The following is a 72,089-nucleotide window of genomic DNA, read 5'->3' on the forward strand; positions in this document are numbered from 1 at the left end:
ATTGACCCCGGCAGAGCCGCATGCAATGGAAGAAGCTCCAATCCCGCCGGTTCTCATGTCTGGGATTAAAATAGACTGGCCAAGACGAGGAGGAGTTTTCGCTGGCGCCAGTCAACCGGCATCACACTTTCGGATGGAACTTTGGGCGCTAAGGTCGTCCATTGGACGGTGATGTGATAGTTCGTGCATAACAGGTCTGAGGTAATAATTGAACGAGGGCAGCGAGAAGCGCCGAAGCTCTGCCCAGAATGTAGGCCCACGGGGACAGCACAAGGCAGCTTAGCGACTCGAATCTCCCATTTTTCAATGCAGACCAAGCCCCCTTGCATGGAGGGGTATCAGAGGTCCAAGCAGCTGTTGATAGATCAGCAATTCAGGGTGCTTAAGCTTTCAAAGAGAAGATAAATCAAAAAAAGCTGTTATGCGAGTTTTCCGAAAGAGCAGAGGCCAATGGTACATCTGCGTGTCCGTGCGGCTGCTGTACCCTGTGCAAGGGGGCAGGCTATGGCCAATATGATTGGTCCGGATATGAAAAGGCAAGGCTGGAAAACCTACAAGTTGATCATCGACATACCTCGCTGCTTTTGTCAAACCATACCGGAAAAATGAGCTTTTCGGGCAACCGTCGGAAACCGTTTATCCAACACAACCTGTTGAACCACAGGTCGCAAGCTTGAAACTGTAGATCAACCATATATTTACAATACACATACGGAGTATAAAGGGTCTGAAATGTATAGAATTTGGAATACTTATATGATGCACCAATTGAGGATTTTGAACCTGATTTGAAAGCTTTTCAATTACTAGGAAACTAACTAAGTATTACACAACCACCCACACAACCTGAATTGTAATGAATTTTTTTTTTTTTTTTAAATTTCAGAAGTCTTCTCACCAGTTGGAGTCTCTGGTTTGAGGACAGAGTATAAGACCAGTGCAGAAGAATCATCAGAGTGAGTTTATTTGAGCTGTCTGATTATACTTTTGAGCAAATTGACTTTACTGTCTTCAGTTGGAGACAGATCTGATACAGATATATTTGACTGCAACTGAATAAAGAGAGAAGACATAATTAGAATAGAGGAGGAGAAGAAAGAAGCAGATACAGCAGAGAGCAAAGCAGCAGTAAATCAGTTTATCTTAACTACTGATTTACAAATGATTTCTTCTATCTTTTGCTTTTTCTGTTATCAAATATTAAAGTCAGTTTAATTCATCTTAATATTATATCAAGTATACTGACTGCAGAAGATAAATAATTAAACTTTAAGTTCTGGTAAATATTGGCCAAAGTTCTTTCAATATTCTATATATATAACTATATTAGTATAAGTTAAATATATGATCTTCAATCAGTTCAATCTATCTTAATAGAGTGGAATGTATGCTTTGCAAGCTCTTTTTATTTGACTTGAATGAACACAAGCTTTTCTAATACTGTTAAAGTAACAGCATTAACTTCAGTATTGAAGAGAGAAGAAGAAGAAAATTTGTCAGTTTAAACTGATAAAGATATTATTTTAGCAAGTAATTTACTAAGACTAGTAGTCTGTTATTAGATGAACTGGTTGTAGGTTACATAAGTTTTCCCAGAATTTGAGGTATGAAAGAGCTAAGTAGATTCAATACCTACAACTGATAGAAGAGAGTCATGTGCAGAATATAGAGATTATCTAACTAGAAGACTAAACACTAAGGCTCTTACAATTTATACAAATTATGTAATTCTTATACATTTAGAGTTAGAGTTATATATGTGCCTCTGAACATTCAATATTATCTAATACTTTATTAGTCTAGATCTACATTTATAATACTATCTCTCTCTTCAGAGATCTCAGACTCTGAAGTATAGAGCTACTAAAGTAATTTTTTATACATCATTATTATAGCTTTTCTATTATTAGTAAAGCATTATAGATTATTGAATATACAAGCTTCTGCATTTCTACTACTTATCTATATAGATATTTCACATGCATATATCACTACTAGTTGCAGTAGATATTCTTTACTATAGAACAGTAGTTGTTTTATTACAAAAGTTCAGTATTTTGTTACATATTTCTTTATTTGTTTACTTGTCTAATTACTATATTATTTGGTGTCTGTTGTTAGATTATCTATTAACAAGTTGTGAAACTAGCAACTTTAGTGTATTGCAGTGTAAGTATAAATAAAAAGTTTCTTGCTTTTATTATTTTTTCTTTCTTTTTTTATATCTTGATGCAAACATTATTATTCTCTTTATCTTTATTATGAATGTAGATCTAGACTAACCAAGTATCAGATGATATCAGATGTTCAGAGATATTCATGTAACTTTAACTCTGAACATATAAGAATCACATGATTTGTATAAAGTATGGGAACTCCAGTGTTCAGTCTTCTAGTTAGAGAATCTCTACATGCTATATACAACTCTCTCTTATCAGTTACAGGTATTGTATCTACTTAGCTCTTTTATATCTCTAATTCTGAGAAAACCTATATAATCTACAACCAGTTCTTCTAACATTCTGAATACTCTGACATACAATTACCTAAGTCAGTATAATGCTACTAAGACTCACAAGACAAACCACAATAATATCTCATATTGCAGATCTGACAGAGATAGACACCAATATAAAGAAGATAAACATTGATAAAGATGCTGGTAGCAGTAGAGCCACTATTATCAAGACACCAGCAGATAATACAGACAACAGAGATACATCTTTTAATACATTAAATAAAAACTGAAGAGAGAAGATCTTTAAAGAAAAGAAGACACATCTGCAAAAGAATCTAGCAGATATATATGAATAAAATAAGATATACAGACTGCAGAAGCAGATAAAATATAAACAGAGAATAGCAAACAATAATTTTTCTTTAGAGTTTCTCTTACACACACAATTAATAGAGAAGTCAGATAATTTTAACAATGTGAAGTCTTCAAAAGCATCTTACTACTATAGCAAATCACTTGGCAAGTACAAATTGTGATTAGCTTTAATAAGACAGCAGTTTCACCTGAGAAAATCATTACAAAAGACACCAGATGCAGTTAGAATTAATTGAATATCCAGCTATTTTTATGATAAATCTCAGATGCATTAACAGATGTTGAGAATAGAGAGAGAACAACTACCTACATCATAAAATGAATTTGAGATATGGTGTAAGAATAATATTGAACTCAAGATAACTTATAGTTAAGATATAATATGACATTATTATGATATTGTTCAACAAGAGAATTAATCTATATTCTTGTTTTTTATATACATTGCCAAACTCAAACAGAATCTGAACAGTCTATCAGATGAATTCTTTTACATACTCTTTCTACAGACAAAGCTCAGACTAATTATCCAGACTGAACTGAATAAACTGCAACACTAATCAAAAATAGTTGCAGAATTACAAGAACAAGTGACACTTATTATTATTTATTATTATTATTATTATTCATTATAGTCTTATGCAGTCAGTGACTATGAAGACTACCTAACAGCTTCTCTGTTAAGATTTACTTAGTATACATTGTAGAAACTGAATAAAGGAAAAAAATTCAAAGTATTTCAAGGCAATATGAGATGTTCTTTCTCCACAAAAGTCAAATAGCAGATAGAGCATAATATTAATTTTAAAGGAAAATAATAATTCTTGTAGCAATGTGATACAAATCAAAAAGAAATAAAATTAGCATATTTGGGAAAGCCACTGTCTAGTAGCTATTTTAGTACATTTCAGAAATAAAACTAGCCATTTTAAGCCTAATTCAGTTTCAAAAATAAAATTTAAAAATAGTTGAGAAATATCAAGTTCTTGTTGAATTTTTCTTCTTTCAGTATGATAAGCTGAGCAGTCTAATAGTAGATGCTTTGGATTTTCAACACAATTACAGAAATAGCATAAATTGGAAGAGTAGTCAGATAATTTTATTAGATAAGATTTGAAATATCCATGACCAAGCTTTAATTGGCAAATAGTGGACCATATCTTCTTAGATATAGAAAAAGTAGATGCTTTCCATCTGGGTTTTATTTTGAATTGAAAGTAGTGATTTGTAGAACTTTCTCTATTAAAAAGATCTTCAAACTACTCTATCATGGCTTGTTCTTTTATTTGTCTTTTTATATAAGTAAGAGATATATATCTTTCAGAATAAACTTGATTCAATTCTGTAGCTTTCTTTGCTACTAGATCAGGTTCTGCATTTCCATGTATATTTACATGTGCAGGAACCCAATGAAGATGTAGATTAATTTGCTGATTTTTAATAGACTTAGTAGTTTTTCTTATAGATTAAAGATAATATAAGCCAGAAAACAAGTGACACTTATTGAGTCCATTCTAGAAAAGAAAAAGCAAAGTCAGTAAGATAAGAATCAAAATAAAAAGAAATAAAAAATCTTAATCTCTTAAGAGAAAGATGTATTCCAACAAGATAATAAAGAAGATTATCTACAAACAAAGAAGATATCAGTAAAATTACTTCTAAAAATATCAGAAGAGAAACACAAACAATAAATAAATAAAGAACTCTGTCTAAGATATAACTAATCAGACTATAGAACAAAGTTCTGTACAAACAGCTTCAATAAGTTTCAGCAGGCAGACAAAAAGAACAAGAATCAGGTAAAGGCTAGAGCTGTAAAGCTCATGCAAGACCCAGGTCAAAAATTAGAAGGACAGGATGTTAATCTAATAAAGAAGGCAAGCAGGTGTAGTATATGTCTGTTGACTATACTGACTATACTGCCAGATGGCCTTACAGAGCAAGCTGCACTGTTGAACTGTTACAAATGTAGATCTAGATCAACCAAGCATCAGACAACATCAGGTGTTCAGGGGTATTCACATGACCCTAACTCTGAACATATAAGAATCACACAATTCACATGGATTATGAGAACTCCAGCATTCAGTCTTCAAGTAAGAGAATCTCTATATTCTATACACAATTTTCTCTTATCAGTTGCAGGCATCATATCTACTTAGCTCTTTCATATCTCTAATGCTGGAAAAATCTATATAATCTACAATCAGTTCTTTTAACATTCTGAACACTCCAACATACAATTGTCTAAGTCAGTATAATCTCATCAAGATCCACAAGACAAACCATGATAACATTCCATGTTGCAGACCCAACAGAGATAGACACCAATATAAAGAAGATGAACATTAATAAAGATGCTGGTAGCAGTGAAGCTACTGCCAGCAAGACATCAGTAGATGATACAGGCAACAGAGATACATTTCTTAATATATTAGATAAAATCTGAAGAGAGAAGATTTTTGAAGAGAAGAAGACATATCTGTAAAAGAATCTAGCAGATATATATAAATAAAACAAGATATACAGACTGCAGAAGCAGATAAAATACAAGTAGAGAATAGTAAATAATAATTTCTCTTTAGAGTTTCTCTTACACACATGACTGATAGAGAAGTCAGATCATTTTAATGATGTGAAGCTCTTAAAAGTATTTTACTACCATGGTAAATCACTTGATAAGTGCAAATTGTGGTTAGCTTTAATAAGACAGCAGTTTTGCCTAAGAAAATCATTATAAAAAACACCAGATGCAGTCAGAATTAATTAGGCATTCAGTTATTTTTGTGATAAACTCCAGATGCATTAGCAGATATTGAAAATAGAAAGAGAATAACTACTCATGTCATGAAACAAATTCAAGATATGGTGTAAGAATAATATTGAATCTGAGATAACTTATAGTTGAGGCATAATACAGTATTATCATGATACTGTTTAATAAGAGAATTAATCCATACTCTTGTTTTTTATCTACATTACTGAACTCAAACAGAATCTGAACAGTTTATCAGATAAATTCTTTTATGTACTCTTTCTACAGACAAAGCTCAGATTAATTATCCAGACTGAACTGAAGAAACTGCAACATCAACTAAAAATAGTTGTAGAATTACAAGAACAAGCAATACTTATTGAGTTCATTTTAGAAAAGAAGAAGTAAAGTCAGTAGAACAAGAATCAAAATAAAAAGAAACAGAAAATCTCAATCTCTCAAGAGAAAGATGCATCTCAATAAGATAATAAAGAAGATTATTCACAAATAAAGAAGATGCTGGTGAAATCACTTTCAAAAATATCAGAAGAGAAACATAAATAATGAATGAATGAAGAGCTCTGTCTAAGATATAATTAATCAGACTATAGAGCAAAGTTCTGTACAAACAGCTTTAACAAGTTCCAGCAGACAGACAAAAAGAATAAGAATCAGGCAAAGACTAGAGCTGTAAAGCTCATGCAAGATCCAGGTCAAACATTAGAAAGATGGGGTATTAATCTAATAGAGAAGGCAAGCAGGTACAGTATGTGCCTGTCAGTCATACTGACTACATTATCAGATGATCTTATAAAGCAAGCTGCACTGTTGAACTCAGGTACCACAGTGCACAGTATCTTCTACAAACTGGCATCTCAATTAAACTGGAATCAACCAGAGACACTTATAGAAGTTATTGAGATATTGAACAGAGCTAAAGCTGATTAGTATAATATCTACAAGATCTAACTTACTATAATGAACTTCATAAAGACTACAAAGATAGTAAGATATACATTTACAGTGATTGATATAGTTGACATAAATATAGTTCTAGACATGCTGTGGTTAGAAGATTTCAACCCAGATATAGACTGAAAAAATAAGATGTGGTGTTACTGACTCTTAGAGAAAATAGTAGAACTTCTGAATGCAGGTAGATTTCTCTAAGTGATGTGTATCAAGAATGAACTCTCTTATGTCATTTTCATATCAGATAATAATCAAGTTCTGACAGAAGTACCTGAGTGATTAAGAGACTATAAAGATGTTTTCTTAGAAGAAAAAGTGACAGAGCTACTGGAATTAATAAAGATTAGTTACTCAATTATTCTTAAAGACAGCCACAAGTCTCTGTACATGCTAATCTATAAACTATCACCCAAGCAGACAGAGATTCTACAAGAGTACATCAAGAACAAGTTATGCAAGAGTTGGATATATCTGTTATAAAGTTCAGCAGGGGCTCCAGTATTGTTTGCACTTAAGACTGATGAAGAACTCAGACTTTGTATTGATTATTGTGATCTTAATGCAATTACAGTGAAGAATTGTTACTCTTTACTATTGATAGATGAAATGTTAAGCTAGTTGACAGAAGCACACTACTTTTTTAAGGTAGATTTATGTGATACCTATTACTGAATTAGAATCAAAGAAGAAGACAAATGAAAGACCATATTTTGTACAAAGTTTGAAAGTTTTGAGTATCTTGTTATATCTTTCAGATTATCAAACATACCAGCAATCTTCCAGTTCTATATCAATAGGGCACTGGCAGGCCTGGTTGACATATGCTGTGTAGTTTATCTAGATGCTATTCTTATCTTCTCAACCTTAGAGAAGAAGCATGAGAAGCATGTTAGATTAGTTATGGAGTGTCTAAGAGAATACCAGTTGTTTGCAAAGCTTGCTAAGTGCACTTTTAAAAGATAAATAATCCTGTATCTTGAATATATCATTAATACTGAGAGTATTAAGATGGATTCAAAGTGGGTACAGATGATTATAAAGTAGCTCTTGCCATGAAGTTTTCATGATATTCAGATATTTCTGAATTTTGTGAACTTCTATTAGAGGTTCATACAAAAGTACTCAGTTATTGTGGCATTATTGACAGATCTCTTGAAAGACAGTGAAAATAAATAAAAGAAGAAACTATTTCTTCTGACATCTGCTGCCAGAAAAGTGTTTTATATATTAAAAGCAGCCTTCTCTAGAGAATCTGTCATCTGTTACTATAATCCAGAATGTAGAATATGTCTGGAAACAGATGCTTTGAAACATACTGCAGGTATGATATTACTACAGCTGTTTAATGACAGATGATATCCAGTTGTCTACTGATTATTCAAGTTTGACCAGACTCAATAAGTCTATAGTACACCAGATAAGAAGATGTTGGCCATTGTCTGAGTATTTGTTTATTAACAGGAGTACTTAGAAGAAATGAAGTATTCTGTAGAGATTATTATGGATCATGCAAATCTTTATTCATTTATGAAGTCCACAAACAAGATAGCACAACAACAATATGTAAGATAGATAGAGGTTCTTGGGGTGTATGACTTTGAGATTCTCTACCACTCTGGGAAGCATAATCTAGCTGATGCATTATTATGAAGATCAGATTATATCAAACTAGAAGAAGACATTAGTCTGCTGATGTATACACTCAAATAATATTATATGGATGGTGTTCCAGAGTGGAACTTATTTGAAGAAACTTTCTTTAATGAAGAAGATATTCAAGTATATGCTACTTGTGCTGTCCAAAGCAGTGAGGTAGAGATAGTACAGGAGAGACCTGGTGACATCAAGATAATTGAGTCAGTTCAGAGAGCACCAGCCAGAGATGCTGGAGAGACTTAATAAAGAAATTGCAGAAGATTCTGGATTCCCTATATGCATGCAAACATAGTGATGAAAGATAAAAAGATCTATAATAAATCAACTGTAAATATATTAAATCTGCTGCTAGAAGTACAGGAAGATGATCCCTCTGTATAAGTGAGATTTGCTGAGACAGAATTTCAGCAGTCAAAGTGGAAAATAGATAAGTGAGATCTTTTGATAAAGAGTGGCAGGATCTACATCTCTAATAATTTGGCTCTAAGGCAGAAACTACTATAAGTTCACTATAATAACTTATTTGCAGGTTATTTTGATATAATAAAGATGTTTGTCTTGCTTCAGCAAAAATATAATTAATAATTAATAAGACAAGACATTCAGATGTATATATACAAATGCCAAGCCTGTCAATAAGAAAAGGCTTCAATGCACAAATGATATAGGTTGCTTGTATTATTGCTGACACCCAGTGATTTCTGGTGTTCAATATCTATAAACTTTATAATGAATCTCTCTCTAAGTGAAGAGAAGAGAAATCTATATAATGCAGTTCTGGTTATTGTAAATTAATTTATGAAGCTTGCATGTTTTCTTGTATGTAGAAAGAAGATTAACACACTAGAGATAGCAAATCTTCTGTTCAGAAGAGTATTTAAAGACTTTGAATTTCTAAATGATATTATTTTGAACTGAGAATCTGTTTTCACAAGTGAATACTGGTCAGAGCTATGTTTTGACATGAAAGTTAGATGAAAACTTAGCATGGCATTCCACCCACAAATGAATGGCCAAACAGAGACACTGAACAAGATTTTGAAGAGATATCTTTATCTTTATTATAGTTATAGACAAGATGATTGGAAGAAGTAGCTTGTGTATGCAGAATTTGTATACAACAGATCAGAACACTTCACAACACATATATTCTTGTTCAAAGCAATATACAGCTTCAAATCTAGAAAATCAGATGAGATTCAGAAGTCAGTTAATAATAATGATGATGCACAGATGATATCTGATGAAAGACTGAAAATGATCTTCATGTTAAAAGATAGTCTGGTAGAATATTTGATGAAAGCAAAAGAGAACCAAGCATGATTATATAACTGAAGATGTCAAGATAAAGTGTATGCATCTGATGATGAAGTAATATTGTTATCAAGAAATCTATAAACAATATATTCTTGTAAGAAGTTAGATAACAAGTACTACAGATCTTTCTTAGTGATAAAGGCTATAGAAAATAACACATATTAACTGAAGCTCTCTCTAAGCTATCAGATCTATAATATTTTCCATATCTCATTGCTGGAACCATACTGTATGAGAATGGGTGAGACACCAACACATTCTGTTACAGTACTAGTGGATGACCATTATGAGTGGGAAGTAGACAAAATCTTGGACAACAAAGTGCACTATCATAAGAAATATTATCTAGTGAAATGGAAGGGATTCTCTATTGAGGAATTAATATGGGAATCTGAGGAAAATCTTGAAAATGCACAAGATATTTTTAAGAATTATCTACAAAAGAAGCAAAGTTACTCTAAGACAAACAAATCTATGTACAAAAAGAAGACTAGACATGCTAAAGATCATCACACATAATAAAACCAAACAACTAGCAACAAGAAGAGATATCATGAGAGCACCCAAAACACAGCTATAATAGAGATAAACCAGTTAAAGACAGACATGATTCTGGAGTTGCTGGAACCAGTAGTACAACAACAGACAGTATTGCAATGGAAGTAGACTTAACAGACAAAGAATCACAAGAAGAACAAATTGCATCTACAATACTTCAGAAACCAGAGAAGATAATATCAGCCAGAAAGTTAATGAAAGATGTAAGATTGATCTAAACAGAGATTAGTCTGACAATAAAAGAAAATAGTGAAGAAAATCTACAAGACTACTTTCTGTAATACTCTGAAGAGCTTTGACTTCATCTGTTAAACAAGTGGTGAAATAATCAAGCAAAACTTGAATGTTTCTAATTTCATTTTCTATCTGAGACAGGACAGTACAAACTGGAATTATTAGATGAAGAAGCTCAGACAGACTGTCTTTAGTAGATTTTATTTCAGATATAAGATCTACAGTTTTGGTCTTATAATATGATGCAGGATAACAGTATTTTATAGAAGATTCTTCAAGACAAGAAGTAGTCTGACAGCAACAGTATTTGGTGGCTCCAGAGTCAAGTTCACAAAACTCTTGCATGAGTACACTCATGCACTTTATATTGTACAGGTGATGTGGATCAGCTATATCAAAACTATAGTATTCTTCTCAAAGTCACAAGAGCTGATGAACTAGTTTGACAGTAGATTCTGAAATCTACAACCATGTCAGAACAACAAGAAGAACAGACAAAGATGCACTTACATCACAACAGATACAGATTTGATGTTCTAAACAATAAGAACAAGATTTCTTCTCAGTATTCTATAGACAAGACTTGCTTTTATTCAGGTAGTTTGTGAATATTGAGTAAATACAGACAGAGCACAGAAGAGTATCTTCTTTATTATATATAATAGAGTCTTTTAATGATGATATTGTGATGAGTTATAAAATAAATAAGAAATAACATCTGAGCTCAAACAAAGCAGAAGAAAAAGAAGAAAGAAGAGAGTCAGAAACTCTTTATTTATATTTATATCATAACACACTAAAGTTGCTAGTTCTATAACTTGTTGATAGATAATGTGACAACAGACAACAGATAATATAGCAATCAGACAAGCAAACAAACAAAGAAACAAGTATGTGATGAAACACTGAATATTTATAATAAAATAATTACCATTCTACAACAAAAAATGTCTACTGCAACCAGCAGCAATACACATGCAGAATATCTATATAGATAAGCAGTAGTAATGCAGAAGCTTGCACATTCAAGAATCTATAATGCTCTACCAATAATAGGGGAGCTATAATAATATACAAAAAACCAATTCAGTAGCTCTATATCTTGGAGTCTGAGATCTGTGGAAGGGAAAATAGTGTTACAAATATAGATCTAGACCAACCAAGCATCAGACAACATCAGGTGTTCAGAAGTATTCACATGATCTCAACTCTGAACATATAAGAATCACACAATTTACATAGATTGTGGGAACTCCAGCATTCAGTCTCCAAGTGAGAGGACCTCTATATTCTACACACAACTCCCTTTCATCAGTTGCAGGCATTGTATCTACTTAGCTTTTTCATACCTCTAATTCTGGGAAAATTTACATGACCTACAACCAGTTCTCCTAACAAGAAGGAAATAATGTTACAAATGTAGATCTAGATTAATCAAGCATTGGATGACATCAGATATCCAGAGATACTTATATGATTCAACTTTGAACATATAAGAAACATATGATTTGCACAGATTGTGGGAACTTCAATATTCAGTCTCCTAGTTAGAGCATCTCTACATTCTATACATAACTCTCTCTTATCAGTTGCAGGTATCAGATCTACTTAGCTCTTTTATACCTCTTTCTGAAAAAACCCATGTAACCTACAACTAGTTCTCCTAACAAATAGATAATAATACTTACATCCAGATAAGATAGAAGAAAGAGAAGAAAAAAGAGAGCAAAGAACTCTGTATTTATACTTACATCACAATACATTAAAATTGCTAGTTTTACAATTTGTTGATAAATAACATAACAACAGATAATAGACAACAGGCAATATAGTAATCAGACAGACAAACAAATGAAGAAATAAGTACATGATAAAATACTAGACTTTCATAATAAAATAATTACTGTTCTACAACAAAAAGTATCTACTGTAACTAGCAGTGATACATGCAGAATATCTATATAAACAAGCAGTAGAAATACAAAAGCTTGCATATTCAAAAATTTATAATACTCTGCCAATGACAGAAAAGAGACAATAATAATATATAAAAAATCAGTTCAGTAGCTCTATGTCTCAGAGTCTGAGGCCTCTGTGGGAGGGGAATAGTGTTATGAATGTAGATATAGATCAACCAAGCATTAGATGATATTGAATGTTCAGAGATACTCACATGACTCCAACTCTAAATGTATAAGAAAAACACAATTTATACAGATTGGGGAAATGTCAGTATTCAGTTTTCAAGTTACAGAAGATTTATATTCTAAGCATAAGTTTCTTCAGTTGTGGGCATTAAATCTACTTAGCTCTTTCATACATCAAATCCTGAGAAAAGCTACATAATGTACAACTGGTTCTTCTAATGAAGCAGAGTACAATGGGATGGTTTGTCAAGATACACAAGTTGGTTGATATGGTGAGAGCGCAAGAAAGGTGAAAAATTACAATATAGTAAGGGTATGATCAAGTAGTAAGTGTAGAGATAGGTATGTTCTAATGAATATCTAAGCTTATAAGAAGTAATAGTACTAAAGAGCTCTGTACTAACACAGGCAGCTTTAATGAGAAACAGTAGCAAGTTTCATGAACAAAAAATGTTCATATTCTCTAAGTAATAACCAAACTGGTAATAAAGAACAAGTGTGTGGAAAGTGTAATGGTGTGTGAAGGTAATAAGCAAGATGCAGAGGCTATAGAGAGTTTATATAGCTCAGAGATAGTAGCTTTTGGGTGGTTTGTGTCTTGGACTGGAACAAGGTTTGTTCTAATAAGGTACCAGAATTTCTACTACACTAACAGGTAAGATTTGATGCAGATGTGTGTCTATGAAGCAAATAGTAAGTAAGTAAGAAGATGTAAAAGTTAACATATACGAATAATAAGTCACAAAAGATGTAAAAGTTAACATATACAAATAATAAGTCACAAAAGAGTAAAAGTTAAGCAGATGCAAAAGTTAATATATTGTAACAAAGATAGAGTTATTGTAAGTAGATAAGCAAGATGATTTAAACAGCAGTAGTGTCAAGTTTATAGAATTAAGAATTGTAGAGAGAGATGAACAAATATGTAATGTATAGAGCAAATAGCAAGTAAGATACAAGATTCAAAAGCTAAAATATTGTAACAAAAGTAAGATGATTATAAGCAGATCAGTAAAAGCATTTAATCAGTGATAGGGTCATGTTTACATGAGCAATGGTTGTGAAGGTATGGGTAAAGAAGTGTATGGGTAACAGAATCTATAGGCCAAGTACTGACTAAAACATAACATCCAAAAGCTGATATATTTTAACAAAAATAGGCTCATTCTAACTGGCTCAGCAAGACAATTCGAACAGTGGTACTTTGATATCCATACAATTGATAGTTGTTGAATTATTGGCAAATATGTGGATGTAACAGAAATTTAAATTAGGTTAGCATGAAAAATGATGCTAACCAAATTCATAATTTCTGTTACATGCATTTTTCTCCACAACCAATAGGCAGTTTCAATTAAGAGTACCACTAAAAGAATCCTTCCAGTGAGAACTTTCTGATATCCAAAAATTATGGATCAATTTCATCTATTGAGATTGCAGGAGGTGCATGATATTGTAGTGAATTTGGTGATATTTCTGTTGCAGAATTTTGTTAGGTTGGAAAAATAATTATCTGACACCAACCTCAGACCAACAGTTCAAGTGTGCTACTAGTGATTTACCAACAGGCAAAGCTGATGATGGTCAAAATTGATGATGGCCAAAATTGACAACCAAAATTTACAATGGTCAAAATTGATGGTCAAAATTAATGACAGCCAAAATTGATGACCAAAATTGACAACAGTAAAAATTGACAACCAAAATTTACAATGGTCAAAATTGACAACAGTAAAAATTGATGACCAAACTTTACAATGGTCAAAATTAACAGTCAAAATTGATGACCAAAATTTACAATGGTCAAAATTGATGATGGCCAAAATTGACAATCAAAATTGACAACAGTAAAAATTTACAGTCAAAATTTACAATGGCCAAAACTGATAATAATTAAAATCAATGGCAAACATTTGCAGTCAATTTCCCTGCTACATCAAGAAAATGAAGAAAGATAAACAAGCACAAAATCTTGAAATTAAAATCAATTTCTATCTCTGCATTAGCTATTAGTTTTTGAATTTCACTGTTGGTGCTGCACTATCAGAATCAATATGGCTGAAGTAGCTGCTCTTCATAATTTACTTGTGCCCATCTCTTCTGTTCCTGCTGTATATATTGACATATTCATTTAAATTCTCTATTAACAACTCATGTAAGTAACTCAGCTGTTGAGAGAGTCTGTCTTATAATCACCAGCTCTTGATCTTCTTCTTCAGTCATGGGCATTCCATTCTCTGAGTTCTTATCAGAGTTGATGTTATAGATATCTGGCATTGGCTGGATGAAGCTGGCCATCTCTGAAGACACTGCTAGTATCTTTTCTCTTCTTGTCTTCTGCTGTTAGTTCATTATTGCCTGCACAAAAGACCATTTGAAGTGGAAGAGAGCAGTTGAATCAGAAAGTTGGTGCTTGAAGTAGTATCTGTTTTTTTAAAAATAATAAAGATACTCTGTCTTATACTCATTTTCTCTTCATTTCCCAATACTGACTTCAAAAAACTGACATGATGTTTTCTTTTGATATCTCAGATACTGCTTGATTATGGCTAAGTACTTGTCTTTAGTAAGTGGCCACACTGAGGCCATCACAACAAAATAGATAGAAGAATAATACAGTGAGCAACATTCTCTATTTTTGAGTAGATTATTATCTGATATCCAGAACAATTCATTCTTGTTCTGTTCTTGAATAGTTATAATACACTCTATAAGTCTTCATCAGTATTAGTGTTGCAACAAGCACATTACTAAACAGAGACTCTCATCTGAACAAATATAATAAATGCAGTTTGATAGTACTGGAAAGATTGTGGGTATTATTGTCTTTCTACAGACAGAATACTTATACATGTGGTCTAACTCTGTACTTCAGTCAGCTCTGATTAAGAAAATTACTACAGAATAAAACTCTTAAGCTTATATCTTTATTATACTTATTCTGCAAGACATGTCTCTTTTCTGCTGAAACATGTCTGAATCAGTATTTTGTTTCTTGAATATAGTTCTCTCTCAGTCAGAACTTACAGTGAGCTATCTTCTTTTTTTTGATTTTACTTGAGATGTCATCTCCAGATGCTTGTATTGACAGGCTGTGCTGGAACTTGCAGTAGTCACTAAGCTGGCATTTTTTATGAATTCAGTATCTGCAGCTCATGCTGCTTGGCTGTAGTATCTGGATGGGCAGGCACTTAGTAAAGCAATGAAAATATGATAGAAGCTGAATCAGCAGTAGTTAGCAAGATATTGTACAGCAGGCCTTGAATAGCTTTTTGATGTATAGAATTGAGAAAAGACTAAGAAGCAAAAACAATAATAAGTTATTAATTACAGCAAATAGTATTTCCCATGAAAGTTCAATGTGATTATGAGATCAGAAAGATTTTGTAATATTTATATTTTCTTCATATTAACACTTTGCTTCAGGCTTTACTTCTCACTCACAACATTTCTGATTCTGATAATCTTCTCAACCACAATTGCATTAACTTTAAAATCTCTTGATTATCTCTTCCAGTATTTTATAGCTGTATTGTAAGTTTAGAACACCCATCACTTAAGTATTGTGAGGCACTGAAATTAGAGCTGACTGAACATCTGAAGATACTGAATCACTGTCAAGAACTATTATAAGAGATTGAGCAGCTGTCCAGTATTAAGAATTATATATTATAAAGTCAAGATTCTGCTTCATTTTACAAAGATAGTAAAATTCAAAAAAATTTACTCTGTCACTGTCTTATTTCTGTATGACATCAGATCAAGAAACACTAACATAATATTTCTTCCAGTACAACATAATAATAATGAATGAGACTCATGCTAAAGCTATGCTTGGCTTGACAGTGGAAAAGCTACTTGATCTGAAAAAAATCATGCAAGAGCTTTATAACAAGAAGATTCAGAGTCTTATTTATCAAGCAGTAACTAAGAGAGTGCTGAAGAAGAGCTGGATTACTGTAATAAAGTATACTATTTTTCAAGAAAGCTTTGCTAACAAGATTCTGCAGATCTGGAAGAGCAAGTCTAACTGTAAGAATATTTATGGGGTGCTTGTGTGACTTCTTGTGCAGATCCAGTATCAGAAAACAAGACAACAGTAGTATGATATTTAGCAAGATTTATTCTCTGAATCTATAAGTCTCTGAATTTTCTCACCAATATCTGTTTAGCAGTTATTGTTGGCTACAGCTGTCTCCAGACTAATGTTTTTTCTCTCTGCACTTGAGTCTCTTGAGATCTGTCTTACTATATTAAGCACTCTATAATATATGCTGGGTTTAATCAAGTCTCTGACATCTGCAGCTAAAGAACTCTACTGAGTTATTATCTTCATCAGAAATACAGTCTCTGGCTCTGTATTGATCTGTCAGATTAATAAATTACTATTATATTGTATGCTAGACAGACAGGAAATACTCTCTGAGAAGAATTAAATAGAGTGGCAGAGTATTCTAAATGCTGACTGTGAATTTTATTGTAACTCTCAGATTATCAAGAGCTCAGATAAGCAGATCACCATTATTAACAAGTAACTGTAGCAATCAGTATATATAATGCAGCTGAAGAAGATTCTGAGTAAAGAAACAGATGAATCTCTGACTCTTAAGTTTATAATCACTATCTGGAACATGGAGCCCATCTATATGTATAAAATTTAAAAAAGACAAATTAAGTCAGTCACTGACCCCAACAAAAATAGAAATATGTCTGAAGACCCAGAGACAGAGTCCTTAGATAATAATGAGCACTATAATATATCTGTAATCTGCTGATGCTAGATTATCACATGCTTATCATTTTCTGTCATACTATCTTTCTCTTGTCTTCTCTCTCAACATAATCAAGATAGTCTCCAGAACAGCATGTGTGTGAACATGACTGTTGATAAGCTGCATTATAACTGTGAAAATAGCTTCAATGGAATTAATAGCATGGCTAGCTACCCAGGTACTTTAATAAACTTGAACACTGTAATAGATTCACTAAATCCAGATACTATGCCCATTGTCTCCACTGAAGCTCAGAATTCTCAGAATGGCTCAACTCAGATTATAGATGACTGTGAATGTGACTCCACACCTGCATATATTGTGGTTGAGTGGCTGGTTTCAAGAACAACATCAGCACTAATCAAGAATAGTGAAATTAAAAATGAATATCTGTCAGCTTCATCCAGTGAAATTCAAAAAGAGAGTCTACTAACTCTACTCTGTAAAATTTAACAAGAGTGCTGCTCTCTGAATATTGAGATAATCAATGGTAATAACACTTTACTCTTGAACACAGGTTATAAGTTTCTTGATAAGATAACACAACTGAGATCTAAGCCACAAACTAGTGATAAGAGCAACACTAAACAAGTTGATCTGGTGGAACTTATCAAGTCTGACAGATTTTGATGTAAGCAGATGAACAACCAAATATAATGGAATTTCATCAGTTTCTTCATACTTCTGCAGAATGAAAATGATGGCACAGACTCAATCAGAAAAATTCTTATTCATGACATGCTGTAAGATATTCTGCTTCACCAGCTGTACTGTGCATTCTGGATGCTTCTTAAGAATCAAGAATTAGAGTAAGATGGATTTATTGCTGATAAGATGGGAATTAGTAAAATCATGAAGATGATATTGTACTTTGTTCTGAATATCTGAATTATCTACAACTATCTGCATATTAAACAGTGCTGTAAGAATCCAGTAATAGCTAACAAGCATCTCTCTGTAGTTATAGACACAGAAGAAGAATACAAAAGTCTAAAGCAATATTATCTAAAATGTTTCTTTCAGAATATGTTTCTTATTCTGTGTATCTGTATTCTAAATAGGGTGACTGCATACTGTCTAAGTCAACTACTGCAAGATATAATACTGGTGATAGTACTTAAAGATTTTCTTCTTCTATAAGTGAGAGAGTGAACTAACTCTATTTCTAATGACTCAGAGAACTGTCTGAAACTGAATCTCTTTATTAGTTATAGAGACTTGACTTTCATAAAGATTGGCAACTTGAGCCATGCATTTATACAGACTGTACAGTATGTGATGCTGAGACAACATAATCTGAATCTCCAGTAATATTATTAGTACATATTTCTGACTACTCTGAGCTTGCTCTCCAGCTGTATAATAATATCTCTTTATGATATTCAGAAACAAGATATCCAGCAATTATAATAGTGAGCTGTGATCTGAGATAAATATTATCAGAAGAAGAGCTTTGACAGCAAGATCATCAGATAGTTTTAAGAGATTAACTCAGCTGCAGAAAAGCAAGACTATATCTCAGTCATCTGACTGCTCTCTGGAACACTGTATAATAAAGAACTGATGGACATGCTCTTCTGAATAATAATACTGGCCACTGCTAGATGAGAAAATGATGCCAGACTGCAATTTGCCCAACATAATTAATAAAAGACTCTTTCAGCCAGAGTACAGCTACTGATCAGTAAGAAGCAGCTGTCCAGAATAGATTAGATTAAGTTTCAGTCAGCAGTATATTAGTTTGATCAGATGCTCAAGTGTCTGATGATCTGCTGCACCATCAAAACAAGTTAGTTCAACAAATCTATCATAAAGCTGCTCCCCAACTGCTATTATGATGTTCTCTGCAGTCTAGAGTTCAAGATCAGAGATAAGCTCCAGCAGTGTAAGAAGTATGAAATTTAAAAACTAAAAGACAGCTATATAAGAAGCCTGCAGAAATGAAAAAAGTATAGTCAAGAATCTAAATCTGAGTTTTTTAGTCAGACTTTTTTCAAGAAGTTATACATAAACTGGATCATTACTATCTTCTCAGCTATTCTGAATCTCATAAAGACTGAGCAATATAAGCTCAAGCTTACTGATAAGAAGATAATGAAGAACAGATAGCATGCTGGTGAAGACAAGAAGATACTGTACATTCATGCAATTAATACTCTGGCCAATTCCAACTTCAAGTGTTGTATGATTCAACACATCCTGCAGAGCATAGAGAGAGACTATTATAGATATTCAGAAAAGATTGTTATTCTGACAGAATTCTCCTATATGATTCACATGCTTGAGATAGTAGATTACTGTATTCTCTTTTCTTGTATTTTCTTTTCTGACTAACTTTTCACATAGTAGCTGCAGAAGCAAGACTACTGTATTATAGTAGTTTATAGCAATATAAGTATTGAGAACTAAAACATGTGCATTAACATCTTTAATCAGAATCTGCTACTATCTGAAAATAAGACTGATGCAAGTTCAGATGTTCTGATCAGCACTCTGAAGATTCTAGATATAAGTTATATCTGTGTTTGTGTCTTCTGACTTATTCTGCTGAGCCTAAGCTGGTTGAAGAGAGATAAGACTCAAGACAAGACATGTATCTGCTGCTATAGACAGATGAACAAGGCTACATACATCTACTATCTAGTGCACAGAGATATCCAGATTGAAAGCAACATTCTTGACCAGCAGACAATGCAGAAGAGTTTTAATAAACTAGCCATGTTACTGCAGAGAGAGATTGGTATAGTTCCAGATATTATTGATCTGAATATAATATGAGACCTGGTGTAGCTGTATGGCTGTGAAATTTAAAAAGAAACATCTAAGAATCATACAGCACTTCTGTCAAGATAACTAAATATTATTAGAGATATATAGAACAATTATGACTGTTTGCTCTAGATTATTTGTTCTGCAGAGTTGAATAGATCAGTAATTAGATTTAATCAAAGTAATTTTAGCTAAAAGTCATTTATTGTATCTCTCACTGTAGTTGTGTTTATACTGAATACTTGGCAGTCAGATGCATTAATGAGTCTTCAGACTGATGACAGTGTGACTGGCTAATATTAGCATTCTACCAAGTTTGTGCTGGCATATTCACTAATATTATTGAGATCATTGATGTGGCACCTGTGGCCTTTCATTCAAGAAGAGAATTCTCTTGCCCAGAGATATGCAAGATATATCATGACATAATAATACTAAGTCTCTTTTACCAGTCTGGAGCTTGAGGTACTGCTGAAGCTCCACAGTCTTTAAATATAGTGCAGCAGAACATCTAAATATATTTGATTTAAGGTGCTTATATTGATACTGGCTGTTTCTGATTAATTCTAACTGCTGATGTTGGCCACCAACATTGGCTAACACTAATACCAACCAGAACACAGTTCCTCCAAAGCATGAGACTGCAGACTATTGGCTGTAAATGTTGATCACTAATTTCTACCATTAATTTTCATTATCATCAATTTTGACTGATGGTTTTCAATGAGCTGAATCTGTTGTGGATGCACAAGATGTGTTTTAATCATTGAGTTTGGCTGTCAATTTTGACTGTCAATTTTTACTGTTGTCAATTTTGACCATCAATTTTTACCATTGTCAATTTTGACCATCATCAATTTTGACCATCAATTTTTACCATTATCAATTTTTGCTGTCAATTTTGACTGTCAATTTTCACTATTGTTCAATTTTGACCATTGTCAATTTGCACCATCAATTTTGGTTGTCAATTTTGACTGTCAATTTTCACCATTATCAATTTTGACTGTCAATTTTCACCATTGTCAATTTTGACCATTGTCAATTTTGGTTGTCAATTTTGACTGTCAATTTTTGCTGTTAATTTTGGTTATTCATTTTGACTGTCAATTTTGACTGTCAATTTTTACCATTGTCAATTTTGACCATTGTCAATTTTGGTTGTCAATTTTGACTGTCAATTTTTGCTGTTAATTTTGGTTGTTGACTTTGACTGTTAATTTTGACTGTCAATTTTTACCATTGTCAATTTTGACTGTCAATTTTTACTGTTGTCAATTTTGACCATTAATTTTTACCATTGGCAATTTTGACCATCATCAATTTTGACCATCAATTTTTACCATTATCAATTTTTGCTGTCAATTTTAGTTGTTAATTTTCACCATCATCAATTTTAACCATCATTAATTTTAGTCATTAATTTTGACTGTCAATTTTCACCATTGTCAATTTTGATTATCAATTTTGACTGTCAATTTTGACTGTCAATTTTTGCTGTTAATTTTGGTTGTTAATTTTAACTGTCAATTTTGACTGTCAATTTTCATCATTGTCAATTTTGACTGTCAATTTTTACCATTGTCAATTTTTGCTGTCAATTTTGGTTGTCAATTTTGACTGTCAATTTTAACCATTGTTCAATTTTAACTATTTGTCAATTTGCACCATCAATTTTAGTTATCAATTTTGACTGTCAATTTTCACCATTGTTAATTTTGACCATTGTCAATTTTGGTTGTCAGTTTTGACTGTCAATTTTTGCTGTCAATTTGATTCATCAATTTTGACTGTCAATTTTCACTGTCAATTTTGACCATCAATTTTTACCATCATCAATTTTGGTCATCAATTTTGACTGTCAATTTTGACTGTTAATTTTGACTGTTAATTTTTACCATTGTCAATTTTGATTGTCAATTTTGACTGTCAATTTTGACTGTCAATTTTTGCTGTTAATTTTGATTATTGATTTTGACTGTCAATTTTGGTTGTCAATTTTCACCATCATCAATTTTGACTATTGTCAATTTTGGTCATCAATTTTGACCATTAATTTTTACCATTGGTAATTTTGACCATCATCAATTTTGACCATCAATTTTTACCATTATCAATTTTGACCATTGTCAATTTTGGTTGTCAATTTTGACTGTCAATTTTTGCTGTTAATTTTGGTTGTTGACTTTGACTGTTAATTTTGACTGTCAATTTTTACCATTGTCAATTTTTGCTGTCAATTTTGACTGTCAATTTTCACTATTGTTCAATTTTGACCATTGTCAATTTGCACCATCAATTTTGGTTGTCAATTTTGACTGTCAATTTTCACCATTATCAATTTTGACTGTCAATTTTCACCATTGTCAATTTTGACCATTGTCAATTTTGGTTGTCAATTTTGACTGTCAATTTTTGCTGTTAATTTTGGTTATTCATTTTGACTGTCAATTTTGACTGTCAATTTTTACCATTATCAATTTTGACCATTGTCAATTTTGGTTGTCAATTTTGACTGTCAATTTTTGCTGTTAATTTTGGTTGTTGACTTTGACTGTTAATTTTGACTGTCAATTTTTACCATTGTCAATTTTGACTGTCAATTTTTACTGTTGTCAATTTTGACCATTAATTTTTACCATTGGCAATTTTGACCATCATCAATTTTGACCATCAATTTTTACCATTATCAATTTTTGCTGTCAATTTTAGTTGTTAATTTTCACCATCATCAATTTTAACCATCATTAATTTTAGTCATTAATTTTGACTGTCAATTTTCACCATTGTCAATTTTGATTATCAATTTTGACTGTCAATTTTGACTGTCAATTTTTGCTGTTAATTTTGGTTGTTAATTTTAACTGTCAATTTTGACTGTCAATTTTCATCATTGTCAATTTTGACTGTCAATTTTTACCATTGTCAATTTTTGCTGTCAATTTTGGTTGTCAATTTTGACTGTCAATTTTAACCATTGTTCAATTTTAACTATTTGTCAATTTGCACCATCAATTTTAGTTATCAATTTTGACTGTCAATTTTCACCATTGTTAATTTTGACCATTGTCAATTTTGGTTGTCAGTTTTGACTGTCAATTTTTGCTGTCAATTTGATTCATCAATTTTGACTGTCAATTTTCACTGTCAATTTTGACCATCAATTTTTACCATTATCAATTTTGGTCATCAATTTTGACTGTCAATTTTGACTGTTAATTTTGACTGTTAATTTTTACCATTGTCAATTTTGATTGTCAATTTTGACTGTCAATTTTTGCTGTTAATTTTGATTATTGATTTTGACTGTCAATTTTGGTTGTCAATTTTCACCATCATCAATTTTGACTATTGTCAATTTTGGTCATCAATTTTGACCATTAATTTTTACCATTGGTAATTTTGACCATCATCAATTTTGACCATCAATTTTTACCATTATCAATTTTGACCATTGTCAATTTTGGTTGTCAATTTTGACTGTCAATTTTTGCTGTTAATTTTGGTTGTTGACTTTGACTGTTAATTTTGACTGTCAATTTTTACCATTGTCAATTTTTGCTGTCAATTTTGACTGTCAATTTTCACTATTGTTCAATTTTGACCATTGTCAATTTGCACCATCAATTTTGGTTGTCAATTTTGACTGTCAATTTTCACCATTATCAATTTTGACTGTCAATTTTCACCATTGTCAATTTTGACCATTGTCAATTTTGGTTGTCAATTTTGACTGTCAATTTTTGCTGTTAATTTTGGTTATTCATTTTGACTGTCAATTTTGACTGTCAATTTTTACCATTGTCAATTTTGACCATTGTCAATTTTGGTTGTCAATTTTGACTGTCAATTTTTGCTGTTAATTTTGGTTGTTGACTTTGACTGTTAATTTTGACTGTCAATTTTTACCATTGTCAATTTTGACTGTCAATTTTTACTGTTGTCAATTTTGACCATCATCAATTTTGACCATCAATTTTTACCATTATCAATTTTCACTGTCAATTTTCACCATTGCTCAATTTTGACCATTGTCAATTTGCACCATCAATTTTGGTTGTTAATTTTGACTGTCAATTTTAATCATCAATTTTTACCATCATCAATTTTGACTGTCAATTTTCACCATCATCAATTTTAACCATTGTCAATTTGCACTGTCAATTTTAGTTGTCAATTTTGACTGTCAATTTTCACTGTCAATTTGGTTTATCAATTTTGGTTGTCAATTTTCACCATTATCAATTTTGACTATTGTCAATTTTCACTGTCAATTTTTGCTGTTAATTTTGGTTGTTGATTTTGACTGTCAATTTTGACTATCAATTTTTACCATTGTCAATTTTCACTGTCAATTTTTGCTGTTAATTTTGGTTGTTGATTTTGACTGTCAATTTTAATCATCAATTTTTACCATCATTAATTTTGACTGTCAATTTTCACCATCATCATTTTTGACTGTCAATTTTCACCATCATCAATTTTGGCCATTGTCAATTTGGACTGTCAATTTTGACTGTCAATTTTTGCTGTCAATTTGATTCATCAATTTTGACTGTCAATTTTCACTGTCAATTTTGACCATCAATTTTTACCATCATCAATTTTGATTGTTGATTTTGTCAATTTAACTGTCAATTTTGACTATCAATTTTTACTATCATCAATTTTGGTCATCAATTTTCACCATTGTTTAATTTTGACCATCATCAATTTGTGCCATCAATTTGTGCTGTCAATTTTAACTGTCAATTTTTGCTTTCAATTTGGTTCATCAATTTTAACTGTCAATTTTCACTGTTAATTTGAACTGTCAATTTTGACTGTCAATTTTCACTGTCAATTTTTACTATTGTCAATTTTGGTCATCAATTTTGACTGTCAATTTTTGCTATCAATTTTGGTTGTTGATTTTGACTGTCAATTTTGACCATCAATTTTTACCATCATCAATTTTGACTGTCAATTTTTACCATTATCAATTTTTGCTGTCAATTTTGGTTGTCAATTTTCACCATCATCTATTTTGACCATTGTCAATTTGCACTGTCAATTTTGGTTGTCAATTTTAACTGTCAATTTTGACTGTCAATTTGGTTTATCAATTTTGGTTGTCAATTTTCACCATCATCAATTTTGATCATCATCAATTTGCAGTGTCAATTTTGGTCATCAATTTTGACTGTCAATTTTCACCATCATCAATTTTGATCATCATCAATTTGCAGTGTCAATTTTGGTCATCAATTTTGACTGTCAATTTTTACCATTGTCAATTTTCACTGTCAATTTTGGTTGTCAATTTTCACCATCCTCAATTTTGATCATCATCAATTTGCAGTGTCAATTTTGGTCATCAATTTTGACTGTCAATTTTCACCATCATCAATTTTGACCATTGTCAATTTGCACTGTCAATTTTGGTTGTCAATTTTGACTGTCAATTTTCACTGTCAATTTGGTTTATCAATTTTGGTTGTCAATTTTCACCATCATCAATTTTGACTGTCAATTTTTACCATTGTCAATTTTCACTGTCAATTTTGGTTGTCAATTTTCACCATCCTCAATTTTGATCATCATCAATTTGCAGTGTCAATTTTGGTCATCAATTTTGACTGTCAATTTTCACCATCATCAATTTTGACCATTGTCAATTTGCACTGTCAATTTTGGTTGTCAATTTTGACTGTCAATTTTCACTGTCAATTTGGTTTATCAATTTTGGTTGTCAATTTTCACCATCATCAATTTTAACTATTGTCAATTTTGGTCATCAATTTTGACTGTCAATTTTTACCATTGTCAATTTTCACTGTCAATTTTGGTTGTCAATTTTCACCATCCTCAATTTTGATCATCATCAATTTGCAGTGTCAATTTTGGTCATCAATTTTGACTGTCAATTTTCGCCATCATCAATTTTTACCATTGTCAATTTTGATTGTCAATTTTGACTGTCAATTTTTACCATCAATTTTTGCTGTCAATTTTTACCATCATCAATTTTGACTGTTATCAGGTTTGACCATTGTCAATTTTGACCATTGTCAATTTTGATCATCATCAATTTTTGCTGTCATCAATTTTAGTTGTCAATTTTGGTTGTCAATTTTGGTTGTCAAGTTTTACTGTCAATTTTAACCATCATCAATTTTTTACCATCAATTTTGACTGCTGGTTTTCATCTGCAAGCATTGACTGCAAGATGTATTCTCTGAATTAGATAATAGCAGTCTGTGTTTTATCATTTACACTTCTTCTCTTCTATAGATCTGTTCTCTTCAGCTTTTCCAAAAGATAGAATTATCTTGAATTCACTACACTGTCTTCTTCTACTCTTATTCTGATGTCTTTAGCAAGGTATTTTCTGCTACTGTGATTTGCTAGTGGATGCATATAATTCAAGCTAGAATTGCCAAATTTTATGCAGTATGTCTGGCAGTTGCTTCACAGGCAAAGTATCTGATTAGCTTGAAACAACTATTTCTCTAAATCAGCTTAATAAACTGCTTCTCTTCTGCTGTACTGTACATAAAACCTTTCTCAAACTATCTTATTAAGTCTATAGTACTTGTTCAAGCATGCTAGAGTGTCTGGAAGCTATTCTCATTCTTGTTGTCTTAGCTACTCTCATGCAATTAATTTCAGATGCCAGTCACTTAGACAAATCTGACAGTAGTTATCTGGTACTGGATCATCTCTTCTGTAATCAAATGTTAGTTTACAAGACCAGACTGTCCCATACAGAAGATTACTGCATATCCTATAAGATCAATCTTCATATTTCACATCTGATTCTTAAGATCCATTTGTGTATAGTTTTACAGTCTGAACTCAGGCATCTTCTTGTCCAGCTCTTTAATTAAAGCTCAGTTATTGTCATGTCTCTTCTACAGCTACACCAGTCTTGTAGTCTCTTCAGCAGATTATCTTGTTCAGATGTATGGTTATCTACAATACCTGCTTTTATGATTTGCTCTTCTTTCTACCATCTTCTCCATGTATCTGATCTCTCTCTACTGTCTATAAAGCAAGTGTTCTCTTGAACCTCTCTGTACTGAGTTGTTGATGTGATCTCATTTATTCAGATCTGCATTCAGGTCTGAAGTCAATGTCAAGTATGCTAATAAATTAATTGTACTTGATTGTTAATAATAGTTTCTGGAATAACTGATGTCAGCATCAGAAGAGTTGTCAGTCAAGCAGAAGAATTATTCTTGTCTCTCTCTCTCTCTGTATAATGTCTGAATTAATATTGACACTTGAGAGCTGCTGAGCAAGAGACTTGATTATTTCTTAAAGCAGCTGTTCTTTAAGACTGAGCTCTAGCTCAATCTAGATATCTTTTTTTTTATTCTCTTGACAGATCATCTCTGAGTATCTGTTCTTCTGATATAAAATAAAATTCTTTAAAGCCAAAACCTCTTCTGATGTTACTAATTAAGAGCTAGATAGTCATCAGTTCTGGCTTTCCAGATTAGGCTTGCTGTGGTATGGCATATGTGCAGGAACACTTATAAGACTTGAAAATAGTGTACTTTTATTAAAAGAAGTAGTTTGGGCAAGATCTTTATCCAGAATTATCTGTTAATGAATGCTATATATAGAATCATAAGATTCAGAGCTGCCACTCACTATCTAGAGACATGTTTCTTGGCAGAAAACTGTTCAACAGTGTGTGTTGACTGCTTTTTATTATTACTAATAGCATAGACTGAGACTGATTTAATATTCTTCTTGCTTTTTTCTTTAAAGTACAGTGAAAGCACTGAAAAGATGTAGCTCTATCTCTGTACTGGAAGATTGCAGTCAGATACTAGAATATCTCTAAGCTATCATGATCAATAGCAATTCATTTAACAACTGGAAGAACAGAGAAGAGAAGAGAAGCAATCAAAATAAAGTCTCAGACTACCAAAGAGATAATCTGAGATGGTTGTGATAAAGCAGTAGAGAAAACAGAGCTTTAATTGTAGGCTCAAAGTTGATAGAAGAAAGAGACTAACATTTTTAATAGATTTATAAACTTAAGATAATCAGAAGAGTGGCATTTCTGATCTATCATAAATGTTTATTTCATTTAGTAAGTCCAGTCAAAATCTCATCTATCTCAAGATTCTGGCTCAGACACTTCAGATTCAATATTATCTCAGTATATTCTCTGCAATTTCTCCATACAGCAAGCATATTGGTGAAACACTCTAGTTAGCATGAGCTGTAAATGGCCATACAAGTATGCAACTGAGAGAGATACAGTTCAGATATAAGTGCAAGTATATTAAAGATAATAACAGCAGCAGCAAGAAGTCACATCAGCAAGCACATTAATATTGTTTCAGAATATCTTCTTGATCTGTAATTCTTAAAGTGAGGCTGGTCTTTTCTAGTCTGTTGAGAATTCACTCTATATGTTTGTGAATCTACAGAATACTCTTGATATGGTATCTGTTAAGTATGAAAGCTCTGAGCCATCAGACATAATTAAAGAGAGTTTGCTTGAGTCTAAGTCTGATAAAATAAAGTATAAGAGCTCTCTATTATCAGCAGAATCTAGCAGCAGTGAGAATAGTCAGTTGTCTGCAATAAAATAAGATAATCAAGCATTTTAAATCTCTAACTATATTCTAGATCCAGTATTACTGCTAACATCTTCAGATCTGTCCAGCCCTGATATATTAAAATCAAGATTGGATCATGAACTCTTCCTGCCCACAAATACAGTGGAATCAACAGAAGAAGACAATATACTTGCACACAAGCTGATAGTACAGCTGCAGATTTATTATAAATACTTTACTGAGGCTTATACTGTATCAGAGTTACTCTTTATATTAACAGTATCTCTCTCATAAATGGCAAGCTGGAAATATTTAGATGTCTTAGAGCACACCAGCATGTCTTTCTATTTTATAAAGTGGGACACCATTCTGCCAGTTCATCAGTACTAAAGACTATACAGTGGAATATCTGCATCAGTAAAGTCTTTAGCTTATAAGAAAGTGCCTCCACACTCTGTAACTATTAATCTGAAAGATGATATCATACTGATACCAGTATTTCTGCACACTATGATTGATATTGATAGTGCTGGTGGTCTGGCCTCAAGTCTTACAGTAGTCCATAAGAGATTTCAATGGAAAGCTAACTAATCTCTGATAAATAATTTGAAGAGTTCTCTTTATCTGAATTCTATTTCAGTCCTGTAGAGAGATGAGCAGACTGAAAGAGTTTATCAGTTTCAGAGATCAGTTCACCAGATTTCTCATCTTCTGTTTGAATAACTGATTGAATTTTCTGAGATTGAGATCTATATTCTCTTCTCTTAGCTTTTCAGCTCTCAGTGCCAGCATCACATTATTATAGAACAGAAGTATACTCTCTGAACAGACAAGATCTTTCTTCTAACTCTCTATTATATTTATTCTACATCTATACTTCTCCATCTGTCATCCAGTGCCATATATATTTAGCTCAGTTCTACTACAGCTCAGGCAGAAGGCCATAATCAGACTTTGCATAAGTAGCTATAAGTGCAGGAGTTTCACTTTTCACTACAGTCAGCAGAACTTCACCATCTCTGAAAGTATGTGCAAATAATTATTCAAGATTCAGAGCTTCAGTACTTTCAGAGACTTATATTTCTTCTGACTGCTAAGAATCTAAAGCTCTTAACTCAGCATGTCATCTGATTCAGCATATATAATATCTTCTTTTGCATGTAGAATCAGGCTGTAGATAGATGCTATCTGACCACCAGCTTCTATAATATTGACAAGAAGATAGTCTTGCTCTAGAGCTTTCTGTTATATCAGAAGCCAACACATACACTTTGCACATTTATCTAATAATATTGTTATCTGGATTGTTTCTGTAAATGACTGAGAGATTCACCAGCTGCATAAAGAATCTCTTTTCTCACTTCATCTGAGTCTGATAGCTTACTGAATAATTTAATAAAGATGCAGATCAATAATAATTATCCAGTAGCAGCTGTTCAGCTCCAGCAGTTCTGCTGACTTTGCAGTCATGTTCAGTATAGAGTGATGTCTGAGATCTCAGACTCCAGCTATATCTAACACAGATTGGTGGAGCTGGCACTCAGAAGTGAAGATAAAGATGCATACCAGTTAGAGCTTAGTAAGAATGATAAAGATAAAGCTAATAAGAATACCAGCAATCTCAATAAATATTCAGCAGATAGCACACTAGTTGCTGATGCTCAGGCTTCTGATTCAGAACATAAACATTTACAAAAAGAATTCTGACACAAGCAGTTCTATCTACTGTTATTCCTGTGTAATCTGAGATCTATAACACTAGAGCTGTACTGGTGCTCTCTGCTTTACTGCTGGGGCCTGCTCTACTGCCAGTTCTACAACACTGTCAAAAAAATCTTCACAGCCAGTCAGCATTTCTCATTTGCAAATAAGAACCTGGACATATTAACTCTGGATTCCAGACTGGTACAGACCTGGCAGTATATTGGAAAGGCCATCAGTCATTCTTCTCTTGTCTTGCTGTGTGCATATATTCACACTAAGTAACAGTACCATGTCATTATTTCTGACTACCACCAGCAGTTCTATAAGACTCAGAAGAAGTACTGGGTTACTGCTACTGTTCTGCAGACCATGAACTGAATTCTCTAGAAAAATAATCTAGCTAATCATTCTACAGTTATGTCTCAATGTCTATCATTCTTTCTCAGCTATTGCACTAATTAGCTTCTGGAATGGCTGTAGTAGAATATCAACAAGCTGTGCACTGAGTTTGAGATAATTTACAGCCTGCAGCCACACACTGTAGTGCACTGAAAACATACTTGAATAATAATAATGTTTCTTTAATATCTTCTGTGCATGTATAGAGGCTAGAGCAACTACCTCTGCTACAGTAGTGATCTGTAGCTTGATTATTAGGTGCAACCACTTCTAGAGAGTTCTGACACAAAGCAGATTCAGAAGACTCTTGAGATAGCATTCACACTGAAGCTGTATAGTTATGCCTGGTTTCTTGACAAGCTTAACTGAATGACCATAATATTCAAGTATTAGGAGAACCAGTTGTAGGTCACATAGATTTTCCCAGAATTAGGGGTACAAAAGAGCTAAGTATATATGATGCCTGCAACTGATGAAAGGGAGTTGTGTGTAGAACATAAAGATCCTCTAACTAGAAGACTGAATGCTGGAGTTCCCACAATCCATGCAAATCATGTGATCCTTATATGTTCAGAGTTGAGGTCACATGAATACCCCTGAACACCTAATATTGTCTGATGCTTGGTTGGTCTAGATCTATGTTTGTAACACTATTTCCCCCCCCCAGAGACCTTGAACTCTGAGGCATAGGGCTACTGAAGTAGTTTTTTGTACATCATTGTAGCTCCTCTATTATTGGTGGAGCATTGTAGGTTCTTGAATGTGCAAGCTTCTGCATTACTACTGCTTGTCTATATAGACATCCTGCATACATATTACCACCAGTTGCAGTAGACATTTTTTGTTGTAGAACAGCAATCATTTTATTATGAAAGTTCAGTATTTCATCATGTACTTGTTTCTTTGTTTGTTTCCTTGTCTGATTGCTATGTTGTCTGTTGTCTGTTGTCATATTGTTTATTAACAAGTCATGAGACTAGCAATCTTAGTGTGTTACAATACAGATATAAATAGAGATCTTCTCATTCTTGTTCTTCTCTTCTTCTTCTTCTACCATGTCTTTAGGCTGGTATTCAGGACCGGGATGGGATTCCATTTCCCATTGAACCTGGTCCCAGTCCTGAATTTAGAAACAGCTGGGATCCCAAATATGAAATCTCAGTCCCATGTTCCATCCCACTCAAGAGCTTGAGGTCCCATTCCTATCCCTATCCCAGAAATTATTTCCCAGTCCCATCCTCAAATAGAAAATTATGTCCCACATCCCATTCCAGCAGAGATGGTAGACTCTCATTTCCTATCCTGGCCAGGTCCATAGTGGGACTGGAATGGGACCAGAATTCCTGGTCCCATTATATTAAATTCATAGAGAAGAGTCAAACTGATTAAATTTTGTGTGGACCATTACCAAATTTTGTTACTTTTTTGATGAAGGCAGAACCCATAGAAAAATTAATTTGATTGTCAAAAGAAACAAAGTATTAAAACTAACTAATAGCTGAAGCCAGCAAACAAACAGAAACTGTCTAAATAGCAAGTTAATCATTATTGTCATTATCTTCATCATTATTATTGTCATCATCTTCATCATCATCATCATTCTTCTCCTCCCTCTTCTTCTTCTTCTCCTACTTCTTCTTCTTCTTCTCCTTCTTCTTCTCCTCCTGCTTCTCCAGAACTGGCTTTGTGAACCAGACAGAGACTCTAATACCTGTCATTTGATGGGTAGAGACTCTGATGGTGCTGGAGAAAGACAGAGAGGCAGTGGTGGGCAGTGGCAGTGGTGGTGGAGCAGCAGCAGTAGTAGTTGGTGGAGTGGGGGCAGCACACAGGTGGCAGGTGGTGATAGCAGGGGCAGGGCAATCAGGTGCATCAATTAGACTGAAATAGTTTGATCTGATTTTGGCACCAATGCCAAGAACAAGCTTCATATTATTAGTGTTGACCATAACATACTTACAGTGTGCCATTGCCATAACAGAGCCTATATTACTTAGTATAATTATTAGTGCTATTGCTAAGAGTGACTTACACTCAAATAGAGTGTATAAGGTTGCTTCACCTGTCTTCTGAAGTGACTCAATAGCAGTATGTTGCCAGCAATATTCATGTTCTTGGTGACAGAACAAAGTAATTTCCTGAATCAATTGCTGGAACAGGGCCACTGGCAAGATTAGCTCAGTAGAGCTCTGGAAGTGGTGAATTTCCTTGATGGCACCTATTTTCACTAATTAGTATCAAGACTGTTATCAAAAATTGTTACTTTTTGACATACAAGTGCTGGCCTTCCAATTTTGAACAGAGAGGTGGAGGTGGAGATTCTCCTGATTAAAGTTGGCCAGATCAACATCTTTATTAGCTTTATACCAATTACTCTTCTTCAGAGCTCATTCTTTCAATGTGGTCTTGTGCTGCTCCTCTCCAACTGTGTGAAATGGATGTGCACAGGGAAAACTAATATCTTGTCAGTAAATAATGTGCATCAGAGCAGTATTCTGCAAGCACTCATCTCTTAATACAACCCATTTTGTCACAGTATATGTTTGTTGTACACACAGATGTTGAAGTGCAGTAAATAAAAAGATGGTAAGAGAGAAGAGAAAGAAGAAAAGAGAATTGTTAATGTTAGTCCTGAAGAGAAAGAAGAAGAAGAGAAAGAGAAAGAGAAGAGAAGAGAGACTGATCTGATGTTATTATTCTGTAGCCAGCATAGCAACAATGTGTTAATCTTGCCTATAGCAACATGCCTGTAGAATGTAAACAATGTATATAGTAACTATTCTACAGTACTTGATCAATACACTCTATAATCTCATTATTCTGTAGCCAGCATAGCAACAATGTGTTGAGCTTGCCCATAGCAACATGCCTGTAGAATGTAAACAATATGTATAGTAACCATTCTATACAAGTACTTGATTAATATACTCTATAATCTTATTATCCTGTAGCCAGCAATTCAACTTATTGCATATAATCATGAAGATGAGACCAAAACAATATTCAATAAGAGAGAAGATCCATACAGCATGGGAGCATTACCAGACCTTGAAAGATCATCAAAAAGACATATTCAAGACAGAAGAGACAGATTGCAAGACATATTATAACATGCTGAAGAGAATCTGAGTAAAACATAAATAATATGCACCCTCAGTAATTTGTGTTGAATTATATTAATATTCATTGCAGGCAGAATAGCAGTGAGAAGGATTGCAAGATAATTGAAGATAAAGCCATTGAAGAATTGATAGCTAAGTAATTTGTCAAGAGCAAGTCAAAGAAGTATCATAAGCACCAGCTTATGGTCTCTCAGCAAAAGAAGAGAGAGAAAGAGAAGAAGCATCATCAAGAAGAGACTACAGAGACTGAGAATGAAGCTTAGTAGAAAAAGAAGATAAAATTCAAAAGTAACAAAATTTGGTAATGATTCTGACATATTTAGACCAAAACAAGCCAGACACAGCATTCTATTGCTGCATGTAGAGAGACCCAATTCTGCCAAATAATAGCCAGGCTTGAGATCAAGATCATGGCTCATGATTATGATTATCTTGCTGTGGTTGGTGTATCAAGAGAGAGGGTTAAGAAGAAGATGAGAGAATTCCTGAACTAATTACAGAGTTCAAGTGAAGATAACAACAGTCCACCTGCTCCAGAGAAGATGAGAAAAAATGATTTTGAGATTGTGATGTTCTCTGATGAGAATAATAAGAAGAACAATGAGATGGAGAATGATTGGATTATTAATATCTAGAGAAGAAAGTTAGGTTTTTAGTTCTTTTTTCATATTAATTTGAGAATGGGATGCTATTAAATTGGCAAAATGTTTTATTTTCCTGAAGAAGAATGTTCCATTTTGTAGAAGAAGAAGATTTTGTAGTTGGTTGCTGTACTTACAGAGTAAAATAAGGCTAACTATCTAGAGATTGTTAAATTTTGCATGGACTCTGATCACATTTTGTTACTTTGTTGACTAAGGCAGAACTTAGAGAAAAATCAATTTGATTGTGAAAAAAAAAAAAAAAAAAAGAAAAATCTAATAGCTGAAGCCAGCAAACAAGCAAAATCTACAGAGATTTCTTCAGAATTAATTATAGTTTAACATAGAAAAAAACAATTTGTATTGTGGAAGAAGCTGCATTATAAGTTGTTTGTTACTTGATGGTTGACTACTGAAGCTGCTCAGTTGATTAATAATAAGAAGTGTGATAACCCCAACTGAAAGACAAAGCAACATCATTCTGATTTTTGGTCAAAATTTAATTAGATGACAGAGCATTCTAAGAGTACTTCAGAAGTAATTTGCAAGCATTGCTAAATCTTTCTTAGTCATTCAAGCTTTTCTCAAAATAGTACAAGTAATCTGAAGAAGCATTTAACAAGTAAAGATTATATAAAAACTGGTAACAGACAGAATAATACTCTGATTAACATAATAATAGATTATGAATTCTAATTTCTCAAATGTAACAAATTTTAGTAACAGTTCTGGTGTCTTAGCAACAGTTTCCAAAGCATCCTCAAACAAATTCAGATCTGCCTGTTTCTGAATGCAATTGAGACAATTTTCTCCAGCAGCTTGTGCAAATATTAATATTCTTAAATCTCTCATTTTGTGCTATTGAGAATCCAGCATTCCACATATTAATAATCATGCTCAACCCTGCAATGGCTTTACAGATACCCACACAAGAAACATTATATCAGATCATGAATGATATGTATAATCAGCTATTCTGAAATCTTCTCTTTAATCATGACTTAACAATCAAGATATCTCTGGCAGTAGATAATTGGACAAGTCCCAATAATCTTGTCTTTATGGCAATTAATAATTATTACATTATAAAGGATTGGGAGTACCATGAGCATTTACTGAATTTTAAAAGTTTAGAGAGTGCTTATACTGGCAAGAATATAACAGAGATTCTCCAACAATTACTAGCAGCATGAAGGCTTGAGAGTAATCTTCTTGCAATTACAAGTGATAATGTGTTAAACAATGGTATTATGTAAGCACATCTTACATATCAGTTGAGACCAGCATTGCAGCAGTTGAACAAGACAACTGATTGAGATGCAGAGAGTGGAACAATATTCTGTCTTGCTTATGTGATTTAACTTGTGATTTGAGAGCTGGTTTGCAATCTCAAGATTCAGCCAGACAATGATACTCTACTCACTATCTTTAATGAGAGCTTAATTACTGATGATCTAGCATCAACATATACATTTGCAAATACTCTTAGAAATATAATAAAATTTGGTAACAATCTTGATATACTTGAGTTGATTTACTAATCTTTGCTTGATAATAGATTCATCTTGTTGCCAATGCAACCAATGCCTTTCCCTAACTTGCTGCATATTTCTGAGAATATCAACAAGAGAATCAGTACAAGATAATTCAAGATGTTTGCACAAGATGGAATTCCATCTATAAGATGTGTATTCATGCCTTGTTGCTTCAACAAGCTGTGAACTTATGAATTCAGAACTCATCATCAAAATACCAAAGACTTTGCTTATTGGATCATGACTGGAAGCAGCTAGAGTATATAGTTGAATTGTTACAGCCATTCAGTTAATTTATCAAGATACTGTCCAAAACAACAGACCCAACAATTCATCTGGTATAAGTAATGTACAATCATCTTTTCCAGCATTTAGAAAGAGAGAAGAACAAGATTCAACAGTTAACAACAAGAGAGAACATTCAAGAAGCTATCAAAGCTGCCAACTTGAAATTCCAGAAATACTATAGTAATACTGAGCATCCAAAGAATGAGCTGCTAGCTGTAGCTGCTGCCCTCCATTTATCACACTGCCTGAGAGCATATAATTCAGAGAATTGGACCAGTAATGAGTGTAAAACATACTGACAATATATTTTGAGATTTTATAAAAAGTATTATAAGAAATATGAACAGTCAAGAGAAGTAATACTTGATGTGAATGATGTATATTTATTATAACTATTATTCTGATTTCTTCTCTACTAACTTCTCTAGAATATTGAGCAAATGATTTTTGAGAGACCTTATTAAAGATGAGCAAATTTCCAAAATGAAATGGAGTGATATTTAAATAACAAGAATTTGACATCACCTTGAGCTCCAATTCTGAAACAGTGGAGGATGCTAGAGCCTGATTTTCCAACTGTTGCTTGGATGGCAAGGAACATTCTGGCTATATCTTTAACAGAGATTGAGGTAGAATGGGTTTTTAATGTTGCTTGGAATACATGTTATTATTAATAATTACAGCTCCATGCATCTACAATCAAGAAGATCATGCTGCTTAAACATGGAGATAAGATGCATATGCTGGATGAAGCACTCATATTGCATGAGAAGTTGGCCAAGAAAGTCATTCAAGATAATCAAGATAATCAAGATACTCCAGAGATTGTACAGGAAGAGATTGCAAGCCTGCTAAATTCACTACTTAATCCAGATGAGAAACAGAAAATATGTCAATATTATCAATAGATAGACTCAAGTAGCTAATAGCTTGTAATATGATCCAATTATGCAAAGAGCATTACCAAATTTTGGTACTTTTCTGAAGTTGAATAAATTGATAAAATTATGTTAGGACTGTTACCAAATTTCATTACTTTTTGACAACACAAATGGGACTGGAGTTCCTGATTCCATTCTACACTTTACTGATCCTGTCTCATATACAATATTGAAATCCTGGTCCTATTCTATTTTGTCATGTCAGGTTCCAGGCCTGTTCTACTAGCTAGATTTTGATCCTGGTCCCAATCCCATCCCAATCCCAGTTCCCACAGAACTGTCCCAATATGCTGTTAAATAATCCAGTCCCATCCCATTAAGCTGAGCTTCAACCTGATCCCATCCTCAGGACAGGAATTGGGACAGGAATCTGGGACCAGAACAGAAAATTCCAGAACTGGATACCACTCTACATGTCTTGATAAGAGTGTTGTTGTTTCTTCTATGCTACCCTTCATTACCATGTCTTCTTTGAAGAATTCTGTCCCCAATGTTAAAGAGAAGGTGTTTTCTTGCTTGATATACATATATTCAATGTTTACTGATTATTTGGACAAAGCAGAGTTCTGTATATGGAATTCTGAAAAAGAATCTTGTGCTTATTATTTAAAGTGCCAAATCTGTACTTATCATAATGTAAGTGTGTCTTTATCTGTTCTTTCTTGTTAATCTGACATGGTTATAGGTACTCAAATCTGCTTTTAATATTGTATGTTGACTTTTATGTCTTTGAGAGAAGTATCACTGCTTTAATGCTGCAGACCCTCACCATCCATACAATGTGAAGTGTATGAGTGTACTTGTGTGAGAATTTTATAAGCTTAACTCCAGGACCACCAAATGTTGTTGTCACCAGACCACTTCTGTTCTTGAAGAATCTTCTATAAAACATTGTTGTCCTGCATCATGTCAACAAACTAAAACTATAGATCTTGTGTCTGAAGCCAGGTCTGTCAAGAATAATCTGTTTGAACTTCTTTATTCACCAAGTCCAGTTTGTGCTGTCTTGTCTTGAGTTAAGAATGAGATTGGAAACATCCATGTCTTGCTTGACCATCTTACCACTTGTTTGACAAGTGAGATCAAGACTCTTTGAGACAGTACAGAAGCCAGTCTTGTAGATCTTCTTCACTATCTTTACCTGTTCTCAGACTAACTTCTGCTTAAGCCAATCTTATATCTTCTATCAACTGTCTAACCAATGCTGTTTCTTCTGGTTTTCATAGCATTGTGGAAGTACTTTGTTCTTGTCATGGTTCTTTGTCTGTTATGCCTTCTTTTATGACTGCATCTTCTGTTGTAGCTCTGTCCATTGTCATATCAAACATACCTGTGACTTCTGAGCCTCACTTATCTATAGCCAGTTCACCACCATTACAGTCATGTCTTGGGCACTCTCACAGTATGTGTTCTTGCCATTAACTTCTTGGTTTTGTAGATGTTGTGGTCTTTATGTTTGTTTTGTATCACATCTATCTTTCTTCCTGTATATAGATTCATTCATCTTCTTGTAATTATATCTTTTCCTTAGATAATTTTTAAAGGCCTCTTGTGCATTTTCAAGATTTTCCTCAGATTTCCACATTGATTCTTCAATAGGGAATCCTTTTCACTTCACTAGGTAACATCTCTTGCAGTAGTATGTTTTGTTGTCCAAGATCTTGTCTACTTCCCACTCATGATAGTTATCTACTAGTACTGTGGGAGGACACATTAGTGCCTCACTCTTTCTTGTGCAATATGGTTCCAACAATAAGACATGGAAAACATTGTGGATCTGATAGCTTGGAGAGAGCTTCAGTTGATATGTGTTATTTCCTATAATCTCTATCACTGAGAAAGGTCCATAGTACTTGTTGTCTAACTTCTTGCAAGAATGTATTGTTTGTAGATTTCTTGATGACAACATCACTTTGTCACCAGATGCATACAATTTATCTTGATATCTTTAATTATAGAACTGTACTTGGTTCTCTTTTGCTTTCATCAAATGTTCTACCAGACTATCTCTTAATGCAGAGATTATCCTCAGTCTCCTGTCAGACATCATCTGTATGTTGTTGTCATTATTGATTGACTTCTGAATCTCATCTGGTTCTCTAGATTTGAAGTCATACATTGCTTTGAATGAGAACATGTGCATTACAGAGTATTCTAACCTGTTGTATGCAAATTCTGCATACACAAGCCACTTCTCCCAATTGTCTTGCCTATAACTACAATAGATGTGGAGATATCTCTTCAAGATCTTGTTCAGTGTCTCTGTTTGGCCATCTGTTTATGGGTGAAATGCTGTGCTAAGTTTTTGTCTAACTTTCATGTGAAAACATAGCTCTGACCAGTATTTACTTGTGAAGACAGATCTCTAATCTGAAATAATATTGTTTGGAAATCTGAAGTCTTTAAATATTCTTCTGAACAGAAGATTTGCCATCTCTGGTGTATTAATCTTCTTTCTACACACAAGAAAATGTGCAAGCTTCATAAATTGATTCACAACAACCAGAACTGTGTTGTATAAATTCCTCTCCTCTCCACTCAGAGAGAGATCTGTTATAAAGTTCATAAATATTGAATGCCAGAGACTACTGGGTGTCAGCAATGATATGAGCAATCTATATGATTTATGTGTTGAAGTCTTCCCTTATTGACAGATTTAACATTCATGTATGTATATCTGGACATCTTGTCTCATTAATTGTCAATTATATTTTTGCTGGAGCAAGACAAATGTCTTCATTATATCAAAGTAATCTGTGAATGAGTTGTTGTAGTGGACTTGTAGTAGTTTCTGTCTTAGAGCTGAATCTTTAGAAACATAGATTCTGCTGCTCTTTATTAAAAAATCTTGTTTGTTTATTTTCCACTCTGACTGCTGGAATTCTGTCTTGATGAATCTTGCTTGTACAGAGAGATTATCTCTCTGTACTTCTAGTAGCAGATTCAATACACTCACAGTTGATTTGTTATAGATCTTTTTATCTTTTATCACTATGTTCACACACATACAGGGAATCCAGAATCTTCTGTGATTACTTTATTAAGTCTTCCCAGCATCTCTGGCTGGTGCTCCCCAGACTGACTCAACTGTCTTGGTGCCACCAGATCTCCCCTGTACCATCTCTACTTCACTGCTTTGGACAGTACAAGCAGCATGTACTTGAATACCTTCTTCATTAAAGAAAGTTTCTTCAAATAAATTCCACTCTGGAACACCATCTGTATAATATTATTTGAGTGTATACATCAGCAGATCAATGTCTTCTTCTAGTTTGATATAATCTGATCTTTATAATAATGTATCAGCTGGATTATACTTTCCAGAGTGATAGAGAATCTTAAAGTCATATGCTCTGAGAATCTCTATCCATCTTACATGTTGTTGTTGTGCCACCTTGTTTGTGAACTTCATAAATGAATGGAGATTTGCATAGTTCATGATAATCTCTACAGAGTACTTTGTTTCTTCTAAGTACTGCCACTAATGAACAAATGCTTGGATGATGGCCAACATCTTCTTATCTAGCATGCCATAGGCTCATTGGGCCTGATCAAACTTGAATAACCAGTAGACAACTGGGTGCCATCTATCTTTAAACAGCTGTAGCAATAACATACCTGCAGCATGTTCAAAAGCATCCATCTCCAGATATATTCTACATTCTGGATCATAGTGCCAGATGACAGGCTCTCTGGGGAAGATTATCTGCAACTCACAAAATACTTCTCTGACAGCAGATATCAGAAGGAAAGATCTTTTCTTTCTTCTCTTTTCACTGCTTTTCAAGAAATCTGTCAACAGCACCACAATAACTGAGTACTTTTGTATGAACCTCCAATAGAAGTTCACAAAACCCAGAAATACCTGAATATTATATAAGCTTCATAGCAAGAGCCACTTTATGATCATCTGTACCTGCTTTGAGTCCATCTTAATATCTTTGTTATCAATGATATATCCAAGATATGAGATTATTTATCTTTTGAAAGCACACTTAGCAAGCTTTGCAAACAACTGGTATTCCCTTAGACATTCCATAACTAGTCTAATGTGTTTCTCATGCTCTCTCTCTGAGGCAGAGAAAATAAGAATATCATCTAGATAAACTATAAAGCATACATCAACCAGGCCTGCCAGCACTCTATTAATATAGAACTGGAAGGTCACTGGTGCATTTGATAATCTGAAAGACATGACAAGATACTCAAAACTCTCAAACTTTATACAAAACATGGTCTTCCATTTATCTTCTTCTTTGAGCCTAATCCAGTGGTAGGCATCACATAGGTCTACCTTAAAAAAGTAGCATGCTCCCACCAACTGGCTTAACATCTTGTCTATCAACAGCAAGAGGTAACAGTTCTTTACTGTGATTGTATTAAGATTACAATAATCAATACAGAGTCTGAGTTCTTCATCAGTCTTGGGTGCAAACAACACTGAAGCCTCTGTCAGACTTCATGACAAATGTATTCAACTCTTGCATAACTTGTTCTTAATGTACTCTTGTAGAATATTCATCTTCTTGAGTGATAGTCCATAGATTGGCATGTACAGAGGCTCACAGCCATCTTTAAGAATAATTGAATGACTAATCTTTATTAATTTCAGCAACTCTGCTGCTTTGTCTTCTGAGAAAACATCTTTATAGTCTCTCAGCTACTCAAGCACTTCTGTCAGGACTTGGTTGTCATCTGACATGAAAATGACATAAGAGAGTTTGTTCTTGATGTGCATTACTCAGAGAAATCTACCTGCATTCAGAAGTTTCATCATTTTCTCTGAGAATCAGTAATACTATGTCTTGCTCTTCCAGTCTATATCCAGATTGAAATCTTCTAACCACAGCATGCCTAGAACTATATTCACATCAACTATATCAATCATCATGAACATATGTCTTACCATCTTTATAATCCCCATGAAGTCTGTTATAGTGAGTTGGGTCTTGTAGATGCTATACCAATCAGCCTTAGCTCCATTCAACATCTTAATGACTTCTATAGGTGTCTCTGGTTGATCCCAGTTCAATTGGAATGCCAGTTTGTAGAAGATACTGTCCACTGTGGTATCTGAGTCCAAAAGTGCAGCTTGCTCTATAAGACCATCTGATAGTGTAGTCAGTATGACTGATAGACACATACTGCACCTGCTTGCCTTCTCTATTGAGTTAACACCCTGTCTTTTTAATGTTTGATCTGGGTCTTGCATAAGCTTTGTGATTCTAGTCTTCACCTGGTTCTCATTCTTTTTGTCTGTCCACTGGAACTTGTTGAAGCTGTTTGTACAGAACTTTATCTTATAGTCTGGTTGGCCATATCTTAGACAGAGCTCTTCATTCATTCATTATTTGTGTTTCTCTTCTGACATTTTTGAAAGTGATTTCACTGATGTCTTCTTTGTTCATGGATAATCTTCTTTGTTGTCTTGTTGAGACACATTTTTCTCTTGAGAGATTAAGATTTTCTGTTTCTTCTTATTTTGATTCTTGTCCTACTGACTTTGCTTCTTCTTTTTTAGAATGGACTCAATAAGCATCACTTATTTTTGTAATTCTGCAACTGTTTTTGATTAATATTACAGTTTATTCAGTTCAGCTTGAATGATTGGTCTGAGCTTTATCTGTAGAAAGAGTATATAAAAGAATTCATCTGATAGACTGTCCAGATTCTGTTTGAGTTTGGCAATGTACATCAAAAATGAGAGTATGGATTGGTTTTCTTATTGGACAGCATCATGATAATGCTGCATTGTGTCTTGACTATAAGTTATCTTGAGTTCAATATTATTCTTACATCATATCTTGAATTCATTCCATGATATAGGTAGTTGTTCTCTCTCCATTCTCAACATCTGCTAATGTATCTGGGGTTTGTTATGAAAATAGCTGGACATCCAATCAATCCTGACTGCATCTGGTGCTTTTTGTAATAATTTCTTCAGATGAAACTGCTGTCTTATTGAAGCTAACCACAATTTGCACTTGCCAAGTGATTTGCCATAGTAGTAAGATGCTTTTGGAGGCTTTATATTGTTGAAATTATCTGACTTCTCTATCAGTCATGTGTGTAAGAGGAACTCTAAAGAGAAATTGTCATTTACTATTCTCTGTTTGTATTCCATCTGCTTCTGCAGTCTGCATATCTTGTTTTATTTATATATGTCTGCTAGATTCTTTTGCAGACATGCCTTCTTTTCTTCAAAGATCTTCTTTCTTCAGGTTTTATCTAATATATTGAGAGGTGTATCTCTATTGTCTGTATTGTCTGCTGATGTCTTGCTGATGGTGGCTCCACTACTACCAGCATCTTTATTAATGTTCATCTCCTTCATGTTGATATCTATCTCTGTTGGGTCTGCAACATGGAGTGTTGTTGTGGTTTGTCTTGTGGGTCTTGGTGGCATTATACTGACTTAGGCAATCATATATTGGAGCATTCAGAATGTTAGGAGAATCAGTTGTAGATCATGTAGATTTTCCCAGAATTAGAGGTACAAAAGAGCTAAGTGTATATGATGCCTGCAACTAATGGAAGGGAGTTGTACATAGAATATAGAGGTTCTCTAACTAGAAGACTGAATACTGGGGTTTCCATACTCCATGTGAATTGTGTGATTCTTATACATTCAGAGTTGGGGTCACATGAATACCCCTGAACACCTGATGTTGTCTGATGCTTGATTGGTCTAGATCTATGTTTGTAACATCAAGCCACTACATCAGGCACACATGGTCTTCAACACTCTAACTCTACAGATGATCTACTACCAGCAGTACCAGCAACTGATCAAGTTCAAGTCTAATTTTATGCTCTTTTATAATGTATTCAGCCATATGATGAATGTTCATCTAGACTCCACCTGCTCTGCACTGCTGCTGTAGCTGCTAATAAATCTCTATCTGAGAATCTTCCAGAAGAATATCTTCAGAAGCCTGACTGACTGTATCACTCAGCAGCTACTCAATTCTGCTAGACTTGAGAATGGATGCAATAGTGAAATCTCACTCACCTGTGCTGGTATCTCACAAATTTTTCAAGATTTCCACTTTTAAAAAGATATTCAGTTCATTACAGACTTCAGAATGAAAGTCAGGAACATTGAGATGCTCTTTACATAACTTTAGAGCTGGAATAATGATAGGAACAGCAACTGGCTGCATAAATACTGGAAGTCAAAGCAGTACTGAGTTCTCTTCTACCAGTTCTTTAATATCATTGTCAGCATGTACAGAACTCAGCAGGCATATGAGTGATGCACAATTGTGAAGCAGATCTTCATTTACAGCCACTGGATCTTGCTCTATCTAAGCACAGCAGCCTTCTGAACACATGAAAAGAAAGAGAAACTGCAAAGCTAGGCTAGCTCCCATTCAAGACTGGTCAACTATCTTCAGCAGTACCAGTCAGAACTCACTATAATTAAGCCAGACATGATTAATAAGCTACCTCTGACAGATTGAAAGGCTGATGGTCAATCTTTATGTCTGAATGTGGTTCTTCTCTCAGTTTCCAGTAATCTTGATGCCTGGCTTGCCATTGAACAGAGTCAACATTCTGTTTCTGCAGCAATATCTCCCAATTCAGCAGTCTTTTTGCTAGCTGTTGATGTATATTCTAGCAAGCTGAGCTGTCATCTTCAAGCCACCATGACCAAACATCATGTTCTTCACTCATTCATACAGAAAGAGAGTAAATCTGCAAGCCAGCTGCATACCAACTGCAAGTAACTTACATTCTAGCTTGTGTTGCACATCCAGGCTCTTGTTGAGATAGAAAGGCAGCAGGTCCAGAGCATAAATCTTTCAAGAGCAACTTAATTCTGATAATCTTGCTCTCAGGCCCAGCTAAACAGTAATCTGATACTTCTTGAACCTAGAATAACCAGAATGGATCTTAAAGAGAATTCTGACTCAGAAAGTCTGATGAGAAAGCAGGAAAAGCATGCATGTTGTTAGAGATATATGCAGCAGTGATTGAAAGTTTTACAGAGAGAGGCCTTCTATTACAATCAGTGCAAAGCTGCAGGAAGAGACCAAATGGCACAAGTAGCAAATCAGTTGGAGTTTGAGAAAGCATGGGTATGAAGTCAAAAGATTATTGAGTGTTTAGCTCAAGTATCTCAGCAGGTCACTCAATCATGCAGAAAGAGAAAGTATATTTATAACAGCACTGGCTTCTTAAGTCAGTTTTGACTGCCAATTTTTACAGTTAATTTTAGTTGGCAATTTTGATCATCAATTTTGGTCATCAATTTTTACTGTTGTCAATTTTGGTTGTTAATTTTGGTTGTCAATTTTCACTGTCAAGTTTTGTGGTCAATATTGGTTGTCAATATTGGTTGTCAATTTTGGTCATCAATTTTGGCTGTCAATTTTTACTGTTGTCAACATTGGTTGTCAATTTTGGTTGTCAATATTGGTTGTCAATTTTGGCTGTCAATTTTGGTTGTCAATTTTCACTGTCAAGTTTTGTGGTCAATATTGGTTGTCAATTTTGGTTGTCAATTTTTATTGTTATCAATTTTGGCTGTCAATTTTGGTTGTCAATTTTTACTGTTGTCAATTTTAACCATTGTAAATTTTGACTGTCAATTTTGACTGTTGTAAATTTTGGTTGTCAATTTTTACTGTTGTCAATTTTAGTTGTCAATTTTTACCATCATCAATTTTGACCATTGTAAATTTTGACTGTCAATTTTGACTGTTGTAAATTTTGGTTGTTAATTTTTACCATCATCAATTTTGACCATTGTAAATTTTGACTGTCAATTTTAACTGTTGTAAAGTTTGGTTGTCAATTTTTACTGTTGTAAATTTTAGTTGTCAATTTTGGTTGTCAATTTTTACTGTTGTCAATTTTGGTCGTCAATTTTCACTGTCAAGTTTTGTGGTCAATATTGGTCATCAATTTTGGTCATCAATTTTGGTTGTTGATTTTTGCTGTCAATTTTTGCTGTCAATTTTTGCTGTCAATTTTCATTATCAATTTTTGCCATTAATTTTGGTCACCAATTTTGGTTGTTAATTTTCACCATCAATTTTGACTCTCATTAATTTTTGCTGTCAATTTTCACTGTAAATCTTAGCTGTCAATTTTTGCTGTCAATTTATGGAGGTGTGGAACAAAAGTTCCCGGAAACTCTATTTTGTTACAATGTATTGCAGTTACCTGCTGCCCCATCAAAATTTGGTGGGGTAGCAGGTATCTTCTATTATTCAACAAACAGCCTGGCTTCTATCTTTTTCCAAATCTCTCCAAATTCAAAATATCAAATCTGCCCACCATGTCTTCCAGAGAAATCTCTCTCTATAATAAGCTTGTTATGCAAATTCAAGCTCTTGCTTTAATCTCTTATGAAATTTCTATCTTAGATGTTTCTTATACTCTCCAGATTCTTCTTTCTACCTTTTATAATATTTAAAAGCAAGCAAAAGACTGTGACTTTGATCTCAAGAATAACTTTCAAATTTCTCTCAGCTATATAGAAGATGCTTCTAAATCAGGCTTAGAGTGGTATCTGGTTCCAGGATTTCCTGTCCTGGTCCCAGATTCCTGTCCCAATTCCTGTCCCGAGAATGGGATCAGGTTGAAGCTCAGCTTAATGGGATGGGACTGGGTTGTTTAACAGCATATTAGGACAGTTCTGTGGGAACTGGAATTGGGATGGAATTGGGACTGGAATCAAAATCTAGCTAGTAGAACAGGCCCAGGACCTAACATAACAAAATGAGATAGGACTGGAATTTCAATATTGTATATGAGACAGGACCAGTAAAGTGTAGAATGGGACTGGGAACTCCAGTCCCATTTATGTTGTCAAAAAGTAATGAAATTTGGTAACAGTTCTAATATAATTTTATCAATTTATTCAACTTTGGAAAAGTACTGAAATTTGGTAATGCTCTTTGCATAATTGGATCATATTGCAAGCTATTAGCTACTTGAGTCTATCTATTGATAATATTGATGTATTTTCTGTTCCTTATCTGGATTAAGTAGTGGATTTAGCAGGCTTGCAATCTCTTTCTGTATGATCTCTGGAGTATCTTGATCATCTTGATTGTCTTGAATAACTTCCTTGGCCAACTTCTCATGTGATATGAGTGCTTCATCCAGTATATGCATCTTATCTTCATGTTTAAGCAGTATGATCTTCTTGATTATAGATGCATGGAGCTGTGATCATCAATAATAACATGTATTCTGAGCAACATTAAAAACCTGTTCTACTTCAACCTCTGTTAAAGATATAGCCAGAATGTCCCTTGTCATCTGAGCAACAGTTGGAAAATCAGACTCTAGCATTCTCCACTGTTCCAGAATTGGAGCTTGAGGTGATATCAAATTCTTGGTTATTTAAATATTGCTTCATTTCATTTTGGAAATTTGCTTGTCTTTAATAGAATCTCTCAAAAATCATTTGCTCAATATCCTAGAGAAGTTAGCAGAGAAGAAATCAGAATAATACTTATAACAAATATACATCATTCACATCAAGTATTACTTCTCTTGACTGTTCATATTTCTCATAATGCTTTTTGTAAAACCTCAAAATATATTGTTAGTATATTTCATGCTCATCACTGATCCAATTCTCTGAATCATATGCTCTTATGTGATGTAATGAATGGAGAGCAGCAGCTACAGCTAGCAGCTTACTCTTTGAATGCTCAGTATTACTATAGTATTTCTGGAATTTCAAGTTAGCAGCTTTGATAGCTTCTTGAATATTCTCTCTTGTTATCAACTGTTGGATCTTGTTCTTCTCTCTTTCTAAATGCTGGAAAAGATGATTGTATGTTGTCTATACCAGATGAATTGTTGGGTCTGTTGTTTTGGACAGTATCTTGATAAATTAACTGAATGACTGCAACAGTCTAATCATATACTCTAGCTGCTTCCAGTCATGATCTAAAAAGCAAAGTCTTTAGTATTTTGGTGATGAGTTCTGAATTCATAAGTTTACAGCTTGTTGAAGCAACAAGACATGAACATACATCTTATAGATAAAATTCCATCTTATGTGAACATCTTGAATCATCTTGCACTAATTCTCTTGTTGATATTCTTGGAAATGTGCAGTGAGTTGAGGGAAGACATTGATTACATTAGCAACAAGATAAATCTATTATCAAGCAAAGATTAGTAAATCAACTCAACTATATCAAGACTATTATCAAATTTTGTTACCTTTCTAAGAGTATTTGCAGATGTGTCTGTTGATGCTAGATTATTAGTAATTGAGCTCTCATTAAAGATAGTGAGTAGAGCATCATTATCTGGCTGAATCTTGAGATTGCAAACCAGCTCTTGAACCACAAGTTAAATCACATAAGTAAGACAGAGTATTATCCCACTTTCTGCATCTTAATCAGTTGTCTTATTCAACTGCTGCAATGCTGGCCTCAACTGATGTGTAAGATGTGCTTGCATGATATCATTATTTGATGCATTATCACTTGTAATTACAAGAAGATTGCTCTCAAGTCTCCATACTGCTAGTAATTGTTGGAGAATCTCTGCTATATTCTTGCCAGTATAAGTACTCTCTAAACTTTCAAAATTCAGTAAATGCTCATGGTACTCCCAATCCTTTGTAATATAATAACTATTAATTGCCATAAAGACAAGATTATTAGGACTTGTTCAATTATCTACTGCCAGAGATATCTTGATTATTGGGTCATGGTTAAAGAGAAGATTTCAGAATAGCTGATTGTACATATCATTTATGACCTGATATAATGTTTCTTGTGTGGGTATCTGTAAAGCCATTGCAGGGTTGAGCATGATTATTAATGTGTGGAATGCTGGATTCTTAATAGCACAAAATAAGAGATTCAAGAATATTAATATTTGCACAAGCTGCTGGAGAAAATTATCTCAATTGCATTCAGAAACAGGCAGATCTGAATCTGTTCAAGAATACTTTGAAAACTGTTGCTAAAACACCAGAACTGTTACTAAAATTTGTTACATTTGGAAAATTAAAATTTATGATCTACCATCATGTTAATCAGAGTGTTATTCTGTCTGTCATCAGTTTTTGTACAATTTTTACTTGTTAAATGCTTCTTCAGATTACTTGTACTGTTTTGAGAAAAGCTTGAATGACTGAGAAAGATTTGGCAATACTTGTAAATTACTTCTGGAGTACTCTTAGAATGCTCTGCCACCTGATCAAATTTTGATTAAAAATCAGAATAATATTGCTTTGCCTTTCAGTTGGGGTCACCACACTTCTTATCATTAATCAACTAAGCAGCTTCAGTAGTCAACCATCAAGTAACAAACAACTTATAATGCAGCTTCTTCCACAATACAAATTGTTTTTTTCCATGTTGAACTATGATCAATTCTGAAGAAATCTCTGTAGATTTTGCTTGTTTGCTGGCTTCAGCTATTAGATTTTTCTTTTTTTTTTTTTTTTTTCACAATCAAATTGATTTTTCTCTAAGTTCTGCCTTAGTCAAAAAAGTAATAAAATGTGGTCAGAGTTCATGCAAAATTTGATAATCTCTAAATAGTTAGTCTTATTTTACTCTGTAAGTACAGCAACCAACTACAAAATCTTCTTCTTCTACAAAATAAAATATTCTTCTTCAGGAAAATAAAATATTTTGCCAATTTAATGGCATCCCATTCTCAAATTAATATGAAAAAAGAACTAAAAATCTAACTTTCTTCTCTAGATATCAATAATTCAATCATTCTCCATCTTATTGTTCTTCTTATCATTCTTATCAGAGGACACCACAATCTTAAAATCATCTTCCTTCATCTTCTCTGGGGCAGATGAGCTGTTGTTATCTTCACTCAGATTCTGTAATTGGTTCAGGAATTCCCTCATCTTCTTCTCAACCCCCTCTCTTGATATACTGACTGCAGCAAGACAATTATGATCATGAGCCATAATCTTGATTTCAAGCCTGGCTATCATTTGGCAGAATCAGACCTTTCTATGTGCAGCAATAGAATGCTGTATCTGGCTTGTTTTGGCCTAAATATATCAGAACTGTTACCAAATTTTATTACTTTTGAATTCTATCTTCTTTTTCTGCTGAGCTTCATTCTCAGTCTCTGTAGTCTCTTCTTGATAATACTTCTTCTCTTTCTCCCTCTTCTTTTACTGAGAGATCATAAGCTGGTGCTCATGATATTTCTTTGACTTGCTCTTGACAAATTGCTTGATCATCAACTCTTCAATAGCTTTATCTTCAATTATCTTGTGATCCTCCTCACTGCTATTCTGCCTGCAATGAATGTTAATATAATTCAATGCAAACCACTGAGGGTGCATACTACTCATGTTTTGCTTGAATTCTCTTCAGCATATTATGGCATGCCTTGTGATTTATCTCTTCTGCCTTGAATATATCTTTTTAATGGTCTTTCAAGGCCTGACAGTGCTTCTGTGCTGCATAGATCTTCTCTCTTATTAAATATTGTTTTGGTCCCATTTTCACAATTATATGTAATGAGTTGAATTGCTGGCTACAGAATAATAAGATTATAGAGTATATTGACCAAGTACTTGCATAGAATGGTTACTATACACATTGTTTATATTCTACAGGCATGTTACTATAGGCAAGCTCAATATGTTGTTGCTATGCTGGCTACAGGATAATGAGATTATAGAGTGTATTGATCAAGTACTGTAGAATGGTTACTATACACATTGTTTACATTCTACAGGCATGTTGCTATAGGCAAGATTAACATATTGTTGCTATACTGGCTACAGAATAATAACATCAGGTCAGTCTCTCTTCTCTTCTCTTTCTCTTTCTCTTCTTCTTCTTTCTCTTCAGAGCTAATGGTAATGATTTCCTCTTTCCTTCTTTCTTCCCCTCCACCATCTTTTTATTTACTGTACTTTGATGTCCATGTGTACAATAAACATATACTGCAACAAAATAAGTTGTGTTAAGAGATGAGTGCTTGCAGAATACTGCTCTGACACACATTATTTACTGACAAGATGTTAGTTTTCCCCATGCATGTTCATTTTGCACAGCTGGAGAGGAGCAGCACAAGACCACATTAAAAGAATGAGCCCTGAAGAAGAGTAATTGATGTAAAGTCAATAAAGATGTTGATCTGGCTAACTTTGACCAGGAGAATTCCTGCCCCCACTTCTCCATTCAAAATTGGAAGGCTGGCACTTGTATGTTAAAAAGTAATGATTTTTAATAATGGTCTTGATACTAATTGATGAAAATAGATGTCATCAAGGAAATGTGCTACTTTCAGAGCTCTACTGAGCTAATCTTGCTGGTAGTTCTGTTTTAGTAATTGGTTCAGGAAATTACTTTGTCCTGTCATCAAGAACATGAATATTGCTGGCAATGTACTGTTATTAAGTCACTTCAGAAGATGGCTGAAGCAATCTTGTGTACTCTGTTTGAGTGTAAGTCACTCTTAGCAATGACACCAACAATTATACTAAGTAATATAGGCTCTATTATGGCAATGATGCACTGTAAGCACATTACAGTCAATGCTGATGATATGAAGCTTGTTCTTGACATTAATGCCAAAATTGAGTTGAACTATTTCAGCCTGATTAATGTGCCTGATCATTCTGCCCCTGCTGCCACTACTTACTGTCTGTATGCTGCCCCTGCTCCACCAACTACTGCTGCTGCTGCTCTACCACCACTGCCACCATCCACCACTGCCTCCCTGCCTCTCTCTGGCACTGTCAGGGTCTTCACCTGTCAAATGGTGAGTATTAGAGCCCCTGTCTGGTTCACAAAGCCAGTTCTGGAGGAGCAGGAGAAGAAGAAGGAGAAGAAGAAGAAGAAGAAGTGAGAGAAGAAGAAGAAGAGAGAGAAGAAGAATAATGATGATGATAAAGATGATGACAATAATAATGATGAAGATGATGACAATGATAATTAACTTGCCATTTAGGCAGTTCCTGTTTGTTTGCTGGCTTCAGTCATTAGTTAGTTTTAATACTTTATTTCTTTTGACAATCAAATTGATTTTTCTATGGGTTCTGCCTTCATCAAAAAAGTAATGAAATTTGGTAATGGTCCACACAAAATTTGATCAGTTTGACTCTTCCCTATAAATTTGACACAATGGGACCAGGAATTCTGGTCCCATCCCAGTCCCACTATGGACCTGGCTGGAATGAGAAATAGGAGTCTATCATCTCTGCTGGAATAGAATGTGGGACATAATTTTCTATTTGAGGATGGGACTGGGAAATAATTTCTGGAATAGGGATGGGAACAGGACCTCAAGCTCTTGAGTAGAATGGGACATGGGACTGAGATTTCATATTTGGGATCCCAGCTGTTTCTAAATTCAGGACCAGGACCAGGTTCAATGGGAAATGGGATCCCATCCTGGTCCTAAATACCAGCTTAGTCTTCCAGAAGAATGTCTTCAGAAGCCTGGCTAACTATATTATCCAGCAGCCACTTCATCTCACTAGACTTGAGAACACATGTAATAATGATATACCATTCACCTGTGCTGGTATCTTACAAGTCTTTCAACATTTTCACTTTCAGAAAGACATCCAGTTCATTACAGGCTCCAGAATGAAAGTCAGAAACATTGAGATACTCTTTGCATGGCTCTGGGGCTGGAACAGCAATGGGAACAATAGTGACTAGCTGCAGAAACACTGGAAGTTAAAGCAGTACCAGATTCTCTTTCACCAGTTCTTTAATATCATTGTCTGTGTGTATGGAATTCAGCAGGCCTGTAAGTGACAGATAATTGTGAAGCAGATCTTCATCTGCAGCCACTGAATCTTGCTCTATTCAAGCATGGCAGCCTTCTGGACATGTAGAAAGGGAGAGAAACTGCAAAGCTGAACTAGCACTCATTCAGGACTGGTCAACTATCTTCAGCAGTACCAGCCAGAACTCACCATTATTAAGCTAGACATGATTGATGAGCTGCTTCTGGCAGGTTGGAGGCTGGTGATTAATCTTTGCCTCTGGATGTGGCCCTTCTCTCAGTTCCCAGTAATGTTGATGCCTGGCTTGCCATTGAACAAGATCAACATTTTGTTTCTACAGTAATGTTCCTCAATCCAGCAGTGTTTTTGCTGGCTGTTGGTGTGCATTTCAGCAAGCTGAGCCACTATCTTCAGATCACTATGGCTGAACATTATGTTCTGTACTCATTTACAGAGAAAGAGAGTTAATCTGCAAGCCAGCTGCATACTAACTGCAAGTGACTTACATCTCAGCTTGTATTATACATTCAGACTCTTGTTAAGATAGAGAGACAGCAGGTCTGGAGCATGAATCTTTCAATAGTAACTTAATTCTGGCAGTCTCACTCTCAGCTCTAGCTCAACAGTAATCTGACACTTCTTGGGTCAAGACTGAGCAGAATGGATCTTGAAGAGAATTCTGATTCAGAAAGCCTGATAAGAAAGCAGAAAAAACATATACAGCATCAGAAGTGTATGTAGCAGTGGTTGAAAGTTGTACAGATAGAGGTCTTCTATTATAATTAGTACAGAACTATCATGAAGACATATTAGTACAAAGCTGCAGGAAGAGAACAAACAACACAAGTGCCCAATCAGTCTAAATTTGAGAAAGCATGGGTATAAAGTCAAAAGGCCATTAGGTATTTAGATCAAGTGTCTCAGCAGGTCACTCATCATGCAGAAGAGAAAGTATAGTTATGACAGCACTGACTTCTTAAGTTAGTTTTGACTGTCAATTTTTATGGTCAATTTTAGTTGTTAAATTTCACCATTAATTTTGATCATCAATTTTCACTGTAAATATTTGCTGGCAATTTCAGCATCAATTTTGGTCATTAATTTTCACTGTAAATTTTAGCTGTCAATTTTTGCCATCAATTTTTGCTGTTAATTTTGGTTGTCAATTTTGGTTGTCAAATTTGGCATTGTCAATTTTTACTATCAATTTTTACTGTTGTCAATTTTCACCATCAATTTTGGCTGTCAATTTTTACTATTGTCAATTTTGACATCATCAATTTTTACCATTGTCAATTTTGGTGTTGTCAATTTTTACCATCAATTTTGGCTGTCATCAATTTTTACTGTTAATTTTTACTGTTGTCAATTTTCACCATCAATTTTGGCTGTCAATTTTTACTATTGTCAATTTTGGCTGTCAATTTTTACCATTGTCAATTTTGGTGTTGTCAATTTTTACCATCAATTTTGGCTGTCATCAATTTTTACTGTTAATTTTTACTGTTGTCAATTTTCACTGTCAATTTTGGCTGTCAATTTTGACTGTTGTCAATTTTGGCATCATCAATTTTTACTATTGTCAATTTTGGTGTTGTTGATTTTGACTGTTGTCAATTTTGACTGTCAATTTTGGTGTTGTTGATTTTGACTGTCATCAATTTTGGCTGTCAATTTTGGCATCATCAATTTTGACCATTAATTTTGACTGTCAATTTTTGCTGTCAATTTTGCTGTTAATTTTAGTTGTTAATTTTAGTTGTTAGTTTTTGCCATCAATTTTGCTGTCAATTTTTGTTGTACAAAAGAGCTAAGTAGATTAATGCCTGCAACTGATGAGAGAGAGTTATATATAAAATATATAAATCTGTGAACTAGAAGTCTAAATACTGAGATTTCTATAATCTGTAAGAATTATATTATTATTATATATTCAGAGTTATGTAAGAATTCACTCACAAACTCCTTATACAGACAAACAACACTTACAACAGTTCAGAGCCTCAGCTTGTGAGCTGTTGAAAGTACATGTGTTTTTGCAAGGCACTAAGTTATGTGCTTATAAGTACACATAAAAGGCTGCCACTGCATAAATCTCTTGTTAAGAGCTAGTGGCAATCTTGTCTACAAGTTGTAGATAGTTGCCAATACCAGATCTTTTATCTCATGTACTTTTTTCTATATAAAATTTCTTCTATAGATTTTTTATTATGCTGATTCACATGCATGATTCTCACAAGTTAGGCCATGTAACATCTTCTGGAGATTTCATATTATCTGATGCTTGATTAATCTAAGCCTATATTTATAATAATAAGAAGCTGTTAAATTAAGAAATGGTTAGAAGATTAACTAGATACAGTTGGAAACAAATATTTATTGTCAGCTAGATAAATATAATAATAAAATACTAAGATAGGGTCTAGAAAAAGAGTTTAGAGTAGAGAGCTACTATATATATATAATAAGATTGTATATCAGACAAATGTTTATATTTCTAGTGAATTATAAATTTCAAGTTTAGAGTGTTATCTTAGAACAAGATTCTGGTTAATTAGTCAGATAGAGAATTGCAGTTAGTATAAAAAGATTAAAAATAAAAGTTTTTTTTTTTAATTTTTAATTATATTATTTGTCTGACTACTTCAGTTTAAAAGTAGTAATAGCTGGCATCAGAGTTAGTAAATAATTAATCAACAAAAGAGAGGGTAAGACAGAGTTAGAGAGCTAGTAAGTAGTTTAATAAATATTTAAGTAGACTAGAGTTGTACAAAGTACTGAAATAAGTATTTAGATAAATTGGAGTTCTGATAAGCACAGTAATAAAATTGAATTTAGATGCAGATGCAAGATGCAGATGCAAAATACAGATAAAAGATGCAGATGCAGATATATATATAAATCAAATAGTAACTAAGTTACAAGACTGCATAAGTTAAGATACAGTAATAAAAATAAAATTATTATAAGTAGATCAGAAAGATAATTCAAATAATAGTTCTGTTATAGTTATATAATTAATAGTTTTTGAGTTGTTAGCAAATATGAAGATGTAACAGAAAGTATAGAGCAAATAGTAACAAAAATACAATATTTAAAAGTTGATATATTGTAACAAAAATAAGAATATTTTAAGCACTAGATTAGAGAGATAATTTAAGATATGATAGTATTATATTTACATAATTAATAATTGTAGAGTTATTGGCAAAAATATAGAAGTAACAAAAATTCAAAATAAATTAGTATTATTTTTTACAGTAATGAAGATTGTAATTTCTGTTAGATGGACTTTTTCTCCACAAGTAGTGAATATATAGTAAGAAAAATAAAGTGATTATAAGCAGATCAGAGAGATGATTTAAACAGTAGTAGTTTTATAGAGTTATTAGCAAATATATATATTTTATATAGCAAATACTGACACTGACATAAGATGTGAAAGTTAATATATTTTAACAAAAATAGAGATATTCTAAGCAGGTCAGAGAGATAACTTGAATAGTAGTAGTTTCACATGTCTACAATTAATGATTGTAGAGTTTTGGCAGAAATATAAAAAAGTAACAGAAAATTAAGTAATTAGAATTAAAGTTAGGGTTAGCTGTATAAAGCAAATAGTGAGTAAAACATAAGATGCAAAAGTAGATATATTATAATGAAAATAAGAAGATTCTAAGCAGGTTAGTAAGATAATTTGAACAGAGATAGTGTTATATCTGTAAAGTAGATAGTAGTAGAGTTATTAGCAAAAATATAAAATATATAGTTCAAATAGTAAGTAAAACATAATATGCAAAAGTTGATATTTTTTAATAAAAATAGGGTCATTCTGAGCAGGTCAGAGAGACAATTTAAAAGGTGGTATTATCATATGTGTACAATTGATGGTTGTGGAGTTATTGGCAAAAATATAAAAGGTTACAGAATCTATATTTATTATTATTATTATTATTTATTATAGTCTTATGCAGTCAGTAACTTTGAAGACTACCTAACAGCTTCTCTGTTAGAATTTACTTAGTATATATTGTAGAAACTGAATAAAGGAAAAAATTCAAAGTATTTTGAGACAATATGAGATGTTCTTTCTCCACAAAAGTCAAATAGCAGATAGGACATAATATTAATTTTAAAGGAAAATAATAATTCTTGTAGCAATGTGATACAAATCAAAAAGAAATAAAATTAGCATATTTGGGAAAGCCACTGTCTAGTAGCTATTCCAGTACATTTCAGAAATAAAACTAGCCATTTTAAGTCTAATTCAGTTTCAAAAATAAAATTTAAAGATAGTTGAGAAATATCAAGTTCTTGTTGGATTTTTCTTCTTTCAGTATGATAAGCTAAGCAGTCTAATAGTAGATGCTTTGGATTTTCAACACAATTACAGAAATAGCATAAATTGGAAGAGTAGTCAGATAATCTTATTAGATAAGATCTAAAATATTCATAACCAAGCTTTAATTGGCAAATAGTTGACCATATCTTCTTAGATATAGAAACAGTAGATGCTTTCCATCTGGATTTTATTTTGAATTGAGAGTAGTGATTTGTAGAACTTTCTCTATTAAAAAGATCTTCAAACCACTCTATCATTGCTTGTTCTTTTATTTGTCTTTTTATATAAGTAAGAGATATATATCTTTCAGAACAAACTTGATTTAATTCTGTAGCTTTCTTTACTGCTAGATCAGGTTCTTCATTTCCATGTATATTTACATGTGCAGGAACCCAATGAAGATGTAGATTAATTTGCTGATTTTTAATAGACTTAGCAGTTTTTCTTATAGATTGAAGATAATATAAGCCAGAATTAAGATCTTGATTTATGAGTCTCTGAATAGCAGCTTGACTATCAGAAAACACCCAGATATCTGATATTAATCTTGATTGAGACTGAGAGATAGAACTTGCTAATTTAAATGCTTTATCTATGGTAAACAGTTCTGCATTAAAGACTTCAAGATATTTTTCTAGATTCCATGAAAATCTAATATTATCTTGTAGATCATATACACCAGCACCAGCATATTGACTTTCTTCAGCTTTGGATCTATCTGAATAGAGAATTAAAGATCTATTATCTAGATTTTTAATTCTATTTATGTGACTATCTTTAGCTGTTTTCTTGTCTGAATTTTCAATTTGAATATCTATCAAATCAGCTAGGTTTTCAGACCAAGGTGCATTCTATTTTGCTTTGATTCTCTCTGTTTTTAGAGAAGGTAATATATTTGAAATCATTAAACAAATTCTAAATAGTTGACTTGGATACTTGATTTTTCTTCTTTTTCTTTTTCTTTTAGTTGATGTTTGTACAACATATTCATTATTTAATTCTGATTGATTCCAATCTAAAAACCTTCTCCAATCAAGATTGACACCATTATTATAAGGTGGAAAGCTAGAAGATGCTCTTTTTCTGATTGCATATTCTTTTTGCATTTTTAATAGTCTATAAGTATAGTTTCTGCATAGTCTATTAAACCTTACTTTAGCAGGAGGAATAGCAGCTTCAATCTTCATAGCATAAATTGGAGAAGTTTTAAAAGCTCCTAGAACCTTTCTTAAAGCAGAGTTTTAAAGTTTCTCATACTTATAGAGAAGATTCTTTTGATTCTTCTATCAAATCTGAACACCATAATCAGCTACTGAAGTAATACAAGCTATATAAAGTTGTCTTATAGCTTGAAAAGTAAGACTTTTTTCAGTATTTGAAAGTCTGATTATTTAATTAAGAACTCTTTCAGCAGCTGATATCTTAATTTTAATATGGTTCTTGAAAGTAAGAGTATTGTCAAGCCAAATACCTAACTATCTCACTAGTTTTTTTGGTTTAAAAACTTGATCATGTAGTTTAACTGAGTTATCTTCACTAAATAATTTAGTAAAGTGGATTAACTCAGTTTTTTCCATATCAAATTGAACTACATGAGAATCTTGTCTATTAGACATTGCTTGTAAAGCTTTATCTAACTTAAAGCAGTTTTCTTCTATTAAGGAAGAGAAGACAACAAGTTCAGTATCATCTATATAACTAGAAATTCTGATATCTTTAAGATCTAGATCATTATTATTCTTAAAGAGAAATATAGTATATATAGAGAAAAGTATTGGAGATAGAGGTGAATCTTGAGGAATTCTAATATTTATAGATATCTTTGCTTGTTATTTTTCACCATCAAAAACCAGTTGGATTTTTCTTGTTTGCATAAAATAAAAAATGCATATAGCTAGTGATTTAGGTAGTTGCAAATCAGAGAAGACTTTTAAGAGTCTATTTAGTGAAATATAGTCAAATGCTCCTTTTATATCAATAAAGAGAGCTGAGGCTACCAATTTATTGGCTTTTGCTAATTGAATATTATGTACTAAACTCATTACAGCATCTATAGCAGAGCATTGCTTCTTTCCTCCAAACTGATCAAAATATAGTAGTTTATTTTGGGAGGCCCAATAAGAAAGTCTAGAAGCAATAACTCTCTCTATAACTTTTCTCAAGCAGTTAAGTGGAGAGATGATTTTGTAAGATTTTGGTAATAAAGCTTTTCTATTTGGTTTCTTTAGAATAACTCCAGTAGCTTCTCTCCAGATTTCTGAATAATATCTCTTTTCAAATAGTATAGAGTATAACTTGAAAAATCTATCTTTAAGTACTGGATAGATTTTTTGTAGTATAAGAAAGAATATACCATCTGGGCCAGATGTACTGATTTTGAAGTCTGAAAAAATAGAGTTTTTAATCTCTATTTCTTGAAGATTAGACTATTCCCAATCTGGATTTTTATAATATTCATTTCAATTTATTGGTAGATAACTTGATGGTTCTCTGAAAAGAGTTTTTATAAAAGCATTGCATTTCTCTTTAAATGAAATAGCTTTATTTTCTATTTCGTTTTCAGAGTTTGAGAATTCTAGAATAAAAGTTTTTTCCACTCTTTTTTCTTTGGTATATTTATATGCTTTAAAAATCTCTTTTCCTTGAGCATTTTCCAGAAATTCATTCCAACAAGATGACTTTGCCTTTTTAATAGCATTAAAGTAGTCATTTCTAGTTTGTTGAAAGAACTCTAAGCTAACTTGCTTATTCTTCAGTTCTCTAAAGGCTTTTGTCATAGCTTTTCTCTTGATTTTTAGCTCATTATTCCACCAAGGCTTAGATCTTTCAGTTATTCTCTTTTTGGAAATGTGTTTCTCAGTAGAGCTTTGAATTAGATTTTTTAATTTAATTGCTTCTAATTCAAGTTCTGATAGAGTATTTTCTATTGAACTCTATTGAAATTCTTCTTTTTCTAGATTTTGAAGAAGAGATTTATTTACTTCATCCCAATTAGCTTTCTGAAAGTTATATTGATTTGAATAGGGTGGATTTTCAACAAGACTTTCAGTATTTAGTTCAATACTGAATTTAATAATTTCATAATCAGAGCCAGAGTGAAGAGCTTCATCAATTCACCACTCATGTATCTTTTGAGTTAAATTGGTGGAGAAGAAGGTCAAATCTATAATTGATTTAGATGATAGATTTGGTCTGAAGAAAGTTTCTCTGTCTATCTCATTTATTAAATCCATATTATTCTCCTCAAGCCATTCTACTAGTTTTTCAGCTCTAACTGAATTGACTATATTTGAATTCCACCATGAATGTTGAGCATTTATATCTCCAGTAACAATAGAGTATTGAGAAGCTGAGATATTTACTAATTCTCTCTCAATAGTCCAAAGATTTGAGTTGTCCTCTAGATCTTTTTGATTATAGATATTTATCAGTTGTATGGTTTCAAACTGATTGTATTTATCTTTAATATCTATAACTAGAAGATCATTACTAGAGCATATATCAGATCTTAAGCAGGGTTGATATCTGGACTGTTTTCTAGGAAAAATAGCTACTCTAGATCTCAAATCTTTATTCTCAGGAAGAATGCAATAATATGCATTATGAGAGACTGTAAACTGATTATCTGAGCTCATCTATGGTTTCTGAAATAAATTATAATCAATTTTCTTTTCAAACCCAATATCAAGACATGTATGCATTGACTTTTCATTTCTTCCAACATTATTCTGAAGAAAGATCAATTTTGAAAAAGTATTTGAAGTTTTATTTAACATAAATTAATAAATGGTGATCTAACTTCAATCTTCTTCTTAGAGATTACAACTTGATTTTCATCTTCAAAATCTGTTTCATGAGATCTCTTAGAAACAGGTTTAGTTCTGGAAAGATTCTGCTCAGCTCTTACTAGTTGCATTGATTTACTAGTATTTTGTGCTGAATAGTTGGATTTTTTGAAGAAAGCACACTCTGTACTTTTAGCCACATGATTTTCTAGACAATTAGCACATTTTAATGTAGAGTGTACACATTTTCTTCCAGTAATCTCACAAATTGAGTATTTATGCATACTTGTTTGATGTTTTTGAGCACAGATATCACATCTAGCTTCTTTTTTACAGTTTGGTGCTGTATGTCCATAGATTTGATAGTTAAAGTATTGTACAGTGCTTCTAAATCTTTCTGAAGAGAGAGAGAGAGAGAGAAAGAGAGAGAGAGAGAGAGATTGTTTGTATTTACAAACTTTAAGATTCTGTCCAGCAATTACAACTGTTTTCAGATTTTCAGCTATTGTAGCATTTTGAACATGCAAGACAGCAGATGTATGTCTTTTCTGTATTCTATTTTCAGCAGAAGATAGCCAGATTGGGGTTCTTTTTAAAGAGATAGAGTTAAAAGTTTCTATCTCTTCTTTTAAAAGAGATAATCCATTCTCTATATTAAAGATTTCTGTAGAGATACTGTGAACTACAAAAACTTTCCAGTCCTCATCTTTGTGAATTTTCATGCTCTCTATATCAAAGTTCATTAGATCTGAGAATATAGATATCTAAGTTTGCTTGTGTTTTTGAAGAAAATCAGCTGAAAAGTCTTCTGTTGTTATTAGAATTAGAGATTGGCCTCTAAATGACTTAGCAATTGAAGAAATAACTGATTTTTCAGTAATATTTGCTTCAGTAAAGCTGTCATTTATTCTATTTCTGAAGAAGAAAGCTTTGTTACTGATCTCTTCAAGTACTTGAGTATTTATCTTGAGAATTAGTCTTCTTTCTCTAAAGAGTTTTGGCTCAGAGAACTGTTTTTTATCTTCTTTACCATTTACTTTAAAGAGTAAAGAAGATTTAACTGAAGATTCAGTATTTAGTCCAGTTATAGAGCAGAAGAATATGATTTGGAAGTATTACTAGCAGATATTTTCTCTTGAGAGCAGCTTTGTGAAGTATTACTACTATTAGTAGCTGCTTTTTTCTGATTTTCAAGCTGTATAATTTTTTTCTCAAGATTTTGAAGTTTAGAGTTTTCAAAAACAGTAGTATCTTCTTTTTCTTTAAAAGAAAAGATTTTTTGTATACTCAAGATACAAGCATTTAGTTCTTTTTACAAAAGAACATGATTCTTCTTCTGAGATTCTTTAGCAAGAAGCTTGAGAATTGACTTTAGATCTTGCTGTTCAGATTCAGAAGAAGAATCAGAAGTAGAAGGTATTTTGACTACATTTCAAGAAATATCTTCTTGAATAAGAAAACAGAAGATAATCTTTTGAAATTACTTTCTTAAGAAGATCTTCTGAGGTTATTTTGTATCCCACTTGCTAGTTAACCCAAACTAGTTCAGTTGTTTTACTGAGAGCTGAAAATCTCAATGTAGTAGGTTTTTCTTTAGCTAGAGCTACACCTATTAAATTCTGGACTAGTTTTTTGAGAGAACTAGCAAACTATATAGTTTTTTTTGAAGACTGTGATCACGGAAACAGGTTCTAGAATAAAAACAATGGAAAAACTATTGGCAGAGTAGAGAGCAAGAGGGCAAGCTAGTAAATTTAAGAGATATGAGCAATTAAGTCTTAAAAATCAGTTAAATTAATACTAGTAAGTATACTTTTTGAAGAGAAGTATCAAACTAGAGAGCTTTTTGCAGGAAAGGTTTGAGAAACCAGCTGAGAATATTCTTAAATTTAGTAGTAAAGACTCACATTCAAGAGGCTAAAGCTAATACTATAAAAATAAGGTATATTCTAAGCAGAAAAGTGAGAAGGGCAGCTGGTTTTTTCAGATGTAGCAGCACCAGAAAGCTAGCATATCTTTTATCAGATGGAAAAGATAGCAAACCTGTTAAGTCACTAGAAATCTAGCTTGATTTTTTTCTTAAATGCAGAAAAATTAATGAAAACTGCTCTGATTTGCAAGGTAGCTTATATTATAGCTTTGTGAGGATTGTACATGTGGATCAGCATGACAATGAATCTATAGGAGAAATTGTATGTGGAAAAAAGTATGCAAGGTAAAAGGTCTGGTATTAGCAACTATGTACAACTTGTAGACAAGATTGCTACTGGCTTTTAACAAGAGGTTCACACAGTGGCAGCCTTTTATGTGTGCTTGCAAGCACATGACTTAGTGCCTTGCAAGAATACATGTACTCCCAAAAGCTCACAAGCTGAGGCCCTGGGCCCTCACAAATGTTGTTTGTCTGTGTAAGAGGTTTGCAGGTGAATTCTTACAAGCTTGTTCCTAGTTCAAAAACTTAGTTACTCTAAGTATTTGAAAAGCTATTTTTCACTAATTAATTCTGATTTCTCAGCTACCAAACAGTATAGAACATAGTAGTATTTAGTAGAGATTGGTCAGAATTTGCAGGGATCAATTTGGCTTAGCTATACCAAGAGTATCAAGTTGATAGGGCTGATTTACTGCTGGTGTGAGATCTGGAGAGCAAAGATCAGATGAGAAGGGGTAGAGAGATAAGATGGAAGTAGATAAGATAAGATAAGAGCTCTAGCTTAGCTTGAAACACCTTAACAAAATGTGAGTAAGCAAGAGTCTTGGCAAGAAAAATCAAAATAAGAGAGTGTCCGGTAAGAGATTTTTCAGATAAAAAGAGTGTAATAACACAACAAATAATAGAGATATAGTAAAGAAAATTTGGTAATTTGTTTAAAGAGTGTTATTGAGGTTGTCTCTCAAAATTCAGATGAAAAGATCATGTGGTTGCTGAGTAATAATGTGAGAAGTGTTTCTGACAGGTGTGAGGCTGGCACCATGTATTTCCACTTATATCTCATCAACCGGCAAGGCAATTTACATAAAAATTGGAGAGGTTGTTAGGTAGAGAAATAGCTTTCAAATGAATATGGTGTCATCCATTTTGAACAAGAATTGACTGAGTTGTGAAAAGAGTGTGTGTGAGAATGTCAGAATGCCAAAATTGATCAACAGAATCTATAGAGCAAATAGTGAGTAAAACATAAGATTCAAAGGTTGATATTTTTTAACAAAAATGGGCCCACCCTAACCAGCTCAGAGAGACAATTTGAATGGTGGTACTCTTATGTCTGTACAATAGATGGTTGTGGAGTTATCAGTAAAAATATAAAAGGTAACGGAAAAACAATCTATAGGCCAAATAGTGACTAAAACATAACATTCAAAACTTGATATTTTTAAACAAAAATAGGCTCACTCTAACTGGCTCAGAGGGACAATTCAAATGGTGGTACTCTCATGTCTGTACAATGGATGGTTGTGGAGTTATTGGCAAAAATGTAGATGTAATGGAAATTCAAATTGGGTTAGCATCCTTTTTCACGCTAACCCAATTTGTAATTTCCATTACATGGCCTTTTTCTCCACAACCAGTGGGCGGTTTCAATTAAGATTACCACCAAAAAAATCCTCTCAGTGAGATCTTTTTGCTATTCAAAAATTGTGGTTTAATTTTGTCTATTGAGATTGCAGGAGGTGCATGATGTTGTTGTGAATTTGGTGATATTTCTGTCGCGGAATTTTGTTGGGTTGGAAAAATAATTATCCAACACCAACCTCAGACAAGAGTTCCTTTTTGTTGCCAAGATTTCATACTCCAAACCAGTTGTCATGCAAGGGATTTTTTGCTTAGTGGTAGTGATTTTTACCAACAGGCAAAACTGGTCAAAACTGATAGCAGTCCAAAGCTGATGATGGTCAGGACAGTCAAAACTGAATATGGCAGCAAAAATTGACGACGGCCAAAATTGACAATGGCCAAAATTGATGACGCCAAAATTGACAGCCAAAATTAACGGCCAAAATTTGACGACGCCAAAATTGATGGCCAAAATTGACGACGCCAAAATTGACGGCCAAAATTGACGACGCCAAAATTGACAGCCAAAATTGACGACACCAAAATTGACAGCCAAAATTGATGGTCAAAATTGACAATGGTCAAAATTGACAATGGTCAAAATTGATGGTAAAAATTGATGGTAAAAATTGACGGTAAAAATTGATGACAGTCAAAATTGATGGTCAAAATTGACAATGGTCAAAATTGATGACAGTCAAAATTGATGGTAAAAATTGACAATGGTCAAAATTGACAATGGTCAAAATTGACAACAGCCAAAATTGATGATGGCCAAAATTGATGACGCCAAAATTGACAGCCAAAATTGATGACAGTCAAAATTGATGATGGTCAAAATTGACAGCCAAAATTTGACAACACCAAAATTGATGGCCAAAATTGATGGTCAAAATTGATGACAGTCAAAATTGACAACACCAAAATTGATGACACCAAAATTGACAACAGTCAAAATTGACAATGGTCAAAATTGATGCTAGCCAAAATTGGTCACGGCAGTCAAAATTGACATGGCCAAAATTGACTGTAAAAATTAATGATAGTAAAAATTGACATGGCCAAAATTGGTCACAACAGTCAAAACTAATGGCAAACATTTACAGTCACTTTCCCTGCTGCATCAAGGAAATTAAGAAAGATAAACAAGCACAAAATCTTGAAATTAGAATAAATTTTCATCTCTGCATTAGCTATTAGTTTTTGAATTTCACTGTTGGTGCTGCACTACCAGAATTAATATGGCTGAAGTAGCTGCCCTTTATGATTCTCTTGTGCCCATCTCTCCCATTCCAGCTGTGCACATTGATGTATCCATTCAAATTCTCTATCAACAACCCACATAAGTAACTCAGCTCTTGAGAGGGTCTGCCTCATGATCACCAGCTCTTGATTTTCTTCTTCAGTCATGGGCATTCCATCCTCTGAGTCCTCATCAGAGTCAATGTTATAGATGTCTGGGATTGACTGGACACCAGCCACCTCTGGAGACACTTCTAGTGTCTTTTCTCTTCTTATCTTCTACTGTCAGTCCATCATTGCCTGCACAAAAGGCCATTTGAAGTGGAAGGGAGTGGTTGAACCAGGAAGTTAGTGCTTGAAGTGGCATCTGTTCCCCCAGAAATAATGAAGGTACTCTGCCTTATACCCATTCTGCTTCTATTTCTCAAAGCTGGCTTCAAAGAACCAGCACAGTGTTTCCTTTTGATGTCTCAGATACTGCTTGATTGCAGTCAAGTGCTTGTCTTCAGTGAGTGGCCAGACTGAGGCCATCACAACAAAATAGATGGGGGAATGATACAGTGAGCAACATCCTCTGTTTTTCAGCAGATTGTTGCCTGGTATCCAGGGCAATCCATTCTTGTTCTATTCTCAAATGGTTGTGATGCACTCTGTGGGCCTCCATCAGCATCAGTATTGCAACAAGCACATCACTAAACAGAGTCTCTTATCTGGACAAATGTGATGGATGCAGTTTGATAGCACTGGAAAGATTGTGGGTATTGTTGTCTTCCTGCAGACAGAACACTTATACATGTGGCCTAGCTCTGTGCTCCAGTCAGCCACAATCAAGAAAATTGCTGTGGGATAGAACTCTTGAGCCCATATCTTTGCCACACTCATCCTGCAGGATGTGTCTCTTTTCTGCTAGAACATATTCAAATCAGCATTTCATTCCTCAAATGCAGTTTTCTCTCAGCCAGAACTTGCAGTGGGCTATCTCCTTTTTTTTAATTTCACTTGGGGTGTCACCTCCAGATGCTTGTGTTGACAGGCTGTGCTGGAACTTGCAGCAATCATCAAGCTGGCATTTTCCATGAATCCAGTATCTGCAGCTCATGCTGCTCAGCTGCACCACCTGGGCGGGCAGGCACTTAGTGAGGCAATGAAAATGTGATAGAAGATGGATTGGCAGTGGTTGGCAAGATATTGTGGGGCAGGCCTCAGATGGCTTTTTGATGTGTAGAATTGAGGACAGACTGAGGAGCAAAAACAATGACAAGTTACCAATCACAGCAAATGGCATTCATCATAAGGGTCCAATGTGATCACAGGGTCAGAGGGATCCTGTAATGTTTACATTCACTTCACATCAACACTTCACTTCAGGCTTTGCTTCTCATCCACAACATTTCTGATTCTGACAACCTTCTCAACCACAATTGCATTGACTTTGAAACCTCTTGGTTGTCCCTTCCAGTATTCAATAGCTGCATTGTAAGTTCAGCATCACCCACTTAAGCATCATAAGGCATTGAGATCAGAGCTGACTGAACATCTGAAGGTGCTGAACCACTGTCAAGAACCATCATGAGAGATTAAGCAGCTGTCCAGCATCAAGAATCATGTGTCACAAAGTCAAGGTCCTGCTTTATTTTGAAAAGATAGTGAAATTCAAAAAGGTTTGCTGTGCCACTGCCTGATTTCTGCATGACATCAGATCAAGAAATACTGACATGATATTCCTCTCAGTACAACATGATAACAATGAATGAGACTCATGTCAAAGCCATGCTTGGCTTGACAGTGGAGGAGCTACTTGATCTGAAAAAGGTCATGCAAGAGCTTCATGACAAGGAGATTCAGGATCTTCTTCATCAAGTGGTAGCTAAGAGAATGCTGAAGGAGAGCCAGATTGCTGTGGTGGAGTACATCATTTCTCAAGAGAGCTTTGGCAACAAGGTCCTGCAGGCCTGGGAGAGCAAGTCTAACTATGAGAATGTCCATGGGGCACTTGTGTGGCTTATTGTGCAGGTCCAGTACCAGAAAACAAGGTGACAGTGGTATGGCATCCAGCAAGATTCATCCTCTGAGTCTGTGAGCCCCCAGATTTCCTCATTAATATCTGTTTGGCAGCCATTGTTGGCTACAGCTGCCTCCAGACCAACATCTTCCCTCTCTGCACTTGAGTCTCTTGAGATCTGTCCCACTACATCAAGCACTCCATGGTATGTGCTGGGTTTGGCCAAGCCTCTGACACCAGCAGCTAAAGAACTCTACCAAGTCATTATCTTCACCAGAAACACAGTCTCTGGCTGTGTGTTGGTCTGCCAGGTTAACAAATTGCCATCACATTGCACATTAGACAGGCAGGGAACACTCTCCAAGAAGAATTGGACAGAGTGGCAGAATATTCTGACTACTGACTGTGAATTTCATTGCAACTCTCAGACCATCAAGAGTCTGGATGAGCAGGTCACCATTATTAACAAGCAACTGTGGCAATTAGTGTGCATGATGCAGCTGGAGGAGATTCTGAGCAAAGAAACAGATGGATCTCTGACCCTCAACTTTGTAATTACTGCCCAGGATACAGAGCCCACCCATATCTGTGAAATTCAAAAAAGACAAATTGTGTCAGTCACTGGCTTCAACAATGATGAGAACATGTCTGAAGACCCAGAGACAGAGTTCTTAGATGATGATGGGCACCATGATATGCCTGCAACCTGCTGATGCCAGATCACCACACACTCATCATCTTCTGCATCCACACTGTCTTCCTCTCATCCTCTCTCTCAACACAATCAAGACAGCCCCCAGGACAGCATGCATGTGGACACAACCATTAATGAGCCACATTGTGACTGCAAGAATGGCTTCAATGGAATTGATAGCATGGCTAGCCACCCAGACACTCCAATGGACTTGAATACTGTGATAGATTCACCAAACACAGGTGCTATCTCCACTGCCTCTACTGAAGCTCAGAATTCTCAAGATGGCCTGACCCAGCCAGTTTCAAAAACAACATCAGCACCAACCAAGGACAGCAAAATTCAAAATGAATATCTGCCAGCTTCACCCAGTAAAATTCAAAAAGAGGGTCCACCAACCCTACCCCATGAAATTCAACAAGGAATTGATAGCATGGCCAACCACCCAGACACTCCAATGGACTTGGACACCATGATAGATCCATCAAATCCAGGCACTGTCCCCACTGCCTCCACCAAAGCCCAGGATCCTCAAGATGGCCCAACCCAGGTCAGAGATGACTGTAAATGTGACTCCACACCTGCACATATTGTGGTTGAGCAGCCAGTTTCAAGAACAACATCAGCACCAACCAAGAACAGTGAAATTCAAAATGAATACCCGCCAGCTTCACCCAGTGAAATTCAAAAAGAGGGCCCACCAACCCTACCCCATGAAATTCAACAAGAGCACCACTCCCCAGATGTTGAGATGATTAATGGTGACAACACTTTACTCTTGGACACAGATTATGAGTTTCTTGACAAGATAACACAACTGGGACCTGAGCCACAAACCAGTGACAAGGGCAACACTGAGCAAGTTGACCCAGCAGAACTCATCAAGCCTGGCAGATTTTGATGTGAGCAGATGGACAGCCAAATATAGCAGGATTTCACCAGTTTCTTCATGCTCCCACAGAATGAAAATGACAGCACAGATTCAATCAGGAAGATTCTTATCTGTGGCATGCTGCAAGATACTCCACCCCACCAGCTTTACTGTGCATTCTGGATGCTTCTCAAGGATCAAGAGTTAGAGCAAGATGGATTCATTGCTGATGAGATGGGAATTGACAAAACCATAAAGATGATATTGTACTTTGTTCTGAGTGCCTGGATCATCTACAACTGCCTGCACATCAAACAGTGCTGTAAGAATCCTGCAATGGCCAACAAGCACCTCCCTGTGGTCATGGATACAGAAGAAGGACACAAGAGTTCAAAGCAGCATCATCTAAGATGTTTCTCTCAGGATATGTTCCCCATTCTGTGTGGCTGTGTTCCAGATGGGATGACTGCACACCATCTGAGTCAACCACTGCAAGGTGTAATGCTGGTGGTAGTGCTCAAAGGTCTCCTTCTCCCCTGGATGAGAGAGTGGGCCAACTCTATCCCCTGTGACTCAGAGAACTGTCTGAAACTGAATCTCTTCATTGGCCATGGAGACTTAACTCCCATAAAGATTGGCAACTTGGGCCACACATTCATACAGACTGTACAGCACACAATACTGAAACAACATGATCTGGGTCTCCAGCAAGGTTATTGACACATGTTCCTGACCACACTGGGCTTGCTCTCCAGCCATGTGATGATACCCCTCCATAACATTCAGAAACAAGATGTACAGCAATTGTGATGGCAAGCTGTGATCCAAGATGAATGCCACCAGGAGAAGAGCTTTGACAGCAAGACCATCAGGCAGTTTTGAGAGATCAACACAGCCACAGGGAAGCAAGACTACACCCCAGTCACCTGGCTGCTCTCCAGGACACTGTACAATAAAGGACTGACAGACATGCTCTTCTGGATGACAATACTAGCCTCTGACAAATGGGGTAATGACACCAGACTGCAATTTGCCAAACCCAATCAATGGAAGACCCTCTCAGCCAGAGTGCAGCTACTGATCAGCAAGAAGCAGCTGTCCAGAACAGAACAGATCAAGTTCCAGTCAGCAGTATACCAGTTTGGTCAGGTGCTCAAGTGTCTGATGATCCACTACACCATCAAGACAAGTTGGTTCAACAAACCCATCATGGAGCTGCCCCACAACCACCATCATGATGTTCTCTGCAGTCTAGAGCCCAAGGTCAGAGACAAGCTCCAGCAGCATGAGCAGCATGAAATTCAAAAACTAAAAGACAGCTACATGAGAAGCCTGCAGGAATGGAAGAAGCACAGTCAAGAATCTAAATCTGAGCTTTCCAGCCAGATCTTTTTCAAGAAGTCACACATAAACTGGATCATTGCCATCTTTCCAGCCCTTCTGGATCTTATGAAGACTGAGCAACACAAGCTCAAGCTCACCAATGAGGAGATGATGAAGAACAGGTGACATGCTGGTGGAGACAAGAAGGCACCATACATTCATGCAATCAATACTCTGGCTAATTCCAGCTCCAAGTGTCATGCAATTCAACATATCCTGCAGGGCATGGGGAGAGACTATTATAGACACCCAGAGAAGATTGTTATTCTGACAGAATTCTCCTGTGTGGTTCATATGCTTGAGGTGGTAGATTACTGTGTCTCCTTTCCTTGTGTTTTCTTCTCCAGCTAACTTTCCATACAGTGGCTGCAGAAGCAAGACTACTGTGTCACAGCAGTCTATAGCAGTATGAGTGTTGAGAACCAAGACATGTGCATCAATGCCTTCAATCAGGACCTGCCACTGTCTGAAGGTGAGACTGATGCCAGTCCAGGCATTCTGATCAGCATTCTGGAAATTCTAGGTGTGGGCTACACCTGTGTTCATGCCTTCCAACTTATCCTGCTGAGCCTGAGCTGGTTGGAGAGGGATAAGATCCAGGGCAAGACATGCATCCACTGCTACAGACAGATGAACAAGGCCACATACATCTACCACCTGGTGTGCAGAGATGTCCAGGTCAAAAGCAACATTCTTGACCAGCAGGCAATGCAGAAGAGTTTTAATGAACTGGTAATGTTGCTGCAGAGAGAGGCTGGCATAGTTCAAGACATGATTGATCTGGATACAGTATGAGGCCTGGCATGGCTGTGTGGCCATGAAATTTAAAAAGAAACACCCAAGAACCATGCAGTGCTTCTGTCAAGATGCCTGGGTATTATTAGAGATATATGGAACAATCATGACTGTTTGTTCTAGATGATTCATTCTGCAGAGTTGAATAGATTAGTAGTTAGGTCCAATCAAAGCAATTTCAGCTGAAAGCTATCCATCATATCTCCCACCATAGTCATGTTGATGCTGAATACTTAGCAGTCAGATGCACTAATGAGCCTTCAGCCTGGTGATGGTGCAACCAGCTAATATTAGCACCCTATCAAATTCATGCCAGCATATCCTCTGATGCCATCAACTGTTGATATGGTGCCTGTGGCCTTTTATTCAAGGAGGAGAATCCCCTCACCCAGAGATGTGTATGATGTGTCATGACATGCCAATGCTGAGTCTCTTTTCCCAGTCTGGAGCTTGAGATGCTGCTGAAGCTCCACAGTCTTTGAGCATGGTGTGGCAGAATATCTGAA

General features: G+C 34.3%; 8 protein-coding genes across 8 annotated transcripts; 5 read left to right on the forward strand and 3 right to left on the reverse strand.

The window, feature by feature from the left end:
* Positions 1–14,463: 14,463 nt before the first annotated feature.
* CIMG_13338 (uncharacterized protein) lies at positions 14,464–15,061 on the reverse strand (the record flags this gene model as incomplete). Its single annotated transcript, XM_004445149.1, has 3 exons — positions 14,464–14,478; positions 14,669–14,812; positions 14,966–15,061. The coding sequence occupies 3 exons, from the start codon at positions 15,059–15,061 to the stop codon at positions 14,464–14,466; spliced, it is 255 nt and encodes an 84-aa protein (XP_004445206.1).
* A 1,217-nt stretch (positions 15,062–16,278) lies between these two features.
* On the forward strand, positions 16,279–16,533 carry CIMG_13339 (uncharacterized protein; the record flags this gene model as incomplete). Its single annotated transcript, XM_004445150.1, has 2 exons — positions 16,279–16,395; positions 16,483–16,533. 2 exons carry the CDS (start codon positions 16,279–16,281, stop codon positions 16,531–16,533), a joined length of 168 nt encoding a protein of 55 aa, XP_004445207.1.
* Positions 16,534–28,237: 11,704 nt separating this feature from the next.
* CIMG_13340 (uncharacterized protein) lies at positions 28,238–28,890 on the forward strand (the record flags this gene model as incomplete). The annotated part of the gene is made up of 4 exons (XM_004445151.1): positions 28,238–28,249; positions 28,404–28,584; positions 28,672–28,781; positions 28,855–28,890. The coding sequence occupies 4 exons, from the start codon at positions 28,238–28,240 to the stop codon at positions 28,888–28,890; spliced, it is 339 nt and encodes a 112-aa protein (XP_004445208.1).
* A 1,152-nt stretch (positions 28,891–30,042) lies between these two features.
* On the forward strand, positions 30,043–30,656 carry CIMG_13341 (uncharacterized protein; the record flags this gene model as incomplete). Its single annotated transcript, XM_004445152.1, has 4 exons — positions 30,043–30,056; positions 30,098–30,153; positions 30,337–30,479; positions 30,594–30,656. 4 exons carry the CDS (start codon positions 30,043–30,045, stop codon positions 30,654–30,656), a joined length of 276 nt encoding a protein of 91 aa, XP_004445209.1.
* A 1,649-nt stretch (positions 30,657–32,305) lies between these two features.
* CIMG_13342 (uncharacterized protein) lies at positions 32,306–33,027 on the reverse strand (the record flags this gene model as incomplete). Its single annotated transcript, XM_001240253.2, has 3 exons — positions 32,306–32,661; positions 32,710–32,884; positions 32,953–33,027. The coding sequence occupies 3 exons, from the start codon at positions 33,025–33,027 to the stop codon at positions 32,306–32,308; spliced, it is 606 nt and encodes a 201-aa protein (XP_001240254.2).
* A 1,182-nt stretch (positions 33,028–34,209) lies between these two features.
* CIMG_13343 (uncharacterized protein) lies at positions 34,210–34,434 on the forward strand (the record flags this gene model as incomplete). Its single annotated transcript, XM_004445154.1, has 2 exons — positions 34,210–34,239; positions 34,300–34,434. The coding sequence occupies 2 exons, from the start codon at positions 34,210–34,212 to the stop codon at positions 34,432–34,434; spliced, it is 165 nt and encodes a 54-aa protein (XP_004445211.1).
* A 15,476-nt stretch (positions 34,435–49,910) lies between these two features.
* CIMG_13344 (uncharacterized protein) lies at positions 49,911–50,516 on the reverse strand (the record flags this gene model as incomplete). The annotated part of the gene is made up of 2 exons (XM_001240248.1): positions 49,911–50,136; positions 50,338–50,516. The coding sequence occupies 2 exons, from the start codon at positions 50,514–50,516 to the stop codon at positions 49,911–49,913; spliced, it is 405 nt and encodes a 134-aa protein (XP_001240249.1).
* Positions 50,517–51,586: 1,070 nt separating this feature from the next.
* Positions 51,587–52,024, forward strand: CIMG_13345 (uncharacterized protein; the record flags this gene model as incomplete). The annotated part of the gene is made up of 2 exons (XM_001240247.2): positions 51,587–51,620; positions 51,669–52,024. The coding sequence occupies 2 exons, from the start codon at positions 51,587–51,589 to the stop codon at positions 52,022–52,024; spliced, it is 390 nt and encodes a 129-aa protein (XP_001240248.2).
* Between the last annotated feature and the right edge of the window lie 20,065 nt (positions 52,025–72,089).

This window comes from Coccidioides immitis (assembly GCF_000149335.2).
Source record: "Coccidioides immitis RS genomic scaffold supercont3.3, whole genome shotgun sequence".
Lineage (NCBI taxonomy): Eukaryota > Fungi > Ascomycota > Eurotiomycetes > Onygenales > Onygenaceae > Coccidioides > Coccidioides immitis.